The sequence below is a fragment of the Diadema antillarum genome, unplaced genomic scaffold (genome assembly GCF_040938485.1).
Source record: "Diadema antillarum isolate AM-2024a unplaced genomic scaffold, OU_Dant_1.0 scf00000178, whole genome shotgun sequence".
NCBI lineage: Eukaryota > Metazoa > Echinodermata > Echinoidea > Diadematoida > Diadematidae > Diadema > Diadema antillarum.
The window spans coordinates 1114939-1187027 of NW_027271067.1; the positions used below are offsets into that span (position 1 = coordinate 1114939).

Consider the following 72089-nt stretch of genomic DNA (forward strand, 5'->3'; position numbering starts at 1 on the left):
TATGTATTTATAACCTGTGAAAAATAAAAATGTAATGTGTTATTGCTTAGTTGGTTTTTTTAAAGAGTATTCTTACTATATCACACACGCTTGTGTGTACCTTTTTTTTATTACTTACCCAACCGTTTTAACCCATTCGCTTTAATATCCACTGTAAAGGGTTGGCGTAAGATGACTCACACTGATTCTGTACCCTCAACTGGCTATGAAACAAGAGCCATCTACGCATTGGTGCTACACCCGGTTGGTCGTCCTTCTAATTGTTTTGCATGCACAATAACCTCCTTAGGAATTTCTAAAGGAAAATATTTGTCGACTGTATGTTATCGCCCTTGAGTGTCCGGTACTTAGTGTTCAATGGACACAATAATCTGTCGAAATATTGAGAGTCACACTCGGGCTCGTTTAAAATCTAAATGATAATTTTCTGACTTCAATTTACAGTTACTATAGTCTGCCTAAAAAAAAAAAGAGAAAGAAAGAAAAAAAAAAAAAGTTATACAACGTAGAAGTCATATAGAAAGAAACATATACATGCTAGTACTCCAAAGAAGCAATTAGCTGTATGTGCTTGTAGCTGGAGCCCTCAAACAAAAAGGTAAAATACAACACTGTCTTGTTGGTTACTATGAGAAAATTAGTGTAACAACGTCATTTTGCTCCAACTTGAGGCAATTTATGTGTTGAAGTTGTCGATATATCGTGAGAGGAGGAGACAGCTATACAGAAAGACATCAATTCCAGTCAATTTCCATAAAAAAATGTCCGAATCGTCACTCCGACCCAAAAAAGTCATAATTACATCGGTACGTCGATTAAGGTTAAACATCATTTACCGTACGACTAGGACACACGTACATACATACACACTTATGTTTATGTGGACAAAATTAAGTTTGAGGCGGACATTGCTCAATACATTATGCTCCCTTTAATCATTAAAGCTTTTGGCTTGCCATGGCTTCCATCAGGATCTACCGAAAAAGACTTTATTTACCATGTTTACGTAAATATTGAGATGATATCAGTATCAAAAGCAATAATTCTTCCGAAATATCAGCTTTGCACAAATACATAATTATGAATATAACTGGGCGCCTGTCACAAGAGTCAAGGCAGTTTCCCAAATTCTCGATGGCTATACATATTATGTCCTTGTTATTACAGGCTCATAGCCTACTCGAGTATATATTCCCCTGCAGATGAGAAATCACACAAAGTTGTGCCATGCTATCTGTAAGTTATACATGTCTCCTTTGAGAAGTTCTGCATGCGGTTGGCGCCAGAGTCTGTTTGTCGTCCGTCCTTCCCCTTTAAGCTTTCGTGCTGGAAGAAGAAAGTATACGATTGAAAGAAAAACAGAGAAAACGAAGAGAGAAGAAACCAAGTTTGGACCATACAGTAAGCCTCTTATCCACGACTACCGCCACTAGAAAGAGAAGACATTATTTAACCAAGTCTTATGGGGTTATGTCGAAAAGGGTTCACTCTTTCGCTCCTCATTATTCTATTACATAAGAGGGAGAGTGGTTTTTCATTGTCAAGCAATGTCTTCCCAGGGTGTGTACATGGTAGACTTAAAAAGAAAGGGGGGGGGGGGGAGAATAGAGAAGTTTTTGAACAATAGGACACCAGATAACAGCTTAAGGGGGAAAGAGAGAGGGAGAGTCAGAGATGGGGAGGGGGTGTCGCTGTGTCAGAAAAGTTATTTAAGTGCGCTATAATTTCGATTCTCATAATCATTGGTAATGTATTATACGCTACGGGGTATGTTAAACACGTAATGTCTTCATCAGTCAATCATCAATTTGGACTTAAGTATCTACCACCATCTTAAATTGTCTGACCATCTTTTACAGGTGATTTACACTATCGTTGATGAAACACACACTTAAATACACACACGCACACGCATATATATATATATATATATATATATATATATATATATATAAGGCAATACGTTCCTAATGAGGACACAGATAATATGCGCAATACATACTTCTATTTCAACTAAAAAAAGAGTCGTGGTGGTGTTTATATTGCATTCCGTATTAATTCATTCAGAGTTGAATAAAAAGGTTACAGTTCGTTAGTCCGAAGGTTCATTAAAGGACAAGTTCACCTTCATAAACATAAGGATTGAGAGAATGTAGCAATATTAGTAGAACACATCATTGAAAGTTTGAGGAAAATCAGACAATCCGTTCAAAAGTTATGAATTTTTGAAGTTTTTGTGCAGTACCCGCTGGATGAGAAGACTACTGCAGTGTATGAATAACTTAGATGTCACATGCGTACAACAATATAAGGAAATATAAAGAGAATTTCACAAAATTTCATCTTTTGAAAAAAGTACACATTCCCCTGACTCGTTACCGATAAATGTTATGGGTAATATTATTCCCCCTGCCTTTAGAAAGAGGCAAGTCAATTGCTCTTTTATTATGCGAAAAAAGTGAAAATATGTTGAATTTTCTTTTATATTTTCTTTATACTGTTGTACGCATATGACTCACAAGCTGTAGTAGTCTCCTCATCCAGCGGTTCCAACACAAAAATTTAAAAAATTCATAACTTTTGCATCGATTGTCCAATTTTCCTCAAACTTTCACTGACGTGTTCTACTAATATTGTTGCATTTTCTCAATCCTTATGTTTATGAAGGTGAACTTGTCCTTTAATAAAAAAAAAAAAGGATCGTTATTCCGATGGTTCGTTAATCCAGGGAGGTGAGACGAAATAAAGTTTTATGATTGCGAAGGTTCGTTCGTACCAGCTTTTATTTTTTCAATTTTTTCTTTATAGATTTACGAACCGTATTTTATTTTCTATCAGATGGTAGTTAATGTCGCTCCCTTTGCGTTTTCTTTGAGCGGGATGTGACTTGATTTTCCCAATTTTCTCTTGTTGAAAATATTATTAATGTTTCTTTAAAATTATTTATCGACGACAAAATGTTGCAAGCACTACGTCGTCTAAATGACTTATTATCTCGAACGTTGAGCAAGAATAATGGTGATAAAAATAGTGATAGATAAAGAGAAAAAGCTGATATGCCTGTATTTGAGGATAGACTGATACATAGATAATATTGTGAGAATATATACACACGCACACATGTTCATACATACATACATACATACATACATACATACATACAAACATGTATATAAAGACATGCATACATAACCATGCTTATACAAGATGAGAAAATGTAGAGAAAGAGATCTGGACTAGAACAATTAGAGGAGAGATAAATTTGTGGAAGGAATTCTTATTATATCGAAGGTCTACATTTTTTTTAAAGTTCGCGTGTGCGTTCTGTGAACTGTAAACTTAACTTCTCTCTTACCATCTAAAGGTCAATTGTGATGTTTGAATATACATAGAGAGCGCACAAGGGGTTGATAACTGCTCAAGTGTAGACTGAAATACTAAATTAGCGATAAGAAATTATAACAAATGATCAAACACACGAATACACACACACACACACACACACACACACACACACTCACTCAAACACCCGGGTGACCTAAATCTATACGTAGTTACGTAGTCAACAATTTGAAGTGTTAAAATCTGCAGAATGAAATGGGTTTCTGGCACGTCTGGGAAGCATAGTACACAGATATGATATCGCTGGATACTGAAATCAAAATGCAGTATACCCATTTTGAAATACAGGTATTGTGAAAGTGAGGTGACGGAGGAGATTGGAGGAGAGGGGATGGGACTCGGAGGGGAGAGGGGAGGGGAGGGGAGGGGAGAGGGGAGTATGTTTTGGGAGTTGGACGATGGTGATTCTGGTTGCGATGCCATTGGAAGTGCATGATCTTCACGGTCAATTTAAAGGAGAAGAATTAGCCCAACTTCCATGGCATTTACGTAATATCATGCACTTGCCTATGATAATGTTCAGTGGAAACCCAAAATGACGTATAGGCGTCATTTTGTAGCGATTGTAGTGCTCAAAAGCCATCACTGACATGTTTGAGAGCTTCTATTTTGGTTCACATCGAAATTAAATAATTTTATAAAATCAATTTGATTGTAATGTTTAGAATGGAAAGTCCCTCTTAGTAAGGACAAAATTTGACTGTAAAGTATGGGAACAATAAGTTATATATAGCCTTACTGAGCTGCCTGAAGTATCTTATGGTGTCACGTGAAAATTTCCGAATAACTACATTTTCACCGCAAAAAAAGTCGATTAATAAACTTGAATTTCATTGCTTCATCACCGAATACATAACCATTCATCATATCATATCAGCTGTGTGTTTTTTAATCATTCTGTTTCACATTATTGCATACATTGTCATGTCACCAAATTGATTGTTGAGATTCACCCTATTGTGTGCGCCAAACGTTTTATAATTCGGTCAGACGACTGGTAGAATCGAGGGTAGCTGTAATTATCTAGCATATTTATGTGGGTGTGACAACAGGTGGAGAAGTGCTATACGAGTTCGTGTCATTCCAGTTTCGGTCCATGAATCCCTTTTAATTGTCATCTATTCTGTCGACTTGTTAGCTTAAGTAAACTGCACCTAAAGCACTGTAAAGCGGTATGGGTACCGATAAGTACCGGATACGCAAAAATGGAGAGCGGTCCATTTCTGTCAAAAACAACATGTTTGCGGGAAGCCCCTATACCGCATCGAGAACATCGACTTCACATTGTTTGCCAGCAGTGAGTGTGGCCTGTGGAATAAGACCAGCCCGTTGGTGTATGTCTCTGTTAAAAATAAACAGAAAGCACTGCTTGGTAACGTCATTTCGTCGGTTTCTTCATTCCGATTGATTTACGTCTATAGCTGGAATCGAAACAAAAGAGTATTTTGCTTTAGTATATCTTCCTCCTTGTTGGCAAGTGAATCACCCGTGAATAAAAGTGAACTGGCACAGTTGTATATATATATATATATATATATATATATATATATATATATATATATATATATATATATATATATATATATGTATATATATATATATATATATATATATATATATATATATATATATATTTACCTTTGAATACATCTTGAAGTAAAAATGCGCATGGCATTCCTTGGACCACCTCAAAAGGAAGTTTATCGTCATAAGTGTGTGTGTGTGTGTGTGTGTGTGTGTCTATGTATACGACACAAAATGTAGAATAAGTCTATAAGTAATACTAGTAGTTCTTTCCCGCAAGATAATACTATGGTGTCTCGCTATTTACCTTTAATTGAACTACTTTTATTCTGTACGGAATAAGCAAACGTAGACTTTGATTTATTGAGTATTAGACCTGTTTCGTACCCGGCGCCCAACCAAACGGACTGTTGAGTTGCAAATCATTCCGCATGGGCACATTTAATGGCTTTTAAGAGTTACAGATCGTTGGTTCAGCCCTCAAGAAGAGAATCAGTTTCCTTTTACCGATCATCGTCATTACATCCACTCAGTGCTCATTTCCTAATCCTACCGAAGATAGGGGTCTTAGCCCGAAGAATATTCCAAAAAAGCATGCCAGTAGGTCTGAATTTCATATATAAAGGTATGAACCAAAGAGATTTTGTCTCTTTGGTTCATACCTTTAAATATGAAATTCAGACCTACTGGCATGCTTTTTTTTTGGAATTATTATGAATACATACTCTCTTCTCTCACACGCACATACACACAATAACAGTCACTATACACACGACATTTCATGTGCATCAGATATGTCGAAGTTTAAATGTGTATATTATGTGGGCTTGTTAATCGTGGCATTTCAAGCAATGAATATTTCAGTGTCACGGTAATCACATATGGCCCATTGAGAAAATTTTATTGAAAGCTGGATGGTCGGAAAGGTAGGCCTATATATTTTACAATTGCGTTACCATAATGTAAAAACGTTATTTCTGTAACTTTGCTGATCACTCTGAGAAAATTTGACATTTTACTATGCCATGTGTACATCACAAAGTTTTGGGAACAAGCTGAATTACATCTGTCAAGTATCAATTAGCAGACTGTTTCAGGACATTGATCATGTGTCGCAGAAATTTGTGGTCGCAGAGACGTGTTAGAAACACATCCCAAATGTTGTTGAAGAATAGTATCTTTATAAAAGCACAATGTCTAAATTTGAGTTCAGATCATTCACTAGTGGAATAAAACAAAACAAACCCAATAACATGGAGTCTCCCTAATTAGTGCACACTTAAATTTACAATTTTGAAATCTTTTTCAAGATGCGATTCTTCTTACCGGACATAAATGACAATAAATTGTACAAGAAGAAGAGAAAGAAGAAGAAGAAGAAGAAGAAGAAGAAGAAGAAGAAGAAGAAGAAGAAGAAGAAGAAGAAGAACACCAAATCCTGTGTCATTTTGTCATATTCAATTCTACCATTTAATGATAGAGTAGAATATGACGAAATCACACAAGTTGGTTCACATTATAGATTATGATACACTCTCCAGAACTTTGACGATCTGCACCCAGAAAGCCGAGGTATCAAAAATGTACGCAGGTTGGTTTGTGTTCGAGGACACCGCTCAATTATACCCCTTTGCATGCCACATTTACTTACTGGTCACAAGTATGTGTGTGAATTTGTACACATTTGACTCACAGGCACACAAAGGGTTAGAAGCATGTTCGAGCGAAATTGAAACAGAAAGATAAATAGACAACTCGTGAAGGAAAAGCCAACGACGCGGGCAGAAGAATCCATCTTCCTTGGCAGATCATGAGCAAAGAGGATATTCATAATTCAAATGATGTAGAGCTTTCGAAAAAACAACAAAAATGGTTATGATAGAAACACATATGTATTTGTGTGTGTGTGTGTGTTTGTTTGTTTGTGTGTGTGTGTGTGTGTGTGTGTTTGTTTGTGTGTGTGCGTCTGTATGACGGTGTCTCTGTCTGGCGCGAATTTGTTGGATCGCATGAATGACGTTATCATGACATGTGTATTGATATTAAAGGGACATTCCAGACGATTTTCATAATTTCACATCGTGTAGTACATAAATCGACAACTCCATTGTACAGATTCGTGGAATTTATTGTGGTTCTTTAGCAGAGAAACAATACTTTGAAAAACCTTAAACAAATTACACTGAACAAGGATGATGACATAGGAGGTTCACATATTTCTGAAATGTAGCAGTGTAATTCAATTACAATACCGCTTGCTGTCGAGTTCACCAGTGCATAATCTATGCATGCCTTCTTCTTTTGTTCTGTTTCCTTGAGCCCCAACTCTTGCATTCTTATGGTGACTCTGCCATGTCATCATCCTTGTTCATTGCAATTTGTTCTAAATTTTGAAAATGTTCTTATTTTTCATCCAAATTATCACAAATTATGAAACTCTGTCCTCAGTATAAGTAATTTATAGTTGTTCAAATGAAAAAATCTGAAAATCATCCGGAGGTCTCCTTTAAGCTACGAAGACACTACAGAGAAATATGTAGTATTTTACAATTTTTTTCGGAATATTACAATCTGTATCAGTAAGACTATCTTCTGGTACGTTGAAGCAGTAATGGGGAACAAGATTTTCGACCAGTTACAATAATTCTTAGATTCGGAAGTTAAGGCGAGAGAATGCGGGATTGTACGGGATGGGAAAAAATGTAAGAAAAATAAATTATCTTGGTTTCCATGCAATAAATGAAGATCGAATTCACACGATGTATTTGGTAACAGGCAAACAACACTATGAAAACGAAACCCTTAAGGGCAGTCCCCATCCGCACTACTTATACTGTTTCTTTAAAGGTCACTCCGCTATAGTACAAACACAGGTCATTTTAGAATAGATCTAATCTGAGTTCTTTAACACTTCCCCATGCACGATATTTCCCAAAGCCAGCACTGAAACGGATCCAATCGATGCAGGTCTAATTCGTACCGAACAGTGGCAATAAGTGCCCGTCCTATATACTAGCCCCAAGATGTCCTTCATAGATGCAAGCATATAACACCTCCAATTTCATACTTTTGTAGCAGCTATTGAATCCCTGGTACCACCTGTTAATGCCATTGCACCGCTCTTAAAGGGATTGTACAGTACTGGTTGAGGTAGGGATTCATGTTTTGAACATTCTTAAGTGAGATAATGAAAAGCCTCCTATGAAATATGAAAGAGCATGTAATTTTAAGAAGGATTCAACGTTTATTTGATGAAAATTGGTTTTCAAATGGCTGAGATATCCAAAAAAGTGCTAATAATAAAAGGCGACATGCCCCAACTTTATTAGTAACTCTTTGTTTCACCTTGTTTTTGGATATCTCAGCCATTTCAAAACCGATTTTCATCGAATAAACTTTTGATACCCCTTAGAATCGCATGCTCTTTGACATCTCATAGAGTGGTTCCTGAATATCTCACAAAACGTTAAAAGCTAAATCTTCACCTCGACCAGAACTGTACACACCCTTTAACCCTTCCTACCACCGCCCCGCCCATTCGCGCCGTATCACAGTTGTTGCCAACTACGAGTGAATATAAATGATAGGCTCTTCCGTGCGCCAAAACGCGCACACACCTTAGTTTGCCAGGGTAAATACAAATCTGGAGGCTGTGACGTCATTTGATAAAAGCAGAGAACTGCATACCTTCTGGTGGAGTGGTGTGACTCTTTTATTCTTTTTGTTGTTGGTGTTTTTTTTTTTTTTGCCCCTTTCAATTGTAGACCGGTTACTAGGACACGCTTGACGATCCATCTGAGCACTAGACGGGATACGAGAAGGTCACATTTGGCTTCGGTGATTTGAAAAAAAGAAGAAGTTAAGTTTGACTTGACTTTAAGAGAGAGAGAGAGAGAGAGAGAGAGAGAGAGAGAGAGAGAGAGAGGAGAGAGGGATATGCATGTATGAACTATTATAGAAAGATGTGTGTGTATGGGTGTGTGTGTGTGTGTGTGTTTGTTTGTCTATTTTAGTGTATACTAGTATTGTAAAGATTAAAGCATGAATGAAGACCATGTGTGACCGACGGAGTAATTATACATACACGTTATGTGTATAAGCGTTTACATGTATTTATATGAAAGATAGATATCATGTTATTTGTGATGTGTGTTTTGTGATGTGTGTAAAGCACACACACGAAGATAATACGTTTGTGCTTGCTTGAAAGAGTCCGAAAGGAAAGGAAGTACTCAAATTTATCAACGGTATACTACAGAGAGAAAGAGAGGGAGAGAGGAGGGGGGGGGTGGGGACATTAAGAGAGCGACCCCAGTTAAAAGAGACCCACATTGGAATGTTGATTGTTCCTCGGACTTTGATCGGTTATCTGCGGGAGATATGGAGTGTGGGAAGTACATTCCACACAAGGAAACTCAGCTAGCCGCACCGTTCGTCCCATCCAGGTAGGGTTGGCGGCATATAACACCATGCAGACGATAGTTACGCGGCAAATGCAAAGCACTGGGCACTTGGAAAATGAAACTTTATGACACAGCCAGAGCGTTTGTAAATTAGTCATCTTTTTGAAGCATCCTGGAATCACAAAAGCTTGTATTTTACCCATGAAAAATAAATATACTGAATGGACGTAAAAAAAGGTTTTAAACACAATGCGTTTCAGGGTCACTTTTTGAACAAGCAGCAATAGGATATAACTTCCATCTTCGAAGTAAGTTTTAACATGGTCTTTAATCTTGAAAGCTGTGTTAAGGAGATATACTAACTTGTAGATGGAAAATATTTACGGCTCTTTTCTGTCTTGTTTGCATAAGTTTACCAGTTATAGACGTAACTACTTAATAAAACAGGATATTTTAAACGAACTCGACGATAGATTCTCTGCTATAATAATGGTAGAACATGATACTTTAAAGAGCCAAAATGAATATATCAGCTGTTATAAGATTTGCAGAAACGACGACGTTCGTATTTGCTGATAAAGGTATTCTTTGTAAGCAGAGCGTGCAAAAAGTCCCATCGCTCCTCTTTCCTAAATTCCACGTTATGAGAAGAACTGGGGCATAACCTGAATATGATTGGGCGTTAGCTTCTCTGGACACCACGGCCGGTGTATGCTTATATCAGAGCGTACAAAATGGCGTCTTTACCATTACATCGTATCTGTTATTTCGGCAGGTGGTAGAAACTCTTAACAGACCGTGCAAGGTGCAATTGAAAGCTAAACATTATGTCTTGTTCTGGAACAAATCGATAGTAGATCGCGGAGGACTTAAAAACATTCACCTTTCTTAATGTGAGCAATAAATAAATGTTATTGATTTATCGCTCAATCGCGTGTTGAACTTCGGCCCTCAAATATCGTTCGTTCTCGTCTAACCACAACGTGGTGTGTGTGTGTGTGTGTGTGATTGTGTTGGCGCGTTAGCGTGTATCCGGCATATATGGGCGCGGGAAAAAAAGAGTAGAAAGGAAAAGGTCAGAATCTCATCTCTTAACTATGTATCATCTGGCTATCCAGTTATTAGTACAGCGGCAATGATCACGTCTTTCGGTTAAACATGTGGATTTACACAAGACGCGTTAAGCTCAAAGTCTCGTGAACTCATCGTGCTATAGTTTCATTCTTAAAGGCATGATTTACCATTTGCAGATGAAACAAAAACCCAATATTGGTGCCTTAAAATAGTTCTAAAATGTGAGTTAGGAATAGAAACCACTTTAAAAAATTCGAATCCGTATAATCGATGTAAAATATTGCTAAATACACAAAATGTGAACAGTACTTATAATAAAAAGGCTTTCAGACTAAACCATCTACAGTTATGGTTTATTGAGAAAAATACTGATATCTCCTTACATTTCAAGCTTTATAGTCGCAAAAAATCTATATGGTAGGATGTTTTGTGACACAGCAGACCTACACATATGCATTTAATGAGGCATCTTAAACATTTTTTAAACACTACTTCCAGAGGTAAACAGTACCTTTAAGAAGGGGAGGGGAGAGGTGGGATGGGAAGGGGGAGAAACAAAAAAGTGGTATATTATAGATTTAGGCTAGTAGCAATACATTTTATACTAACTTACTATCTAGTACAATTGGTACCTTTTTATTACCAACATACTCAACTTGCACAGTGTTAATGAACGTATAGATTCAACAATATACACGTTTATTTAAAGGCAAAAACCCCACCATAAGAGAGACGGACAAGCACGCACACATCGCTAAACCCAAATGTGTTAAATGAATACTGTGGGAATGTTAAAGGAATACGTACCATTACAAAGTACTGAGTATACTTTTTACCAGCTTTCAGAGTACAGTAATGAACAACCTTTATCCTCTCCTAGAACAATGGATTTACTAGCCGGAAGTGAAAAAAAGTTCAGATTTAAACTTAAATTCCCAAAATGTTGTAAAAATAAAAGCTCATGTGAAAAGTTATAAACTATAACTGGGCCTATTGAACTGAACTATCAAAGTGAAACTGTTGTAATGTCTTGTATTATTGAAGAAACTTTCCTTCTGAAAAAGCATTGATAGCATGATCTGAGTTGGATGCAATTCGGTGCAGGTGAGATAAACCCTTAACATTCTTTTTGGTGAGTCAGAGCCATAAAGTCTGTTACTTGAAAATTGCGATATATTCAAGATTTTCTGATCGTTTTCCATGATTTTTTAAACAGCTTTAATCCCAAATATCTCACTTGACAACGATGAATTTAATCCAATTGGCGATCAGACTCGTCGTTGTGTGTACATGAGTTATGTACACACACACACACACACACACACACACATTTATATATATATATATGAATATATATATATGTGTGTGTGTGTGTATGTGTACATGAGTTATGTACACACACACACACACATAATAACATATTAGGTGTATATACTTGTGTGACGTCAAATATGATGTAATTGAAGACAGCCTGGTCAAATATTTTTCTTTGATTATTCTGAAATGAGTTCATAAATATTCAATCTCTGCAAGTTTGTATGACTAATTGTATAGTATTGTATTGTAATGAATATCCTTATAGATATGTCGCTCCATTCTAACAGCTGTACAGGAAACGAACTTACCACAATCACTCTCACAACAACCGCCAAAAAATGTGAAACCATCATCATTGCCAACGTCATAAAAGGACTTGATTCGTCACCCTCCATTGCAATATATACACAAACGGTCCCCATTACTACCACGGGCACCTGTTTTCCACTACACAACTTCGTGTACCATCGGCACTGTTGCTCTCGCCATTACACTAATGTAACTTTAGCACATCTCCGTAATGCGTTTTTGTGGGTCGAAGGGTAATATCTGAATAAAATCTTTCCAGAAAGAGAAGGAAGTTTGAGTCGCATCGGTTACAGTCTTCTTTTAGACACTCCAAGATGAATGGCGTTTTCATCTGTGTTGTTTCAATTTCTATTTTCTTCTTTTGTTTTTCAATTTTTAGATTTTCAGTAATATCGTTACCCTCGGCAAATACAGACATACACATGTCTTATTCCAAACATTCATTATTTTGCATTTCTTCTTTTGCTTTCTTTCATTTGTGATATATACCCATTAAGGTTAAAATCACCACGTGTTGGTCCGTTAATATACGCTGACGTTCGTCAAGCACTGCATGTGGACGTCGCACCACACAGCCCCATCCAGCGCACTCATGAGTGTACTCCAGTCCTAATCGATTCCCTATCTACCGTTTCCTGATCACCGGCGGAGTGAATGGCGGCGTGGCAACGAGCTCTATGTCGCAGTATATCGACCAGCTTGGCTTCCTGCCTCCCCGTAATCGTGGCATTGAACTGCACCGAGTGCGTTGCGCACGGTTTTTTTCTTGTGTGTGTGTTTTTTTTTTCGTTATGCCTATTTTGAGTGTAAGTAATGTGTATAATATCTGTGTGTACGTAAGTGTGTGTGTGCATGTGTGTGCATGTGTGTGTATGTGTGTGTGTGTGTGTGTGTGTGTGTGTGTGTGTGTGTTATGTGCGTGTGTGCGTTTGCGTGTGTGGTCTTCCAGCATATTCACTGAAAACAAAAAATATTCGGTCGTTGGTGTGTACACATTGTGGCCGGGTCTTGCAAATATTTGTATTTTCTGGGATGCGTGTGGAACTATTGTTCAGCTTTTTTCTCTCATTCTTTTTTTTTAATCTCTTTTCCTTTTTTAGAGGGAAAACGAGCACGTCATCGTCACTGCCTCCTAGTAATTACAGTCCGTTTGTAACACAAGGTTTAGTTGTTGTTTTTTATTTAAGGGGACAAGTTAGAAATTGGGACTCGAAAGAATGAATAATTGCATTTAGTCAAATAGGATTCGGAGTTTCCGATCAACAGATGGTGGAATAGACAACAGCCGCTCCAGCACCTACCGGGAGAGTATATCCTCAACATTAAACGTCTCCGAGAAAAAAAAAAGACTCCAAAATGGCGACATTTATATCAAGAAGAGGTATATGCACTTAATACCATTGCTTCCAGTATTTTTCACGTCTGGTGGCTACCCATGCAAGGTGGTTTCTAGAAATGGGGTAAAAACATCAACAAACCGATTTATTTTCATCTTCATGGGCCTCATTGATTCACCTTTATTTGCCTGTAGAAGCATACGGAAAAAAATGGGAGGTGATCGACGTTGACTCTGCGCCATGTTATAAGATCGTGCAAGGGTTTAGTGGGTGGCGCCAAACGGGGAATTGGAATGGACCACTCCGACAGTCACCAGCTGTTTAGTAGAAGTACAGATGAACAGGTCATTTACCCGCGTTAACATTTTTGTGAAATCGGGATGGCTACAATTACTCATCAGATGATCTTACAGGTTGTGGTTATGAACTTTGACGGAATACTGCAGCAACATGCCATCCAAAATCATTCCATGTCTTCTAAAAATTGTTTAAATATCCACAAATTCCATAATTGATTTTCTCATCATCCAAAGCTCATGCGCATGGTTGCATTTGACCGAAATTATAATTTATTCAAAGTTTGCCACCAACTGCTCCTTCCCTCCCGTATTCAAACCTAACCTAACCCAAACCAGATCACACGATCACCAAGCTTAATCATGGAAAAAAACATTTTGGATCACGTCACACACAGACATACATACACAGACGCGGCACATCATAAAAGTTTGAATGAGAAAATACGCGCACACACACACACACACACACACACACACACACACACACACAGGTCTATTGTCTACAAACATAAACATTTGCTAGCATACCAGAGAAAATAGGCAGCGAAAAGAAAGAAAGAAAAACGCTAAAAATGAATGGTTGCAGAGGGGGAAATAAAAACTAATACAATTTCTAGACTGAACACGGGTCAAGGTACAGAAAATTTTTGCATGGGCGCACAGGGTGAAAAGCTAATGCATAGAAAAAGGCGCAGCAACTTCTCACTGTGGGAGGATCCGAGTTATCTATACCACCGTGGCGCTACTCCCAATACGTGCATTTTTTTTTTACTTTTTGGTTATCTTATCAGGCGCCAATATACACACGCACCCTGACCCACACGTACAGTCATGTCAAACGGGACCACGTCCCTGTTTAGAACACGGGAGTTATCGGAGATGTGTGGTTTTTAAAACCTGTAATCCCATCGCCCGATCACATCCGGTCCGCCATGCCTTTGTTGCCTCTGCAAAGAAATCAGAAGAAACAGAGCGTGTTGGTGTCGTCAGACCTCAATTATTAACAGGTTTCAGTCTAAAACTGTTTCTAACAAGGAGAATATTACAATCGTTTACATTGTTATCACCACATCCCGGACTATAAGTGTCGGGTACTACGAATATAGCGCACCTGTTTTTGTCAGTGCAAGAATTTGAATACATATTTATCATTAAATTGTGTGGGTTATGAAATCATTGAATTGAATGAGAGTCATCGACTCGTATTTTCCATGTAGAAAATCGTCATGACACAAGTTCTTTTTCCCTAAAATACTCGGAGCTCCAACATTTACTTGTGGTGCATGTTAATCATGTTAACTCATGTGTTGTTACAAAATGCAGAATAGACAACCTCTTGGCTCAAGAGTGTTTAAGCATAAATTCGTGTACTGTGATTTCCAAATTGACCGACCTCTTCATGGATAATGGATTAACTAACTATCTGTGTGATGGATGATATAATAATCTGGATACAAACCGTTATTTTCATGCATCTCTGAAGCCTTACACCTGTGTTCGGGGTTCCTCGTCTGTAGATTCCACTCTCCGGATTTCCATGTATAACAAATACCTAACAGCCGTCGATTCGAAGCATGAAACATAATGCATACATTATACGACCTTTCGGTATTGTATTGCCCTGTGTCGCTCGTCTTATAGATGGGATGTCTTGATTACGTAACTGTAGGAATTTAATCAATAAAAGATTCTCAGAAGATGGAGATTAAGAAACTCGTCGCTCCTTTTGTCCACAGTTATTCGGCTACGACGGCATGGCTAGCTTCTCACCCTGGACCATTCCACAGTGCTTCATCAGAAACTGCCTTACTGCTATGCTATGTGTCAGCACTTTGCAAAGTTAGTTGTGAAGACCAGTGTTCAAGTTGAGAGCATGGACGTGCGCAATGGGGCAAAGAGAAATGCCCTGTCATAATTTCCTGAACGTTTTGCATTTCTTTTTTGTATAGACCCTATGTTAATTTATTTAACATTTGCTATCAGTCTAAAGTAACTTATTGTACTTATACAAAATTTAGTCCATAAGTGTGACAATTAATTAAATACATTGAAATATAGACACATATTCTAATGTATAGACATAAATTTATGTCTCGAGTATACAAAATGCCTTGTACAATTAAAGGCTCCCTCTACTAGGCAATTGGCCCTACTATTCTGTTCCCCCTTTTGCCCCTCCTTTTTTTGTTTAATGAGTCTACGGAAACCCCGGGAAATGAAGCGATAAGGGCACATTACTTGAGATTTTTCCATTTCAACGTGCGACTCTTACCAACGGCTGGGACAATTTGGGCAAAGCAAGTGCGATACCTTATCCGGTTGTACACATCAGTCCCTTCAGGTTAAGTTTTCTTGTTTTTTCCCCGGTCATCAACGCTGGAAACCTTGGACGAGCGAGATGAAGAACCAAGTGAATAAATGGCAGTATGAAGGCACAGCTGGGCTCGTGTCGAAAATCACACAGCTATGCCAACATCTTGCCTTTTCTCCACTGGTTTCACATTCCGAGGTTCTTCAGCAGCGCCGCTCTCACCAGGCCTATGGGGTGGTTGTGGTCGACTCGGGACAGGCGGAACCAAACACTGACCAGTTAGTAACCCCAGGTTACACCAATGCAGAAAACACGTGGTAACCTTCCACCTGAAAGCACGACGGGTCGTTAGTCATCAGCTAGGATCTCGACCACGTGACGGAAATAAAAATGGTATACAAACGCAGCTAGAATCAACCACGTGATGGGAGATAAAACGTAGACATCGAAAAAAGCCACAGGTGGGACGTACGCACGCATGGTCATGGCGCCTCGGCCAACACGCGGAAACCAAGTAGCTACCAACGTACCGCGTAGTTAATCTCCAACCCGCACAATTTGCTTTTACATTTCTGCCTTGTGTAAGCGCCTCCCATAAGCAACAGATAGCGACAAACCCGCTGAATATGGTCCGAGTATCAATTTTAGGAAATAAAGGGGTCACGCTGCAACGCACATCATGTAAAGGCGAGGTTTCATCGGTAATTGCGTCGGATAAGGAAAAAAAAAATCTTTCCGCAGTTAGGCGTTTCGCCAATAATGGAAGGTAAAATATTTCTTCTCCAAGTGTTCCACACAATGTTTCGATGCACGATGCTAAAATATGTTAACCACGAGATTGGAACATTTCCCGCGCTTTTCCATAGCAGATGGTAATGGGTTGTAAAGACACATTTCAGAATCCGCACAGCTAAATTTTACGCTACATCTTTGTTTCGTTTTCAAGTTTTGCGAATAGCGTGGACACAAGATTAACATTTTAGGCATGCTCGTCACAGACAAACACGAAACTATTTCGAGATATTAGCAAGCAAAAGGAATCGCAGTTGTGTAAATTTGACTGCACTTAAATGTGGTGAAACCATCAAGAATTCATCCGCAACCAGTGACTGCAGTAACACATGCCACAAGACCAGGTTGTGACGTCATGGAACTTTCTCACAGAAACTATACGCCAGTAGCTGGACATCCAGCCTAGCTAGCCAAACCATCCTTCTCTCAATTGTAAATTTAAATTCAGAAACGAAGCTCAACGCATTAAGCCCTTTTATTATTGTTGAGATGAATACATGGAATATCATTACTTAATACATTTGGCAAAACGAATTGGCATTTTGCACGCAGTCCATTCGAACAGGTTGAACTCGGAAAAATTAGGCAGTTAAATTTAGTTGAAAAAAAAAAGAAGTGTCCTCCTTACCTCTCCCACGAAGCCACCAGTGTCACGAGGTTTGCACTGCGGCGACCGCTTCTATGTAGAGCAAACAGCGGCAGATATTGCTACACCACACTAGTTTCCCTACCAGAAGGAAGGAAAAGTTCTACCGCCCACATATCCAGAAAAGAAAAAATCTCGTCAAATTCGCAGTCATTCCTTCGGGAGTGAAAGGCGTGAAGAGAGAACGCGGGTAAGTAGCGTAGTTGGCAGCTCTCCTACAAGCAAGATGAGAGAAGAAACCCAAGTGTACATGTGCACGAGTGGCACCGACACGGGGCTGAATAAAATGGCGGTGGCCCTTCTGGCGCCACGAAGCAAAGCTGCAGAGTTTGTGGAACGAGGCGAAACTCTTGAGGCCCGCGTACAAAGTCCGCTTTGGCAAGAATGACGCAGCTCAAACGACGTCGCGGCCTTAAATTTGCTCAGTCGGGCGCGGTGCGATCACCCATTTTTTTTCTCTCTTCTTTAATCGGAGCCCACTCAAGTGAGTACCTGAGATAAAAGACCATTGGGGATCGAAAAACATGGTGTGTAATGTACGTGTGTGTGTGTTGAACAAGCACTGAGCGCTATTCATATTCGATTCTCCAAACTATGGTTTCTCTCGCTATAGTTCGTGCTTGAAAGGGCGTGCACTCGACGATTTTTCGTTTTCTTATTCAAATGAGGACCGACGAGCAATTCGGTTGCTATTGTGCCCCAACTACCCATTCAGATATCTCGACGGTGGTCAGGGATTTGGTGCTGGGGAGTTCTCAACCCCCCTCCGTATTCATACACGAGGTACGACAATGGGACCTTGTGTATGCAGTGGTCCGCCGTCCAACCAATGATCGCTTTACACACCTTCGCCACCTAGCTATGCTCCATTCATAACCTCGTTTGAAAGTGAAATTGTTCCGAGGCCCTCTTTAATTACGTTGCCGAACGTCGTTTTAATCTGCTCTGCTGGTGACTAAATAGGCTGTGTGTGTGTTTGTGTGTGTGTGTGTGCGTATGTTTGTGTGTGTAAACTTAATTAGTAGATGTGTATGTCTGTGTCATTGTGTGTGTGTGTATGTGTATGAGAGTGGGTGTGCGTTAGCGTTTCTGTGTGTGTACTTATTTCTGGCTTCTGCTCTGCATGACAATAAGGATGCCCTTTAACACTTCTGGTAACCCATGGATACAACAAGCAAAGCCTAGGCGTGCAACATGGCCGAGACTGTGGTCAGTGGTGGCTAGCCTTTAGTCCACGGGAGACCCGCTTGATCATCGGCGTGGAGTCATGCCTATTTCACTTTCATTTTCGCGATAAAACAAGCGCTAAATTAATGTACTGTTAATATCAAGCGACTCGAGGTCGCTGCTGTAAAGTGGGTTTTAAGGTCGACATTTGCGCGTGAAAGCCAATCAACATTGGATTTTAATCAGGGTGATTTACAATAGAGCTCACCATGTACGAATAACACGTGCTATACTTTCCACAGTTCACGAATGCATGCAGCAGTTGAGGTAACATGCCCGCGACTGCATATCAAATTATATGGGAATATATTCTTTCCAAGCGACGATCGTTTCGCTGTCCCCCCCCCCCCCCCTCATGCCAGCCCCTCAGATTACGCGGGATGTAGATGTAGTGTCAGCGAAACTGTATCAGTGATTGTCCCATAAATTCCAATTCGTAATATCTTAATACCCAACAAATGTTTCCTTCGAGAAGCAAACTGAAGAGTTCACAGTAGGCGTTTTCACATCAGCCCGATAAAAATCCAAGCTCGAGATTTTTTTTTTCGCAGAAAATAGTCAGCAAAATACGCGCTATTTCGAAACATCGGGCTGATGTGAAAACGCCTAGTGTGTTTAAATCTATAGGTGTATTTCCCCTGAAGACTGAATTCTTCAGGGTACAAAATCCCCTTAACAAATATTTCAGGATTATGGAATCATTTTTTTTTCACGTCCAGGTTGTAAACTTAAGGTTGTCGGGAAACACCATTGTAATAAGGGTACTCATAAGAATTGAATGATAGTACTTGATTGCCCTATAATTGTACAATAATGCATTTACATTAGACTGGAGAAAACGACAGGATGCACCTGGCGAGAAATGTATATCATTGAATATTGTTCAGACCAGGTGTATGCATGTGGAAAAATAAAGGCATCTTTAAAAAATAAAGAAAGGTCCTATGCATCTCGTAACAGGGTGATTCTCCTACAAGGAGATAGAATAGTTCTTCCAGATTTCAAAGTCCGGTAAAAGTAGAATTCAAATTAGTAGCACAATGATATAGCTATACGAGCTAGGTATACAATTGAACACCACTTCACTTTCTGCTTCTCACAGGCCAGCGGACATCTCATTTTGCGCGAACAGCCCGCTGACTTTCGCGGGGAAACAGGTATTCATTATGACGAGCACTCACTGGCGTGACGCGGTCTCATTATCTTGCGAATCATTTTGCATCACCGAATTTGGACGAGAATTTTACCGCATGCTGTGTGCAAACATCCTGACGCAAGAAATTGGAACAACGTATATTAATATGCTAACCATCAACGGTGTCGTAATAACCAACTGGGTGTTCTTTATTTGAGTTCTCGATCACATTCCTCATTAATGTTTCGTGGAAACCCCCCCCCCTCACAAAACTATTCACAGAATACATTACAGTGCAACATTTTCCTGTTTTTCAAGCGGGACCCATTACAAATAGCCAGGCAGTTGTTGTGCAGATTCTAGCAAATTCTGACAAACTGTTCAATATAAGAGGACATCGGTAATGAAAAGATGAAGGCCCAAATGGGTTATTTTCTTCACTTGTCTCGTTGCGCATTTACCTTTGCACTCGTAGCTTTGTTCAAAACAGGTACGCTACATCTTAATATTGCCACACTGCAAATGTGTCGATGCTATTCTTGGCAAGCCTTTTGAGGAAGCTATGTCAAACGTTCAGACACGCAAAAATCAAGCAAAACATGACGACACCAGTCAAAATATCCGAAAGGACTGGCTGCAGAATAAAAAAATATATATTCCATGACCTTTGTATCCCCCATCCGAAAAAAAAAAAACTTGTGAAATTTCAGTATCAAAATATATCACTTCGACATTTCACTGTAAATAGTGACGATGATTCAGAAAATCTAAGAGCCCGGTAAATTAACTCTTTCACTTTCGTGGGGAACCTTTCAACATACAATATTCCTGTAGGATTTTACTGTTTGGTTTTGAGAGGGTTAGAATATAGCTCTACTTCAGTACAACGTGGTTTCCATCCAGACGAAGGTAACAGTCTTCATGGCGTCCGTAATGCCACATTTTATGCGCATTGTACCATGCATTCAAACAATGTTAAGAAATCATGAAAGATGCGGATTTTTAGGAGGCTCAGAATGTCCGACCATTTTTTTTTCATTTATTCATTCATCTATTGTCCCATCTCCAACAGAGTTTGTAAATACAGTTTTTTTCACATCAAGATAAAAGTACATAATTATAATCTACGTCAACATTACAAGATATGATAAATGAAATTTATGGATATACAAATGATATGGTGAAAATGAAAAGGCACTAAGAACATTCTGAATTTAAGAAAATGCAGGAGATGGAGAGGTATGCTGAAGAAGCAGTGAGTGTAGGGTGCATTCCCCCCAAACACAGTAAAACAATGACACATATTATATCATTGATCTTTTACACTGTGGTACATGAAACTAAATAATTTACAGATTTAATCACACGAACTACGAATAAAAACCGAACTAGCCCCAGACAAGCACTAAGACAAATCCAAACGAAGCTAATCATTTCTTGGCGGCACAATGTTAAGTCTTCTGCATGTTTCTACTGTAATGTTGAATTTCTTTCATAAATATCATGGGTTCGGTTTCAGGCACATTGGATTTTAATTATGGAATAACCGTCGCAATCGCGCCTAACAAGTTCGCCGAGATGCTATAGTTACCATCTAGCTGAGGAGTCATTTCCTCAAATATATTATTCCTAATAAGCCACTGTTAATCACACCTCTCGAAAGTGTCCAAAATTATACATAATAGAGAGAAAGAGGGAGAGAGGGAGAGAGAAGCAGTAGTGTGTAAATGGGACGACTTGACCCTTTAACATTTGCGTTATGATATCGCGGACTTTTTTTCTAATGGCGTACAGAAATTACAACTCGGTGAACTTATGACCTCAATAGGAGTGTGTGTTTTATTCTGCTTTTGTTTGCTCCTCTTCGCTCTGTTTGTCGAAAGCTATTTCTCTCCCCCCCCCCCCCACATTTTCAATTCATACCATAGTTTAGATCTGTCCCTCCGTGGATTCCTCCCAGTGTATAGTTCGCATGCTAGTGATATCCATGAAGTCATACTATGGTTGTGAATCCGTGCTAATATTCTTTTCATTGGCGGAATCTTTCTGAACCCCCCTTCTCTCTCTCTCTTTTTCTCCCTTCTCTCTTTCTTTGGCGAAGTATCTCTTTTTTCCTCTCTTTACTCTCCAACCCTCTCTCATTCCCTTCTTTTCACTCTTTTTCGAAGTGATAAAAATGGGGGTCACCTTGAGTGAATCAATAGATCCTCCTTTGAAAAGGCTTCCCTACGGCTTTTGTCCAAGCACTAGTCCCGGAATGTGACGCCAGGTTGCGGTAGCCTCGACTGTTGCAGGTTGCCACGAAAGAGCATGACTGTCTTCCTAAAGACACACCGGTAGCACGAATCCATGAGGGAAAAAAAAGAAGAGACAGGAGAAACATGATATCAAACATCACGATTTCAGAATGCACGTAAAATTAATTAGGTGGTGCAGAAGTTGGATCTCTCACAACAAGGTTAAAGTTTTAATAGAGCTTATGCTATAAATGTTGTATGCTGTACTATGAGGGCGTTCACGATGATCAAAATCGCACCTTCTCCCTGTCGTAAAGCGCAAACGCACACCTGCACATGATCATGATATACAACAAGCATAATTATACACGCGGGCACATGCACCTCAACAGGCAATACACGTGTAGACACTTAAAAAAGGACAACAATTGTACAATGCAACTATAGTCATCCACAACGATTTGAAAGATATTTTAGTCATTATTATCATGGAAGCGAAGGGAATACACACATGCGTGGTTCTCTGTGGAGCATACTAGTTCGAAACGCTGCAAGTATCGAGCGAACCGCCTGAAGGTGAAGGCAGTCGCGCGAGCAGTGCACGGTGCTGTGAACTATAGAAGCCACTTGTATCGCTTTATTTATATCATTTCTTCATAGCGGATGCAAATTTCGTCCTTGCCTGTTTAAGGCAAAGTAATCCCTAAAAAATAGACGTGAAATAGTCAGGTTTCCTTTTTCTTAATGTAGTGGTCAGGTATTGTCTTCAATCCCACAAAGAGTCCATGCTTTCAATATACATGATATGCATAGCGTTTTATTGTATTCTGTCCACGTGGATGTTGTTCCCTGTTAAAAAAAAACCAATGTTCTAGCAGATACCATGCATTTTATTTTCCTCGTCAGACAGGTTGGGCAAACTTTTGATGGACAAGGGAGGTTTCATTTGTGACACTTGTTAAGGAGGTCATGTATTATAAACGTTGAATTCCACTTATCACGACAAAGGTGATAAATACAATAACAACAACGGGCATGCACCGTTCACATGAATTTGCATAAAAGCCGGAAAACATTCTTGAATGTCTATGCCATTAACGATCTGGTGTCAGTTCGAGCTTCAAACCAGCCTGTAGCTCCGATTGTACCAAAGTAATAAATTCCCCATTACATCATGAAGATTATAGTCAAAGGCAAGGACGACTCCATAGCAGTTTAAATGTGGTTTAGACGAACACAAGGTATTCTGATCGCATCGTGACTGGTATCTGGTTCAACCCATCAAAGACCCTGGGAAATTTGCAACAAGAATAAAAATGAAAAGAAAGAAAGAAAGAAAGAAAGAAAGAAAGAAAGAAAGAAAGAAAGAAAGAAAGAAACTTTTCTTTTCCCTTTTCTTCTTCTTCTATTTCGTCTTTTCTTCCGTAAAAGCACATCCTTCTCAAGTTGAAGGTCAACGCACTGCAGAGTAGTGTATACATGTCGTCATCGTGGCATTTTAGCAGACTTTCAAGATTACTCAGAAATCACTATCCATGTGAACTTATAAGGTGTGTCATATGCAGTAATAGTGGTACAGTATATTATAGTATTGTGAATTGCTGCTCAACGTTGTTGGTAGTATGACTGCATGCATGCTAGATGGATAGGGCTTCCCTCAATGCTTATAAAGACATCGAGTGACTGGAAATTATCATCTTGTCATCATTACTATGGCATCTTTGAGTTTCACAGTATATCAATATCGTGTTAGAGAAATATGAGTTGGATCTGGATACATTCATTGAATCTGCACAAATCAGAAAGATTTTTTATAAGAAAAATGGTCAATTTGAAAAAGAAACAGGAACTCTGATCGTTTAAAATGGGATGGAATTTAAGAATCAATTACGGACGTGTCAATCAAGTGGCTTTTGACAATTTTGCAACCGAAACAAAGAATTTCTGTTTAGGCCTACATGTTGTATGAACAACAAAGAGCTCAAATGATAATAAAAAATAATAATTTTAACTCTACAAAAAAAAAAAAATACTACCAATGTAGAGTTGGCATTACAATGAAATGATACATCAAACCACAGCCGTGTGGTTTCTGGCAGTTGATGGTTTAACCCTTGTTGCGCCAACTGGTCAAAATGTGCGCAAATGTCACACACAGAAACCCATGGACAGAAAATAAACGTGGCAGACAAAGAGTTAATAGAGAATAATTATGGTTCAAATACGACAGTTTTGTGCTTTAGAAATCATCTGCTGATGGTCAAACTGATTATTGAGATGTGCTCAGATTTATGAACGTTTTCTTGCAGATCCGAGTTACGAGTTATTCGATTCATCCGTTCCTATATTCATATTAAACAAAATTGAATATCAATGATCTAACTGGCATGTGCATTGAATCAGGCAGGTGCTGTCATGGCTGTAGGGCGACGGTCGGTCAGGATATCTAATGCAAAGGAATGATTATTGTGTTTACTAAACTATTTATCATACCCTGTGGTTTGCAATTTTACCTACCTTTATATTGCAGTGGTGAGGAAAGACCGATCTTTCATAAAATATACACTTCAGGTTAACGTGTCTATATATGTATATCTTTCATATATACACTTCACGTTGGCATGCCTTGACTGCCTTCAGGTGTGCTTGAGTTATAAGTACATGTAGATTTATGCATGTTTTAAGCCAAATACCTAAAGGGGCGAATTTTACATTGAATATGCATCTGTGCATCTGTCGGCTGTTATTCGTTGTATTCATGGCTGTCTTCGATTTAGCGGGCTTCCGGACGAGAGTGTTAAACAAGTGTTTGCGTTTTCTTGTGCGCTTGTTGGGTTTATCCGGTGAAGTTGGAAAGGATGCATAATGTAAATTGGTAGTATGTACTGGGAACCATTTGAAGTTTTCTCTGTTGGGCGTGGTAGTTCGTTCCCGTGGTTACGAGCGTAGCTTACCATGATAACAACGGAATGCACAGATTAGCTAATAAAGAAACACCAAAAACACCACGAAGAAGAAGAAAATGAAAAGGAAGAAGAAGAAGAAGAAGAAGAAGAAAAAAAAAACCAAACGCCGTGTGCAATGCTAGGGGTGCAATGACACTATGCGGTAAACGCGACATACAATTTGCAAGGTTTATCGCTTGCGACTTTCTTCATGTGTAACCGGACGAGGTTGTATTGATCAGCGGTATTAGAATAGGACAATTACACCTTTGTAAAGGTTTACTACACAAATGTCCCATCCAGCCCCCCCCCCTCTTTCAGTAGCGCCCACTTCTAAAGTGCAACGCCCTTGATAAATAAATGTTCGTGCCCAACCGACGTTCACCTTGCAATGCGCTCGATTTCTGCATATAATGATTCCCATCAGTCAAAAAATCATTACAAGGGATTTTCTTGAGTGTTTTAAAATCTTACAAAATGATTTTGGGAGGCTTCGCTGGCATGCTCGGTGAACATCTTACGCGGTCTGAATTCTATAAGCATCAAAGTAGAAGAGGAAATAGGACGCGGATAAAGGCGGGTTTATTAACACATTAAAATTCTCTACATTATTATCATCCCTCATGGTAAAAAAATTGTTCCAGACCTGTCGATTATAGAATGCTTAGCGGAGGCGTGCCCGACTTGGCAACTCTTGCTGTTTGAAAGCCGGATTTTAAGAATTGAAATCTACATGTATATTCAGAAGGAACAGGTGGTCGTTGCTTCTTCCTGGCGAGAAAATGTCCCTCAAATTCAAGGACATGATAGCCAATCGGCCTTTGACGCCATTGCAAAGCAAACTGAAGGCCTATTTTCCAGTCTCAATTACTGGTGCTATATATATCAATGTTTTCAAAACTCAGTGCATGTGTTACGAGTTTCCCCTGAGGCTGCGTTCACATGGAAGTATACTATTCGGGTATTCGGGCTCGTTTTTCGAGGGCACGCGAATAGCTTGAATCGAACGATAGGATTTCCTCACACCGGTTCACATAGGAGGGCACTATTCGAAAGTACCGAATAGCTGCGAAAAGTATAGCAAAGTGGGAATCGAACTTGTTCGATTTTCTTGCAGCGTATACCGTCTCTCGTTTATGAAATAATGACACTTTTGGTCTGGATTTGCCCTTTAGCAAAAATAAGCATGTAGACTGACATTCTGATGCAGTTTAGAAATTGTTAATAAGATTTGCTGGGATGTAGGAGGAAGAAGTCCTCACTGCATGGGATGGTGAGTTGACGGTGCGGGTGATGGTGTATTCGGTGCTCGAATAGCGAATACCGAACACCGAATACCGAATACCGAATACCGAATACTTCTATGTGAACGCAGCCTGAGGTGTCGTTGAATTTGGCTCCTCAAATGGTTGAATCATAAGTGGCATTTGGTGGTTCTTCTGAGTTGCCTGGTTCAAATAGTTCTCACTGATTGGTATTTTATTCATGAACTCTTTTATATCCAGAAATTCCACCTGCCTGTAGATAAAGAAAGGCTATTCGACAAGGTTGGGCATGTATACTCACCATGCATCCAACGGCCAAGACACTAACGTATCCGACATGGTATAGCCACGTGCCTATTCTGCTTTTGGAGAGAGGTCTTTGACTCGTCTGCATTTGTTGTTGTTGTTGTTGTCGTTGTTGTTGTTGTTGTTGTTTTTTTTTTTTTGGGGGGGGGGGGTGGGTCATGATATGAAACTAAGATGGACATTAGATATTCTCCTTGCAGCCGCGATTCATGGCATACAATAAACCAGTTCTGTAATGTATTCAGAGTTCACAAAAAGTAGCCATTAACAACCACAAAGCTGGCCGAGGAGGCTTGCCCTACCTGGCAACAACTGAGTGACTGCTGAACTTAATGGGAGGGAGTATGGGGTGAATGACTTGCTTTGTTACTAGGCTGTAAGAAAAGAAACATCCATGAATTACAATACACTGCAGAAAAAGTCTATTCATGTTTGATCCACTCTGTCATCCGGCTTCTGCCTACACCGATATGATCATGCACTTTGCGCACCTGTTGTAACGTACATTCTTACCTAATGTAATCCGTTTGTCTGTAAACTGTTATATCACTCGTTTGGATGTTTAGTCGTTGTCGACAAGATCAATGTGATGAAAGATAAAGGGGTTGCCATGACAACAATAAAATATTTTTAAAGTTGAGAAGTATTCTCAGTGTATGGATTTCCTCTTTCGAGCAATGACCAATTCTGCCAGTGATTTCTGTGAAACAGTCTGCTGACATTTTGCTAATTTGATTTTATGTGGTGTGTGGGTCTACACTAACACTGAAAAGTCCTATATTTCAGGCCAAAATCAGCACCTGTTACAGGAATCGTGGATTCTTTTCTGTCACATGGCCATGCCAAGCAACAATTCTTACCCACACGAGGAACAAATAATCGTCGTCTTATGGGTATACTGCAAATACACGCAACGAACAACAAATATCCTAAACTCACTGGCCAGGAACGCGGGGGTTCATTGTTTGGCTCGTGACGTCATTCTTTTGAGGATTCTTCTTGTTACTAACAATAGAAGTTCGTTTTCATTCTTTTTCTTTCTTTCTTTCTCTCTCTTTCTCACTCTTCTGCCCTCTGATTTCTCTCCCCCCCTCTCTCCCTCTCTCTCCACCCCCGTACAAAAGACTCCGAATGGTGCATCTTCCCAGTAGGGGAACAATAAAGTCCAATGACAAAAAGTTAATATTGACAATGGAAACCTAAAATGTTGCCTTCGAAATGTGCCTGATGAACGGGTTTCACTCATGTGTGTATAGCAACGCTGTATAAAAAAAAAATAGAGAAAAGGCATTTGGATTTGGTTTCTGGGGAGTTAGATTGAATCTATTTATACCGTTTCATAGATTGGTAGAATATCAAGGTTGCTGTTGTTGTTTTTTTATTCAAAGCTCTATAAGGATTAAAGTGCGAATGTAAAATAAGTCCTGACTTCATTGACCGTGAAATGTGTTTTCATGGCAGGCGTTTGAAGAGCAGACGTGCGCGTGTGCATAGCTCTGTGGCGCCCATATTTGAAGTCCCCCAGCTGACTAACAGCATGTGATAATCTGTATGAAGAAATGTTAATATTCAAAAGTATCAAAACAATAATGATCGTTATTGTAATTATTGTGTGATTGATTGATTGATTGATTGATTGGTCGAATCACTGGCGATGCAGGAACGTGCGCATGAGTATCAGAGAGTGACGGTAAAGTAATAAAAGTACATGTATTATGTATAAGAACATTAATGAGTCCACTAGTTTCATGTAGAGTCTTTACGACTCCTAGAAAGATGCCTTTGGAACGGAGGTTGTTTCTCATATAGCGAGGAGGCTCGCCGGAGTCTTTATCCATCATAGCAACAACTATATGTGCATTCAAGAGACTTTCAAATATTAAACTGTTTTCAGTAGAACCATCCAAACGGAGTGGCTTGTTAGCAAACATAAAGCTAAAATATCTGTGAAACTAAATACATTAACAAACCGGCCTATAGTTGGGGCGACGATATTACTATTCAAAATATGTATATCAAACATTTTACCCTTCCTAAATCCACGGTATATGACTCCTTTCTACCAAAATAACACATCGTATTAACAACATCCATGGTATATTGACGAGATCATGATTATATCCAGTTGAAGTTGATCGTCGGGCATATCGCAACTTCAACATTATTGCCTGAAATGCGTCTTTGGGAATTGATGTTATTACTATGTGTAGTTTCTGTCCCCGCCAAGTTTTTCGTATACATCTGTCGTGCTCTTTGGGAAAAGACTTCTCCTCTTCAATTCTTTTTCTTTTCCCGACGGTATCTCACCCAGGTGAAAGGTCTCATGAATTTCTCCGTCAAGCGATCAATGAAGTACATCGTCTTAAAGCCATCTTATCAGATCGATAACGTCCTTACTTCCATTCCGATGGGCTAACTGCGGATCGACGTGGGTTGTGAGGATGACGACGAATGGGAAATTTGAAAGGGAAATCGAATCGAGTTGGATAATTATGGATATTGTTATAGAGCTGATTAAGATTGATTTCGAACACTCCGTCTCACTTTCATTTCTCTCATATAATATACACGCACACATACAGACTGACAAACCATCTCGTTTTCTCCTCATTTCTTTGACTTCCCAATAATTCACCCCAACAGAGATTTATCTGACCTACCAATTCGAACATACTCGTGTGTATGTATGTATGTATGTACGTACACTGCATTATGTACGTGTGCATCTAAAATGAATGTTTGAATGTAAATTCATATCATATATTTTAATGTATTCATGTATCTATTGTCTATGTACAGTACCCATCCCGTCTCTTTGACATCATTGTCCTAGTATACACTACACTGACGAAGGCCCGAGGCGGGTTGAAAATTTTGTGAATAAAAACCTTCTTGTTGGATCTACAGATGACGTATTTGAGACTCATTCTTCTAACATTCGAAGTCAAACACGTGGAAAGTTCCAAGATGAACATATATATATATATATATATATGTATACAAGTATATATATATATATATATATATATATATATATATATATATATATATATATATATATTGTATACATATATATATATATATATATATATATATATATATATATATATATATATATATATATATATATGTATATATGTGCGCGCTCGTCTCTTGTGGCTCCATGTTTAGATTATTATGCTAAACGGTTCCATGCCTGGTATTTGCTCCTGCGACAATAATTGCTCCCATGAAATAGCTGTACGCTATAGTTAAGCCAATCAAAAATTATACTAACAAACAATCATAACCCACACCCTATAAATCCTGATCCTCACACCCAACTTCACCCAAAGCCCTATCACAACCCTAACCCTAAGTCCTTTGAGAAAATATAGGACCGGAATAATAACATTGTCGGATAGTAGGAGCAAAATGTCGTGTCACCGTCTACAGAGATGTTGCTTCTGCTCTGTAACGTTCGATATCCGATGTTTCCTCGTCTGAGAAGTCAAGAGACTCGTTTCGACCTTCGTGATAGCGCTCATACAAAGATCACAACGCATCGTCCCTCAATCTGAAAACTCAAACCCGAGATGAAGGTACCAGCCGAAATATTGTTAATCCCAAAGCTACAGATATGAAACACAGACAACTACTCCGAATTTCAATAATAAAAACATTATACGGGTGTGTTGCCATCGCCGTTAAATACAGAGCTTAGCCCCATTTGTCCTGATTGCTTATCATATCTTTCGCGATTCGCGATTCAATTTCTGGAACTCACTTGGCAATATCAGGATAAGACGGAGGTGAGGTTGTGGAAAGACCGATACAAAAAAACACATGCTTCCAAAGTCCGCATAAACAACATGTAGAGTAGGCCTATTTGTCACGAAGGGAATATGTCATTTCTTGTTGGCGTGTAATATCTCTTGCCTATCCCCCATCCCATTCTATTTTCCCCATTTTGCTTGTCTGTGCTCCTCATTCTTAGTCTTCCTCAAGGTTTTTTTTTTAAAATTATGTTTTATAAGAATAATCATAAAGAATCACATTATTTACATATTTTTTTGCGTGATTAAAATAACAAAGTCACAGAACATAAAAAGGGGAGTTAGCGGAGGAAAAAGGTTTATCAGCGTATGTGTTTTGAGTATCATCCGTCAGCTGGCCTATATTCAGATATTGCTCCTCCTGATTTAAGCAATTGAACGCGTTAGAGGAGGTGTTAGATTTTGACTTCAGTCGTATCAATCGGACTGGCACCAGTGCATCGAAGGAGCCTCCCAAGCAAACAACACGTGTTTTCTTTACCGGTACATCACCTTTTTGAAGTCTCCCTATTTAAGTTGGCAATGTAGGGGTTGTTTTACCTTCTATATAGAATTCATCGTCCAGTTGTTTTTACCGATTAGAACTTCAGAGGGATGTAAGTCATTCGAGAAAATACACTTTGGTGTTGCACTTGGCTATACAATACACTCACTTTAACCTTGGCAAATTTGGCTCAGTCTGGTCAAATGTTTGAGACATTGTTTCCCTTTAACACATTGTCTCCACTGAATTGACAGTGTGCCAACGAAATCTCGCCACAGCGATCCTGAAATTCAAAGACTGTTAAAGACACAGACTGGCTCACAATCTCCCCTCTTTGTCTGAGCGATTATCAAGGCTGCATCAGAAAAGCATTTACTTAAGAAGTCTTCAACCCAACGCCAGTGGTCAACTAGTGACGGACAAGATAGCAGGTTGTTCTATAGTTTTTCTTTTCTTGCTTTCTTTTGTGATTCCACAAGATGCTTAGTCAAAGGATTATGGTTGAAGAGTTAAGAAGGACTCTTCATGTGTATGTGTGTGTAAAAGGAGGGGGAGGGAGGGATAGGAGGTGGGGCGGTGAGAAAGAGGGAGTTTCTCGACACTCCACAACTGGTGTATTGGAGTATGTATAGGAACCTTAATTGATCCCCCTCCGAGAGGTAAACACACAATCCTATTCTCTAAGCGGGCTTCCATGTACGCGTAACTATAGCAACAGTCAGGCAGCGCCCACCTCGGCGTGCTGTGAATAAGCTTGACTTTTAAATATACGTTGGACTTACACGAAAGGGATGTGATGGCACAACGGGAAAGTATCACGTTTGTTTTCCACTGATGCTTTTATCCGTTTTTTTTTTCTTTTTTGATATTAAATTTCTTATGCGTCGTTCAAATTCTAGTGTCATTAGATAAGATAGCAGATAATATCACAGATTTCCCCCGAATAATTGGTTTACAGTGTGGACCATAATATTACGCGCATCTGGTTCCATTAACATTTACGCTCTAGGCCTATCCTTATGACATGCTTGTCATGATAATGTCCAGCAGTAACGATAAAAATTTGGATCGTTAAATTATCTCTAATGACAAAAACATATAGAATTATGGCATAGAGAAGGTAAACATTATACTGATAAATATCTATCAACAATATAATGAATCAACTGTATGTTACGTTCGCCCATAAAATGTCACGCTGAAAATAATTCATCATTATTGAAATAAACACAAACGTCATTATTCCAAAGCCGATTAAAGTAAGTACACCTGTTTGTCTTTTTGTCTATTCACTATCTGACTAACGGACACCACAAATGACCTTTAGCCTACATACCCAATAAACGTGGCGAGCCGTAGACACATCGATGATAATAATTATGATGCACCTTCAGTTATGGCGATTATCTACATTGCCATCATAATGACAACCACCGGTTTGTCTAAATTGTATATATGACGTTCTAAAATTACGACTTATTAACGCGAGTTATTTCCGTTTGGCTCATGCGTTGTCTGTCAAGCTAGGGCAATGTCAACTGAAGTGTGCTTTCGTTATTTCGAATTACGTAGGTTGTGAAGAAAGGGAAGTCCCTCGTGTTTTATTCTTTTTCTATAATACCGTAACTGATCTAAATGCAGGTTGACTGCAAAAAACAAACAAACAAACAAACAAACAAACAACAAAAAACAACAAAAAACAACAAAACCCCAAACAAACCACAAAACAAAACAACAACACATCAAACAGTCACATTCATGTAAATGGGGTTATTATTATCATGATGATCATGATTTAAACTGGATTGTGTTACTCAAAGTAGCTAAAGTAATAGGCTGTGATTTTGGGAAACGTTTCCTATAAGGCATATCAGGACAAGATTATTCAGAATGGTTTCAGTCGAGTTACTAGGCAATAATTATGCTACACCTTACAATAATGTGAGTAGCACAGTCGTAATTATTATAACAATGTGCTATTGATAATGTGAAAAGGCACAGAAGAATACTGATTCTTTACATCCTTCACTCAATGTTGGTTGTGATGATGAGTGGGGCTTGACTCGAATAAAAAAAAAAAATAGAATAAAATCAACTCTCTTATCTTCAGTTTTTGATTTGCGCCCGGATACATCAATCGGGGACGTGTCATTCACAACTGCATCTGATTTTGCACCCCCCACCCCCCTTGAGAGCTAGCGTCGGGCGGGAATCGCCCCTTGACAATCACCAATCAAAGAAGACATCATTAATCACATGCTTCAACGCGTTCCCTCTCATTGGCTAGTCTTTCTAATGAGCTTCACCCATGACAACAAGAGAGAAAGACCCAAAGCAATTGGGTTGCACTTGACTAATTACGTAACTGGTCATCCCAAATGCTAATCAGAGATGAATACCAAACATAATTAGTGGCGCAATTGTTTGTCTAGCCGCATGAGGGGAAAAATGATAAAACCCCACCTTGCAGAGTCACTGAATATTTGTTAGATCCGTCATGTCGTGCCAATACGGATGAAAGGGGAAGGAACATGGGGGGGGGGGGGCTAGGGGAACCAGAGAGTTGATTAAAGTGGCAATGTTTTCATTTTGGCACTTAAGCAGTTTCAGAAGTATCAATCAATGTAATGTAAATGATAATTCAACTCATTTGTGTCCTTGTTACATTTCTATGAGAAAATGAGAAACATCATAGTATGAGGAAGCGACATTATGATCATTCTTATAATGATAATGATGATTGTAAGTGATAATTCTCATTGTTTCCATGTTACATTTCCACGAGAAATATCATCATGATATGCATGGGAGGGGACGTATTTTTACGAATCTCCTCAGTGATTTAAATTTAATTTCTCTCGAGGACCGGTGAGAAGCACATTACGTGCCCATAGGTACAAGATCCTTCATGACCATCTGGATATACAGCACAGCAACATAAATACTCAGACACAAGTTTACAAGAGAAAGAAAAGAACACACAAATCAGTTTGTAATATACCAGAGATCAAACTTCATCCGATGTCTATAAGTTTTCGTTATCCCACGCACTGTCAACTAAAGTAACAACTTGGCTTCATCTATTGTTTCTCAAAACGACCCCCTGAGTTTAAATAATATGTCCTCTTTGAGGACCCTTGTAATTCCTTTTCATCCCTCTACTGAAGTCCAAACCCTCTTTGCTTTTTGATTTTTTAAACAATGCTAACAAGAATTTCTTCAAAGGGAGTAAATCTGAAATTTGTGCCCTAACTTAGAAGAGTGCTACCTTAATTGCTCTTTTATTGACTCGAGTTCATGACAGGCTTATTTTAACTGTGTAACAATACGCATTTATTAAGTGAGCCTATTTAGCTTTCAGCAGCAAAACTCCAAGGATTATACGTATAAATATGATATGCACTCTAGATTATGTTACCAGGCTTAAACACACACGCACAGACAGACAGACACATTCACACACAAACACACACGCACTCACACATAAATAATAAAAATCATGATTTGTCTGTGCGTGATTTCAAGATCAAGTTTTGATTTGATATAATCGACTGATTCACTCGATTGTAGCAGTTTATCTTTCAGCCGTTGACCAACCTTTCACAACGGACGTCCACGGAAGTAGTTTAAATTAAAATGAAAAAAAAAAATCATAATAAAAGACCTCAAAAGTCGGGGAAATGGGACTCTCGTTGAGTCTTCATATGTTGCACTGAAAGTTCGAATGATCTGATAGGTGGATGTGCATGATGTGAATAAAACGGTTAAGGAATTGAGACGATGCCATAACAATTATCCACGTGTGCATACGTTGCACTCAATTAATTTTCATAAATATTTCCCCAAAGTTCGACGTGATAGATACGGAGAGCAATAGATCCAACAGGTGGTTGACACACGAAGTGCGGAACGTGAAAAAAAAAAGATATGAAGGAGTGAGGTGGGGCAATGAAAGTTATAGTGTCGAGTATTATGTCTACTTTTGCTTGAAGAGGCAACGTGAGATAGAAATATAAATAGATACGTGCCATTTAAAACCCTTTCGTATACACATTTGGGTGATGTTGGTTTTAATTGAACAATAATCAGGACTTTAAGATGAGAAAAACTCATCTACCAGAGATCATCAAGTCGTCAATCTTGATAGATGATGAAAGTTCTTTCGTTACTCACACCAAGGAGGTATGAGAGACCTCCTTGCTCACACTTTGCAATGAAAACATCTCAATGGAAGAATTTCATGAATTTGAATTACTAACACTTGTCATTCACCTAGATTGTATATTTATTTATCTTTTTTTTTGTCGTAAAGCTTATTCGGGTTAACCACACAACTGCAGCGATTCAATTCTGGGTTGATTCTAGAAAGTCTCTGGGAGTTTAATTATCCATTCTTATTGTAAAGAAAGCATCTTAAGAAGAAGACCGAATGAATATTTCGTTTTTGTTGGTTTTGTTTTATTTTTGTTTTTCCTTGGGATTTAGGTCCCAAGCATCCATGAATTTGAATACATTAACTAATCTGGCCGGTCAAGTGGATAAGACGAAGCTACGAACGAGCAAGTAGGTATCACATACCTTCTTGGAACGAGTAGCAGTAAATAAAAGCATACCAGAGATACTGTGAGCAATACACATTATCATAATAATAATAATGGAGAGAGGAAAACTACAGATGTGGGGGGAAAAAGGTGATGAGGGCTGGTATGCCCAAGTGATTACTTCTCCGTGCGTTTGTCTTCATTACGTAATGATTTCAAGCATCGAGGTCTGCAAACAGGAGTTGTTCTTAATTAGAATATGAAAGAAACAGGGACAGAAAGAGAGAGAGAGAGAGAGAGAGTTTGGAGTCGATGGGAAGACGAAGATGATGTTTGCCGAAATGATTTACATCATCGCATGGGGCCGACTTATGGCGGCAGATAGAACCCATACCCTTCTGCTGGCTGATGGCATAGAGTCTTATCGTCGCTAAGCGAGAGCGTCTAAAATGAAATTAATTTGATACGAAATGATAATGAGTGCCGGGTGAATAATGCTGTTATATAGAGCGCATAAAGGCACTTATTTCTTTAAGTCGATCTGTTTTTGTTTTCAGTTGCCATTATTTTTCTTCGCGACTTCCCAATGATTTTGTGAAGATGATACACGGTCTATAGCTTGAATGAATCCAGTATTTTTGAAAACAACTGTATAACACTAGCTCAAAATTTCACGGGAATCACATATGATAGGTTTGTGTTTGGCTTTAAAAAGTGCATTAGAGTTGATTTATTTTTTGGTCCCTAAGTATACATCGTCATACGTGGGGGTAATGAACATAATCAATACCCAATGAGTAGGAGATAACTATAACCCTTTGTAACGTGTTGCCTTCAATGTGACCGTCTATTAGTGATTCTTTGTAAAAATTGACGGTTATATGCCCACGGTGATTTATAATAGTTCAAATGACTTTGAGAGTAATTCCATAACTTTGATGACGATAACAACAGGGTTGATGAAAACCATGACTACAGTGCTGTCGACACTGTAGCAAAAGTGTATCATTCGCATCACTTTTGCGTCCTCGTCAACTCAAGATCTTTCAGCGTTTATCATTTCATTTGTAGATCATGTCCAGCATGTACGAAACAATTGGGGTCGACGTAGATGGAGCCCTTTACATTGAGATTACAGAGGCTCTCGACCCATGACCCACTGACCAATACACTACCCCTGCCCAACACTGATCTCTTACGTAAAAATGTCTTGATACTTGTCCTACAAAACGAGCTGCAGATCGCATTCAGCACCCAAATAACACAAATAAAATATTACAATCACCACTCTGCGATGTTTGAGTTAGCCCCTATCCTATTTTGGAGACTTCCAGGCATTCAGAATTACACAAATTCAGCTATTTTCAAGTACATTGTACTTGTACTGCCTATTTTCAAGTCATGCCTAAACTGACGAACGCAGCGGTGAGCCACTACCAGTGGTCCCGGTAAAATCACACCAACAGAGGGCGACATTTTTCTATGAGAGCGGAGATTTGCAAGTGTCGTAACGGCTAATGTTGACGAAGATAGACCTATTAGGAATCATCTAAACTGTGGCAGCTATAATTGGAAGATGGGCGAAGCCTTAGATGAAAACAAATTGTTCCTTAACAAGCAAGCAAACAGCAATTCAACAAGCACAAATCGAAGGAAACCTTCGAATTTGGCATCGAAACGATCAAGACACAAACAACATTCTGTGTCAGATCTTACGTCACAAATGTTACTTGACCGGGTAGACTAGAGGGCAAAATCATACTTGACAAAGATAGGGTGAATGAAAACTCCAATGATGCATCTCCAATCGAATCGACGATACAGATGGATACATCTTGTGGAAGAAGGAACTACAGCAAGAGCCAAAGAGGGATGAAGACTTTTTTCTCAACTGAAGCGTAACTTTTTTTTTTCGCCAGTATGCACGCATCACTAAATTATCCTTTGCAAAGTCGAATATACGTTTAAGATACAATTCCTGATTTATTCTGTGCTATGTTTTGTTTGAAAAAATATATGAATTGATCAGAATTGAATTGAACTGAATTGAAAAGACAACAGTGATAGCGGCCGCGATCTAGTGCATCAAGATTCCATTGAGGACCTTAAAGGAGAATTCCAGGCCAATTTAAAGTAAGTCTGATAAGAAAAAGTAAAATCTAAGGAATACGAAAGTGCAAATTTGATCAAAACCTGATGAATTTGAGTTATGAAATTGTTAAGTTTCGCTGATTTTTGTAATATAGAATGATCTTGTATGGTAAAGTTTTGATGTGAATATGCAAATTAATGAACTGACGAAGTCATAACCCCCAAAATTCCATCATGCACAAAATACAAAAATACGAAAATTCAATTTTCTGTTATTAAAGTTTATAACATGATATTGTTCTAGGTTGAATTGAGTACCAAATAAAACAATTTAAAGTAAGTCCAACATCAGATAAATCCACACTGTCATTTCCAGTGATACCTCACTTGAAACATAATAAGGAATATTCATGAAGTTGTGATCAAGAATATGCCACACATTTCTCTGTTTTTCTCTCAACGTCTCTCCCAAATATCTCATCTTAGCAATACTAGAGTTATCTCGTTTTAAGTTTCAAGTTTCAAGTTTATTTCATATTTCCACTTTCTCAGTGATGGGATTACAAAATGATTGACACTAAAACAAAAGTACAAAATATATACAACCATATCTTATGTTTGAAAAAAATAAGACAAACAAACATCAAACACAAATATAAATGGTCATTATCATCTGAGGATGATCATCTGAGGATCACTCTTCATGTGTTTTACACATGCTCTTCATTTGTGTGTGTGTGTGTGTGTGTGTGTGTGTGTGTGTGTGTGTGTGTGTGTGAGTGTATGTGAACCCCATGATATATGAATCAATATTGATTGTTTGAAAAATATTGAAGAAATAAAGTACTACATCAAATTAGATAACAGAAATAAAACAAACGAATGTACCGAGATCAGAAGTGGAAATTTGAAACCAGAGTGAATGACGCAATTCGCACGATGTTATGATAATTCTGTATACCTATAATAGTCACTTAATATCACATATCAATAATTGCGTTATTAGACACTCAAAACAAAATTCATGAAATACTAGTATTGAAATCCTATAAAAAATGCAAAAAAGAAAATGTTCAAAACTAGATTACTTCTTGGAATTTATACCTGCTAATATATAATTTCAAACGAAGAAAATGAAAGTTTATATTCACAATCATCTAGCCTCTGATTTGTATGTTTTACTACAAACGTCATATTAAAATCTGAAAATGTATTTGTTTTCTTTGTCTTTTCATGAATAAAATATCAAACATCTTTTGCCATAGGGGTAAAATATTTGGGCAGTGACAAAATAAAGGAGAGTTGTTTCTGGGCTTCGGTGTCATAATGAGCAATTGGGATTGTTTCTTTTCTGAATTTTGTGTAAAAAAAAAGACATTCAGTATCGTCTCATGAAAAATACAAAAGTAAAAAGAACGAAGTTGAGTCTCAATTGCACAATTAAAAATGTTTTGAAGGAAGAGAGGACCAAGTTAACATCTTGTTGTCTACTTCTAATATTGTATTCCATTTCCCTATATTTTTTTTTCTCACATGAGTGTTCCTGAGAATCTCTCAACATTGTATAGGGGGCCTAAGCACACTCGGAAACTTTCTTTTTTGTCACCAACTCCGAAACAATCTTTTATCAAATAGGTTTTACATCAACTGTCTTTGATACTTCAAACCATCAGAGGTGTCTATTCCTCAGAGAATTACATTTTCTCATTTTCTTTTTATCTCTTCATGGCGGCTGTGGTGATGGGGTGGGGAGGGGGGGGGGGTGGGAGTGAAGATTGAAAAGCCTTATCCAACACGATACACCATTGGCTAGTGAATCAGAGAGCCAGAAAATTAACCAATGGGATATCGACTATTAACATTCAACTTCCTGTGTGGTGCCCTCTACGTTCCATGCTTACGGTCGGTACGCTGGAAATTTCATCATGGCGATCGACGACGAGAAGATTCTTGCCGGCAACCCTCCTGAGGTAAAATATGTCCTCAAATTTTTTTAAACTAATCCAGACTTGTGAGAATATGAAGTGTAGGATTAATACTTCTGCGGGGAAAGTTAAATTCTGTAACTTTCGTGACGTGCATTGATGTCATGTTAATTCTAAAAAGGTTACCTTTTGGACATGACTGAAAATGCTTCAGGCTGGTCCCGTGCCTTGAAAACCGTGTCCCGACCGATTGGTACGACTGTAATGAGTGTGAAGTGATATAAAGTTACAGTAACAGTCACAGTTCAACTCCATTATCGCTGAATGTCTCCTTGTCTTTTGAAAAATGTAGTAAGAGCATGTTTGGGAGTTCTTTATCATTACCTAGTATTCTAGGGAGGCAAAAGATTCGTGGAGGAGATCTTGTGAATCGTTTGGGGAAGAGTGCAACGTGCACGAGTGGTTTGTCCAAGCTAGTTAGTAGTATCGTGTAGTATAGTAGTAACTGTTTGAGTGAAAGATCTGTCTGTATCATCTGGTGTGCGTCGCGTCATCGGGGATATGTTCCGCGGAGACTGCGTCTGGCTTTATGGATCCCCTTAAGAGCGATAAAAAAGAAAGAAAGAAGAAATGAAAAAATGAAATAAAATAAATAAACAAATAGACTATAAATAAATGAGTAGATGAATAGAATGAAATAAAATAGAAAAAGAAAAAAAAAAGATACAATTTTCCACTGGACAGACGGATCTCTCTGTCTATTACAATTTGTACTAATTAGTGTTAAACCCCTGCCCTGATTTAGAATTGAAACAAGCATTATCTGTGCATGTATAAAAGCAATGTTACTGAGTGAAAATGACACAGTGCCAATGTGAATAGAACTAGTTGAATTGACAATGTCATTTGATAATGAAAGAGTGATCCTGTATAATAGTGACAGTGTTGTACACGATAGTACTACATAATGTGCTCTAGAGAAATCTCTAGATTACCTGACAAGAGTATTGTCTATTGTCTATGACTTAGGCACCAAGGTTCGACCTCCTGTGCCAAGCCCAAAGTTCAACTGAGCGCAAAAGCGTATCAGGTTTCTTTACTGTCTACATCAAGTACATTTTACTATGTAGTAGGAACCTAGTAGGAGATCAAATTTTAGACAGTGTTATGGTCAAATTATTGGTGGCTTGCATCACCAGACCATTGACATCATCATTACCAGCTTATAGAATATGATATGCCTCTGCTAGTGCAACTAATGTCCGCTTTCTCATTACGGTTAATTTTACAATGTAATGTATTATGCAAGCCACTCATGATTTGTCCACAATAAGCAATTTGGCTAGATAAGGGAGAAACAATGTTCATGTACATTTGAGTACAAATACTAGGCTGCCCCACGACGACCCGGTGGTAACTACTTCTGTAGTGTACATGTACAACACTGCACAACAATAAAATTCATGCTTGCACTCTTAAAAATCATACTTCACGCAATTGAAACATTTTACCACAAAATTCATAACATGTTTTTGTGGGGAATATCATAGGTAAATTGTGTTGAGTTGTGAAGGAGGTAAGATAGATCTAATTGTAGTTGAAATCACCTTTTTTGTCTGTCTTCACTACTTGGAGGCATCCGGATAGAAAAGTCTGGATAAGAGATGGCCGGTTGATCAAGGTCAGACTGCACTATTAGACAACACAATATTTAGCAGGTCTCTATTTTAGTATGTTTAAAATGAGGTACAGTTTCTGGTTATAACAAAGTAAATTTGGTGACTAGGGCATAGCAGGGTTTTCTTGAAGTAGTTCTACAGACCCAGTTTCCCTGACAACAAGCAGCATCCCATCAAAGAGGCAGCGCATTTAACAATTAGTGATAACATAAGCCAGTTCATGCAGATGCACAGCTGTAGTTGGCTTATGTGCACATGGGTACATAGAACCTTTTACTTTTCTCAGTTGATTAGACACCTCACTTGTTTTCAGAGTGACACAATGCATTTGTTTGCCTGACGTAACACTTTATGGAATTCATCAACTATCCAAACCATCAAACATTTTCTAATCTGCTAATTTTTGGGCAGATGTACATTTTGCTAGATCTACAAATTGTATGCACAAGTACTCTGCAAATGCCCATTCTAGTGTGCAGACCTGTCTTTGAACCTTGAATGTATGGACTCGCCCAAATGCGAAGAAGCTGTCCTTGAGAGGGTATACATGATGTGAATTATCATTGTACATGGCAAAGAGACAATGTTTTCATGACATTTGCAGTACTTAACCGTGTTTTGTATTCCGCTTCTTGTAGGACGAAGAGGAGGAGGAGGAGGAAGAAGAGGAAGAGGAGGAAGATCTTGTGGTAAGTAACTGAAGATTTCATAAACCATTTATCAACCATCAACCTTTTATCAACCATATCTTAGCAATAGTGTCAATGTTGCACTTTTGTTGGATTGGATGGGTTGTGTTTGTTGCTGGGGGTACATAGTCAAAGGTCAAGATCAGTGCTACCCCACTATTAGCTAGTGTTTAGATCATTTCTAGTGGGATATAGGGGGGGGGGATATGCTCCTGGATTCTGACTTGGGTGTCTGAAATGCGTGACAAAATCTGATGACAATGTGCATGAAATATTGATTCTGGGGAGGTTAAAGCTCTACCCTAAATATGGTGGACTAAATTTTGTTGGAACGATTGCTACGGTATACGTACCCTTCCATGCAGTGTTAGCAGTCTCAGTGCATGTGAAAGTGAACCAGGTATTACTCTATAAGCTGTTATTTTTGCGAAGGTTTATTTTTCACAAATTTTGTGAATCACTAAAGGACCGAGAATTTAACAACACGCGGAAATGTTGCCCACGTGCTGGTGTTACAGTGCACTTACAACAGCTTTGTGTCAATTCGCGCAAACAACATCTCGCGAAAATGTCCATGACCTCATCATTCGCGAAAACATCTGTACTCAAAAATAACAGCTTATACACTACTAATATACAGTATGTCCCCAAAAAAATTACAACGGTGCCCTCCGCAATGATATCTTTAAAAATAGTGAATCAAACTAAATACGCATTCAGGGTATGAAACTATAACTCATTGCCCACATCTTACAGAAAACCCCACTCTATTTGCTTCAGTGGTCAAAGAGAAATACGCAATTCTGTAGAGGATGTCGGGAATCTCTTCTGTCCAAGTTCTGTCTATTATTCACACACAAGATCATCGAAATGCTAAACTCGGAAGAATCCGATTCATGTCTTGCTTTACAAAAATCCACATTTCTCTGTGACCGTTTAACCAAATCGAATGGGGATTTCTGCAAAATAGAGCTAAAATGCTATATTTTAAGACTCTGAAGTAGCATTTAAAAAATTTAATCATATTGGGCATTATCAATGCGAAAATCTGATTGTAATTTTTTTGGGGACATACTGCAGTAAGTCGCCCCAAAAATTGCAATCAGATTTTCGAATTGATAACACCCAATATGATCAACCTGTCTAAGTGCTACTTCAGGGTCTTAAAACATAACATCTCAGTTCTATTTTGCGGAAAACCCCATTCGATTTGGTTAAGCGGTCACAGAGAAATGTGGATTGTTGTAAAGCATGTCATGAGTCTGATTCTTCCAATTTTAGCAATTCAATGCTCTTGTGTGTGAATAATAGACAGAATTTGGACAGAAGAGATTCCCAACATCCTCTACAAAATTCGTCATTTCTCTTTGACCACTGAAGCGAATCGAATGGGGTTCTCTGTAAGATGTGGGCAATGAGTTATAGTTTCATACCTTGAATTTGTATTTAGATTGATTCACTGTTTTGAAAGATATCATTGCGGAGGGCCCCATTGTAATTTTTTTGGGGACATACTGTACAGTTTGTATATAATTACAGCTTTACTGCAGACCCACCTGTGTGAAATGCTTGCAGTTCTGTAGTAAAAGGATATTGGCAGTTCTAAAGCACATGCCATTCTCGAATCCTTTGTCTAGGTGTGTAATGAACATTAGGTGTCTCTCCATGAACCTTGTAGAATGAAATGGGACAGTTGAGCCAATACCAGTGTTGATAAGGGGTTTCTGTTCCTTGTTCACACCCCCTTTATGAGTCATCAACAGTGTGGGACGTCTGAAATCAGAAAACTGTTTCAATCTAGTGAAAAACACATCCTGTGAAATCAGTTCTAATTTGTGATAAATTTCATCAAAGTATCTTAAGGAATTTAGAGGTTCTATAAATGAGATGTAATCTGCTAGTACATTATTTGACTTTTTACCGCATGACAACTGCACATTATTCTGATTGAAGTTTTTAATTTTGTGGAAAGATGAATCAGCAAAAACAAAAACAAAAATTGGTCCAATATCATGGTGTCAAGAGGTTACATTATACATTGTAGTTTGTTGCTTTTATTGTAATTATTTTTCATCAAGTTTTAGGGTTCTTAAAGGTAGTACACATGCATGTTACATTTCATGCTCAGCAAGTACAGTGTACATTGTTCGAGTAACATGTCCTCTTAACATGAAATCTCAATTGCAGCACAGAAAACTTTTGATTTTCAAATATTCTAATTTGTATTGTACAAGTTTACTGTATTTTAATGGTATCATTCACTTTATATTTTGATGTAAATAAAACCTGAAGCCATATCTTCATCTGATGGTGAAAACATTGTTTAATTGTATTCTTGCTTCTTAGGTCAACTGTATATTTTAAGTGAGTAATGATTTTCATACGTATATTGTTTATTGTACATTATCATTGTGTGTTTGTGCTGAGGGATGCCAAAACCTTATGTTGAAAGGTATAGACATGAGTAATCATGCATGGCAAAGCAGATCATATATTGGCAGACTTCATGATCTCCTCTGATTTTGCAGGACCCTCGAGACACGATGATCGAAGATTGCCAAGCCTCCTCAGCGTGTGCCCAATACAAGGAGGAGCTGGATGTGTGCACAGACCGGGTCAGTGGGAAGTCCAACACAGAAGAGACGTGCACGCAGGAGCTGTTTGACTTCATTCACTGTGTAGATAAGTGCGTAAGTATCCCACATGGTGCAGGAATACTTCTCAGACTACAGTCAACCTTGCCTTTAGTTGAAGAAATACCTTCGACCGAGGGAAAATTCGACTTATGAGGGATTGAAATCAATAGAATATAAAAAGAAGAGGACTTGAAAAAACCTTTCGACTTATGCAAGATCGACTCAAGCAAGGTTGACTGTATCATCGTGTTGGGGGAGAATGGGTGAATATCAGGTTGGTAGTTATTCATGTTATAGTGCGAGAAAAAATTTCTCCTTCTAGGAGAGTACTCCTGGGAGTTGCTTGTAATGACATAGTTTGACACATGTCAGTGGTTTTTCTGGAGGCTAGCTGTCTCATCTTCTTTTTCTGAAGAGGAAAATTCTATATTTATAAGAAGGTGATCTTTCATAGAATATGAAATTTCATAGAATACGATTCGAGGAGCAATATGAGTAAATGGCCCTTTATCTGCAACACCATTTACTGCGGTTTCCAGTGAGCTGGCCACACTGATCGATTGTGCGCAATCCATGTATTGCACACAGAGAAATGTGTTCTCGCTACATGTACCGGTACTTTAGTTATTAGATTATTTAATGCGAACACACAAGGTCATGACGGTTGATAATGGCCGAATATTACTGATCAAGGCTTGTAGATCTGAAAGGGACTGTACAGTACTGGTTGAGGTGGGGATTCATGTATTGAACATTCTTAAGTGAGATAATGAGAAACCTCTTATGAAATATGAAAGAGCATGTAATTTTAAGAAGGATTCAACGTTTATTTGATGAAAATTGGTTTTCAAATGGCTGAGATATCCAAAAAAGTGATAATAATAAAAGGCGACAGGCCACAACTTTATTAGGATCTCTTTGTTTCACCTTGTTTTTGGATATCTCAGCCATTTCAAAACTGATTTTCATCAAATAAACTTTTGATACCCCTTAGAATTGCATGCTCTTTGACATCTCGTAGAGTGGTTTCTGAATATCTCGCAAAACATTAAAAGCTAAATCCTCACCTTGACCAGAACTGTACACACCCTTGAACCTAAGTAGATCAATATTTTACTATGCAAAAGAAATTTAGCTGTAAGTAGAAGTAATTGTGAGACTGTATTTGGCAATGACCTAACTGGGGTGATCTGCTCGAGTGTCGTTGAACTGAATCATGATAAGATTGTCCCTATCTTGATCAAAGTAATTGGCCATTGTTGAACATCGTTAACTAATGTGTCCATAATAGTTGTGAAATCTCCGAAGGCAGTTAAGAGTCGGGTGGTTAGTTAGCTTAGTCGGTAGGTAGTGCGTCTGCCTCATGATCCTAAGAACTCAGGTTGGATTCCCGGGTCCCACTGAGCAATGTTGTGACAATGTGTGTAATCATACCGTCACCTCTAGCAAGAGGCAAAACACTCTGCCCCTCGGATAGGACATAAAATGGAGGTTCTGTGTGTGAGAGAGTAACAACTCATACATGTAAAAGATCCAGCCATCTTCTCAGATGGAAATGAAACAAGCAAACAAGAAAAGAGTCATGTAGTCCTATGTAATATGAAATACAAGAAAGTCCTATGTCCTATGTAATATGAAATACAAGAAATACCTCTGACTTTGTCTTGTTTTAAATCAAACGTACACAAGTTTGACTTTGATAAAATTCTGATACAGTGTTTAATGGAAGAAAGTAACCTGTCCCGAGGACCTTGTTCTACTGTAAAAGCTGTATTTTGGCGATTTTTTTTTGAATTTTCACAAAATCCTTGAATCACTGGCGCTATGCAAATTTAACAACACACCAAAATATCACCACCTTATCTCCATCACATTAAATTTGCAGACAGGTCTGAGTGCAGTTAGATAGCCCTAGTGTTCAATTGCCAAAACAATATCTCATGGAAGTGTGTGTGACCTCATTTGCAAAAAATATCTCTGCACAAAAATAACAGCTTTTTCAGTTACAGGAGTTGCCTGTAGATCATTATCCCGTATCTGGTGAAATGTGGCATTCATATTTTTCTGCTGGCCTTGTCTTCCTTTTCCCACCTGCAGGTCGCACCCAAATTGCTAAGCCACTACAAATGATGCCGCCTCCAACTGCTTTTACCTTTGCTCTCCTGAAGTACCTCCAGCTCTGCCATATCACCGTGACAACGTGAACACAACATCTTCATCTTCCAGCGCTGCCCTGAATACAAGTGAACATGTGATGGGAATGCAGATTCTGCCATGAACTCTCTTTGCAGTTTCCTTTGCCATAAGTAGCCACAGTTGCTCTGCATTGATTGATTAAATTTTGGAAATGGCAAGCATTGCATTGATGAATAAAAGAATACCAATCTATTGTCTTGACCATACCTGATTTCTGATTTTGTGTAAAATATTTCCTTTTCATGCAAGGTGCTGGAGATGCATTCTCTTAGTCTGAAAATATTTGATGTTTGTACTGAATTGTCAAATAAATACGAGTGTTCCTTTTGATGAAATATGTGACAAAGGTTTGATTGAAGAGTTTCAGAAGGTTCGATAGAATGTGTAGCTCACAGCCAGAGGACGTGAATAGCTTTACTCAGGATTTCATTTCTAGTTCCTCCCAGTTGTTGGTGCCATTCTTTGTCACATTCATGTAATGGTATCACACAATATTCATTTATCATATTTTTCAATACCCATAGAGTGCGTATGAGATGTCTTATTTGTGATTCCTACTAGGGAAAATTGATATTGGTTCACTTTTCATGGTGTTTGTTCATTATTTCATACTAGTGATAAAGTTTCAAATGGCAGGCTGGATTTTTCCTTAGTTAGGAATTTGTGCAAAAGATGGAATATATGTATTGTTATGGAAATAAAATATTTGAAAACTGACAATTATTCAACTTCTTTTTGTATCTTCATTTTGTCATATACAGTACATGTACTGTATTGGAAAGTAGTGCACCGAGTGCAAGCACTTATTTTGAAAGTAGTCTCTTGAAATTATGTCATGGTATAAAAAAAATAGTTAAATGTATTTTGAAGTCGTGGGGAAAATGAAAAATGTTTTGACTGGATATAAACCTGTCTCAAATTAAGACTTCCTGTACACTGTACAAGAGTATGCGACATTGCATTTGAGTGATTTGGTATAGCTACAGGTAAAATGGCACAATGGAAACATGGTACAGCTGTATAAAGAAACCTGATACAGGAAACTTGTAACAAAAACTTTTAATAGAATGAAACAAACAAACAAACACACACAATCCGTCCCAAGTACTCCATAAAGTTTCACGAAGTTACGAAGGACATAGCGTACATACATGTACATATAAAACAATGCATTGGATTTGTATGTTTCCTAACGTGTGTGTGTGTGTGTTGTACAGTGCAATTTATACAGAGGTGAGCATGCACAGACTAGTACAGAGGATTTAAATTGCAACATACCTGTATGTATGTACATGTATAAGAGGCACATTTTTTATTTGTATTCACTGTTCAGTGTTGAGAGGAGCTTGATGTTATTGTAACGGTATTTGATCGTGACCATGTACCAATTTGCGGTGGCGATCTTAAAAGATATGTCCTATCTGCCACCAAACAGTAACAAGGCTAGATCTCCGTAACGGTAGCTCAATCAATCAAATCTCACAAATATCACTCATTCGAAGGTAATGCTGCCACCAGGTTTGTTCAGGTAAACCACGCCTTGCCAACAACATAACTTCCTTATTTGTCAGCAGAACTACAGAGAGAGAGGGAGAATAACTAGAATCTATTCATAACAAACACTGACCAATCGGAAAACTCCTTTTATAAGTGCCTTTTTAACTCTGAATGCCACTATCACACTGTATGTGCTATTGGTTGAAAGTGCGTACATGCAAATGAGATAACTGACTTGACCGCCAAACAGTCCTACTGAGCCATTGCTACAGGCACTTCAATGCAGTGAGTCTCGTGATTTTGCACTAAAATCTCCTGTTTCAACAAGACTTCTATGCCAAGTTTCTAACAATCTCATCATTCAAGCATTCAGCATAATATAGGTGAGTTGATAATTCGATATTTAGTGTCTTTGTGCATAATCGTGACTGTCAGAAAAGCTAGTGCCTAGTGTAGATATTTAAATACCACGAGTCAGCTGTGCACGTTTCAGTCATTGCACCACATCACTCCAAACAGCGACAAATTCTCCACACGTGTTTCGAACACACGCTCAGTCAGACTGGCACGCTAAGCATTCTCAACCACTCTCGAGCATAAGTTCAGCAGGCCTAACTGTCATGCACATTTCACTTATAAATTGCGGCACACACATTCTGGCATTCCTACAGTGTAACCTAACTTCTAGTAATCCCTTCTCTCTCAGTAGCAAAGTTCTTATCAAACTAATTACTTCAACTGGCTCGAGCGTCGATGACGGGTTCGTTTGTCCACAGTATATGGACGCGGTCGTGGGATGATGGTCTTGTTCTACACTGCTAAACTACTCTTACTTAGATTATTTCACACATCACAACTGCATCCACAGATCACTAAGCAGACTTTCAGTCAATCATCACACAACGCTTGACTTTCTTCTAAACTTAGTCTGTACAAGCAGGGATTGAATTCACAACAACACTGAACATTTAATTCCAAACTTCAGTACATTGTCGTAAGTGTGGTTACATATTATGTACACTCTGATTCTGAATGATCTGTACACTTTACAATATTGTACAGTTCAAACATTTACACACAGATGCTTTCCATTTTAGAAAATCTGACATTGATACTTATACTCTGTGCCCCAATTCTTATGTTTGATATTACCCATTGGAGAAGTATGAGTGCATTTCTTTACTTACATACTGACTTTATTAAACCACCTTGAGTATTACTAACGCTACACTCAGCACAGTGTGAACTTAGATTTTATCAACTTTTGGTTATAGTGTCTTCTACTTAAATTCAATTACCGGTCCTCCACTCTAGATGTTACTAAGCTCGGTTCCTGGCATTTGTCTCCAAATCTAGACTGCAAGCAGTCTTCCTTGGTTTTCTCCTTTATAAAGCACGGCTCAATAAATTACGCAAACAACAAGAATAAATAACACGCGTCTTTCTGCTAGTCTCACGACACTATCCGGATCTCACCCCGCCGGGATTTTAACCAGCACACACTCCACAGATACATTTCTAGGCCCTGTCAACAGTTCCTTGCAAGTTCTGCACTCACTCTGTCGGTGTCAGACCCTGCAACCTAGGTATCTCACTGCCCGGTACTCGGTGATAGCATAGACATCAAGTGGGTCACACTCCTACCTATCACTGGTGGGACACAAACACCGCTGTCAAATAACCACCTTCTGACACTAAATTCAGCACCTCGACCGTTACTGTGCACTAGTCAGGCCTGCCCTAGGCACACTCGATTTTGACACTTGTTAAATTTACTACAAGTAATGAGTGAACGGACAGAAACACAAGGAGGGAAAGGGGGGGGGGGGGGGGGGGAAGAACAGCAGCTTGCCATGATCACATCACACTAGAACATCAATCGCCAGATTGCAGCTAAGCCCTTGTAGTTTCAGCATCATTGAGACTCAACCTTCAGCTAAAGCATCAAACTTGTCTTTCGTCTCGAACCCAGTCTCTGACACTGCAAACATCACAACTGCTGGCTTGGCACGGTAACACGTCACTCATCAAGCTGTTGAATCTGCCGTCAGTCTTTCACCTCATCAGGGAATAAAAGGGAAAGGAGGGGGGGGGGGGGGGAGAGAAAGGGGAAGGGGAAGGGAATCTGCCCAACACTCATCACAAACTAAACCTATATCTATAACCTATTCAGTCTTCAAATGCAAAAAGCACTACTATGGTACCACCTCATGTCTTCATAAGATGTTGAACTACAATCCACTGCACATCACGTTATGATCATAAAATATTCTAAGTTCACACTGCTGCAAAAATGTCTAAGTGCTATCACCATAGAATATTCTAAGTTGCCACACTTCAGAAAATGCCTAAGTGCCATTGTCATAGAATAACCTGAGTTCACACTTTCCTGAAAATGTCAAAGTGCTATCACCTCATGAAATATTCTAAGTTCTCACTTCTCTGAAAAATGTCTAAGTTCTGACCATGTCAAAAATTTCTAAGTCATACTTCTCTGAAAATGACTAAGTGCTGACACAATGAAATATTCTAAGTTCACACTTCCCTTCAATAATATCTAAGTGCTGACACTGTCAAATATTTCTAAGTCACACTTCTCCGAGAATGACTAAGTGCTGACACCATAAAAATATTCTAAGTTCACACTTCCCTGAGAAATTTCTAAGTGCTGCAACTGTCAAATATTTCTAAGTCACACTTCTCCGAGAATTTCTAAGTGCTGACTAGTGACACCACAAAATATTCTAAGTTCACACTTCTCTGCAAAATGTCTAAGTCTCAACGAGCGTCTCACACAAGAGCAGAACTAACAGTTAGATTCTAGACAACACTAACTAGAATCCTAATGCAGTTTAAATTCCAAACACCAGTTACCAATCTGGGTAACATTCTAACAACTAACTGGATAAGAACTTGGGTAACAACAATAATTAGAGTGAGTCTATCCTAGGAGACATCGTTCATGACCCCCTATCCCAGGGTCCCAGACCCTGCTTTCCATCATCGCCATCTCTCTGTTTAGCAAAGAAAAATAACAACCTCTCTTAATAAATTTGCCTAAGAGACTGTGAGCATGTAAGAAAATATTCTCAAACAATTAATACACTGTACTTGTCCCTACTCTATATAAAAGCAGAGTTTATTTTCGCCTAAGTCAACGGGAAAGAAACCCTAAATTCGCTATCCATCTTGTCAATAAAATTGTTTCCAATTTCCCTAACTAGGAAGACCATCACAAATATTTTCTAAGTATTTGTTTATATCCTCATATCTCAGTTTATAAGTTCTAACAATGCTAACAACAATTTAGAGACTTAGAGAATTTTAGACTTACAATTGCTCTAACTTTAGCCTCAAGACTGTATCAGATCACAATTGTACTTGTAGCATCAACAAAGCATCAAGGATGTACAGAGTCAAGATCTTCATAAGATTTCTCAGCCAGGGTAAAATTTCAAGCTTCCCGGGCCCCTTTTATACCCCTTGACCCTGAGCTCTAAAGTGCAGACAATACGCCTCTGAACGCTGATTGGCTAAAAGTTTCTACGTCACGCACAGCGGTAAATTCGATTGGGAAGTACACTGCAGCGACCATTGTTCGCCGGGGAATTAACCTGGATACAACAAAAATTACACTTTCATCTTTGGACATTACACTTCCAGAACAAATTCTGGCTATTCACCAACTTATTTCTCTCAAGCATAAAAGGTAAGCAATGAGATTACACATATCTTAACGCCATTTCTCGTACGTGAATACGCTCGATCTTACCCCAGTCCCACATGTACTATTCTATGTTTTCTGACTGAGCTATAATTAGCACACAGGATTCGCCGTTGCCGATTTATTTTAGACATGCCAGTAAAACCACATAGTCTCATTTTATACTTGTAAAAACATTCATATGACTTAAGTTTCTTCCAAAATTCGATCTTGTATACCAAAAAGATCTACAAGAGCCAAAATCTATGTCATTAATTCTGAATACGTCTGTTGACATTCCGTGATACGGTAACTACGATATACGCTGTGCAAATGTCTATGTAGCCTAGCTAGCGTCTACACATTGTCATTTACGTGTGCATCCTGCTAGTCTTCTATCATCACTGTTCATTGTTTATTACACATATTCTTCAATAAAATCTTCTTTACTGTGATATTCATTTTGTGTAAAATGCCTCAATTTTGTTATTTTATATTTCTCAGAATTTTATTCACATTCCAATGTTCACCGTCAGCAATTTTGAGATAATTACCAACACATTGCCTGTATCCAAAGACAATATCAACATTGCTGTTCTCATTATGTACTACATGTATTGTATTGTATTGTATTGATTTTTTTTTTTTTTTTTTTTTGGGGGGGGGGGAATAACAGCATTTTCCTCACACTATCCCCCTCCTCGACAATCACTGTCCCAGTGATTATTACCACCACCTTTAAATTTACAGATCCCAATTATAACTTTTAATGTCTTCCTAAATGAGCCGAATTAATAAAGTTCCTACTCATATCCTACAACTGCAACTATATGACATATGTTACATCTCATATATCTACACTTATTTACAAAACAACAGTAACTATATACAGTTCACATGATACTCTACTCTTCTTTCACTTCGCACAGGTCTGACTCCGGGTGAACAATGTCCACTGTCTCTCTCAGGAGCCGCGTCTGTCCATGTGCTGTCACATAAACCTTGCTCCTGATTTCAATACGAGTGATGACCCGGATCCCCACGCACGGCTTTTTCAGGAGAATGGTCAGTTCATCGTCACTCTCGTCCCGCAGGTCGATCGTTCGCTTCCTACAACTTGTAGTTGTCTCTGAAGTAGACGCGCTCGGGGTGCTCACACTCTCATCATTCTTCGTGTTGCCATCGTCATCACTAGAATTGCCGCCAGCGTCGTCATCATTCTTAGCGCTGCCATCGTCATCACTAGAGTTGCTGTCAGCGCCGTCATCATTCTTAGCACTGCCATCGTCGTCACTAGAGTTGCCGTCGGAGTCGTGGCTGCTGCCCTCATCATCACTGGAGTCACCATCACTGAAGATCTCCTCCCACTCGCCTTCGTCTTCCACTTCAACCGTTGTAACTTTGTCTTTACTTCCCCTGCTTGGCTCCTCCTTCTGCTCGTCTTGTGTCTCCTTGCCCTCCTCTTCCTTGTCTCTCCTTTCCTCCTTCTTTTCCTTGCCTCTCTTTTCCTCCTTCTCTTCCTTGTCTCTCCTTTCCTTCTTCTTCTCTTCCTTGTCTCGCCTTTCCTTCTTCTTCTCTTCCTTGTCTCGCCTTTCCTTCTTCGTTATCCGCTCCCCCCTCAACTCGATTTGGGACCTATTCTTCATCCAGTTTTTGCGATACGTCTCACTAGCCACACCATACTGGATGGTGGGCAGCCTTCGATGGGGATGGTGTGTTCCATGGTGGAGATCGAGCGCTCTCTGATTCTCAACCTCCCTCCCACAGATCCTACATCTCCCCGTTATGGTTGTCCCATGATGATTATTTAGATGTTGCCGATACACCTCCCACGTGTTGTAATACGATGAACAGAAACGGCACTTCATCTGTGAAGCAATCAGGTGGGTAGAAACAAAACAAATATGATCTGGTTAGTCATTTACTCATCATCCTTCCCATATCTAAGTGGAGGCAGTCTAACTCTATGGGGATTGCGTCTCACAGTCTCATCAAGCCAATTCTTGCGGGGGAACCATCATAGATCTTAAGTCTATTAACGTGTACCACTTTTGGTGCGGTCCTCTGTGACTGTTGGATACGATACACTACTTCAGACAGTTTACTGGTTACAAGGTAGGGACCCAGCCACTTCATCATCAACTTAGGTGATAGACATCTTCTCCTCTGGATACTTTGCAACCAAACCCAGTCACCCTTCTTGAATGTACGCATCACAGTGTTTCTATCATACATCTGTTTCTGCTTAGAAGCTGCTAACTTCAGTTTTGATCTCGCATTCTCGTGTGCATCTTGTAGTGAACATCTTAACCTGTATGCATAATCATCTTTGTCATTTTCATCATCAGGTGTTGGTGATTCTATCGTCAAATCTACCGGAAGAGTGGTTTCCCTTCCCAACATCATCATAGAGGGAGTTTCACCAGTCGACGATTGGATTGACGTTCGATAGGCCATCATAGCGAATGGTATCCTCTCATCCCAGTCTCTCTGATGACGATCAGGGTCAAGTGATGCAGCTAGTGTAGTCGTCAAAGTGCGGTTGAATCGCTCAACGAAGCCATCTCCCTTAGGGTGGTAAGGACAAGTTCGAGTTTTCTTCACTCCTAACAACCTACATACTTCCTTCATCAGTATGGACTCAAAGTTGCGTCCCTGGTCAGTGTGTAACTCTTTGGGTATCCCAAATCGGCAAATGAATTCTTCAACAAAGACCTTAGCAACCGTCACAGCTTCTTGGTTAGGAATGGCAAAGGCTTCAATCCATTTAGTAAAGTAATCTCCGATGACAAGCACATAGACATTCCCTCTATCAGTCTTAGGTAGGGGTCCCATGATATCCATTGCAACACGCTCTAATGGGGCTCCAACTCCATATTGCTGCAAAGGGGCAAGAAGTCGCTTTGGCGGATTCTTCATCATGGCACAAGTGTTGCATTTTCTCACCCACGACCTCACATCACTTGCAAGTCCTACCCAATAATACCTCTGCTGTACCTTATGAAGCAACTTGTGTACCCCTAAGTGTCCAGCTGTTGGGGAATTATGCAATTCCATCAAAATCTCTGGTCGTAATGTACGAGGGAGAACAAGTTTCCAAGTCACATCACTACCATCAACAGACTCCCATTTCCTCATCAATACTCCATCTCGCACTGCCAGTAAATCCCAGTTCACCCAATAGGTTTTCACTGCAGAGGAAAAGGCAGACACTTCTTTCCATTCTGGCTTCACATCATTCGTTTCTTTCCATCTCAACACATGTTTGATGTCAGCATCTTGCTGTTGTGCTCGTCTAATTCTCTCAAACGTCACAGAGGGAAGCAAAGTAATTGCAGCAACTCTCTCTGTCAACTCATCTACATCAAAAGCTGTATTCTCAGCCATCATCCATGAATAACTTGTATCTAAGTAAGAAACAACAACAACAACACTAAAATTCAAATGTCTGAAACTTCAATAACTTCGTAGTTTACTCCACCATTTCAATTAACTACTCGACACGCTTAGTCATCAGTATCTTATTCACTGTCTCTGTTTCCTACACAGGCATCATTTAGGCGGCCGCACTGGGAACAAGGGCGTCTTGACAGTCCGTCAGCATTCATATGAACTCTTCCAGCGCGATGAACCAAGGTAAGGCGATACTGAGTAACAATCTCTAACCATCTAGCTAGCTGACCTTCAGGATTCTTGAAATTAAGTAACCATGTCAGTGCGCCATGATCTGTTCGAACTTGGACCTCTTGACCGTAGAGATAATGTCGAAAGTGCTTCAGAAAGTGAACAATCGCTAACAGCTCTCGTCTTGTCACGCAGTAGTTTTGTTCTGCCCGACTCAAAGTTCGACTTGCATAGGCTATGACTCTCTCATGCCCATCTTGTGCTTGTGATAACACAGCCCCGATAGCGTACTTGCTTGCATCAGTGTCCATAAGAAATGGTACTCCCTCTCTTGGATAGGCTAGAATTGGGGAGGTTGTTAACTTCTCCTTCAAAGTCTGAAATGCTGTCTCACACTCTGAGCTCCAGTCAAATTTCTTCTCTTTCTGAGTGAGGACATGAAGTGGTCTTGCAATTTCAGCAAAGTCCTTAATGTACCTGCGATAATATGACGCCAGGCCAAGAAAACTTCTGACATCAGTTGTGTTGGCAGGTGTAGGCCACGACTTGATTGATTCTATCTTCTCAGGATCTGTGCGTACTCCGTTATCTGACACAATGTGACCGAGGTAGAGGACTTCTCTCTTGAACAGGTGACATTTCTTGGGTTTCAACTTCAAGTTAGCACTTCTCAGACGATCTAGAACGAGTTTGAGTCTGTCGATCACCTCCTCCACTGATGAGCCGAATACGATAACATCATCCAAGTACATGAGTAGTATCTTCCAATGAAGTCCTGCCAGCACAGTTTCCATCAATCTCTCAAAAGTAGACGGTGCATTTGATAACCCAAAAGGCATCACTTCAAATTGGTACAGACCTCCAGGCACGACAAAAGCCGACTTCAACTTCGCATCATCATCAAGGGGAACCTGCCAGTAACCAGAGGCTAAGTCTAGTGTGCAGAAATACTTTGCACTATCAAGAGCATCAATCGACTCATCTATTCTTGGAAGGGGAAACGAGTCTTTCACAGTGTGTTTGTTGAGTAGGCGATAATCTACACAAAACCTCTTGGTACTATCTTTCTTATCTACGAGTACAACAGGGGAAGACCACGGGCTGCTTGATGGCTTGATTATGCCTCGTTCCAGCATCTCTTTCACTTGTTTGTCGATTTCATCTTTCAGACCCATAGGCGGACGTCTCGGCCCTTGTCGCAGTGGTGCATTACATGTCGTGTGAATGGAGTGATACATCATCGTAGTTCGACCTATGTCATTGTCTCCTCTTGCAAATACGTCTCCATACTCAGCTAACATCTCGGCTATTTTGGCATGCTGTCGCTCATCAATGTTGGCTGTTGCCTCGATATACAAGTCTCTCAGGTGTTTGGGTACATCATCAATCAGTTCATCAGCACTAACTTCAACTCTCTGAATGCGGCTTCGTTCATCACTCATACTGGCACAGGAAATGACCTCATTGTCTATCACAACTAACTCCTCTTCACAGTTTATTCTCGCATTGGTGCATTGGAGAAAATCCATCCCCAAAATTCCATCTTGCTCAATATCTGCTACCACTAACTCAACTTCATGTACTCTACTTCCAATCTTCATCTCTACTTCAATCTCTCCATACACTGTAATTGTAGATCCGTTTGCTTGAGAAAGCTGTACTGCAGAATGACACATATTTGCTTGATGCATTGTGCTGACTACATCATGAGAAATTAATGAAATTGTTGCTCCAGTGTCAATTAAGAAATGCAACTGTCTGTCATCAATCATCACGGGAATGAACATAGTGTAACTGACATCACTGATAGTGCAAATCCTAGTTCTGTTACTCTGCTGTTCATCATCTAGTTGTGTGGGCCTGATCGCTGGTAGTTGGGCCGTCCCCTGGCCAACAGGGAAGACCTCCTGTCGTTTCCCTGCTGAGCTCCACGATTTGGGCACTCCCTACTAAAGTGTCCAATCTGCTGGCAAGCAAAACATGTGACAGTAGATCTATCAATCTTTGGTCTCACATCACTCTGTCTCAACACTTCAGTCAACTGTCTGAGAGTAGATTTCAGCTCATCAATTTCATGTCTCATTTTGTCATTCACAGGTGCAGCCTGGGCCTGGTTCTCCACTGTCCTGACGTATCGAGTTGGCCTACATCTCTCGCGAGCTTTCTCTACCTTCAAAAAGGATTCTGTCGCGAGCCCTGCACGGATTGCCTCATCTAAAGTCATTGCATGCGCACGGAATATGCCACTACGAATCTCTGAGTCATCAATTGCTTCTGAGAAATGTCCACGCGCCAGTCTCTCACGTGCATCATTACTCAGTTCAGGGTAAGCTAAGGCAGTCAAATCACGGATGGCTTGGCCGAGTTCTTGCAGAGTCTCATCTTTCCCACGACGCCTCATTCTAAGTTCCATCAAGAAATTTTCAGCATGCTCCCCTGGACCAAATCTATGTTCCAAGTGCTTCACTAAGTCCTTGTAAGAAATGGGTGCACCAGGCGGCAAATTCGACAACACCTTCAAAGCAGGTCCCTGCAAACGAGTCGCCAAATACTGCCCAGCCTCAGAATCAGTCCACGAATTCAACTCTTTGCAAACCTCAAAATGACGGCGATAATCACCCCAAGGCATCTTGCCACTGAACTTGTCGGGAATTACATCCTTGCGATGTACATCTGCAGTTCGCATCATCGTCTCGGTTGGGACATCACTTGCGACATAGCGGGGGTTGGCATCAAACTGACTAGCAGTATATTCGCGTCGTCTTCTTGGCGGGATGCTATCACCATACTCATTCATTCTGACAGCTATCTCTGGATCCGTACCATCAACAGCCCAACTTCTAGTGACTACATCATCGCCCCCACCAGTACCCTCTGTCATCGTCACAGGACTCACTGGACTAGCATCAGTCATGACCGCCTTTTTGTTTTTAGCGTAGAAATGGGGTTTGTGAACGTGTCTCTTACAAACAATCAGGAGCAAGCTCCCCTATGCAACTATTCACCTATGTACTACTCTTTCACCTTAACTCTAACCAACCAGTTCATGAATAGAGTTATAACTTACACTAAGGTGCGAAGTGTGCATTTTTACCACTACTTAATCATCTTACGTGTAATAATACTTTGTTTTATGCACTCATACTCTCCTATACTCCAACCAATTTTAAAAACAGTACTTTAGTACTTTTCTTAACACTCAGAATTTTCAGTCTATTTCAGAGCACAGGTACTACATGAGCCTCTTGACAGACCAGCTGTCCTAACCTCAAACTTTACCACCAATGTCACCGTAACTTCTTCACATCACTATCCTAGGTCTCACAGCTCCCTGCTGTTCACCTACTGCTAACTCACAACTTCTACGTCACTACATTGCCATATCTCCACAACGGCATAAGTTCTCCAAAACTCCATAGATTTGTCATGTAATACCAGTGTTCAAGATAGCGCAATCACCTAGCAAATTCTGTACTTCATTTTTAACCACTAAGTGCTTCTCAGTGTTATAAACCAAAGTACTATTTCCAAAACTAACAACCTGTTTGTAACCACACCGACAATTTTTTTTTCCTACTGTCCTAATACAAAATTCACTAAGTTAGATATTCTGACTTAGACCTTTGCAATAGACCATCAGACCGCTCACAGAAATATAATTTCTGAAGTAAAAACTTAACCATCACTCCGCTTACCAGAAATTTCAGTCTCTACTAGTGCAGCGTGACTATATATCCCACTGCCTACAAAAATTTTATTTCTGAAAGTAACGAGACCTATCCCACCACTTACAAAAATTTTATTTCTCAACTAATGCAGCGTGACCATCCCACCGCTGCCACCAAAAATATGTAACGGTATTTGATCGTGACCATGTACCAATTTGCGGTGGCGATCTTAAAAGATATGTCCTATCTGCCACCAAACAGTAACAAGGCTAGATCTCCGTAACGGTAGCTCAATCAATCAAATCTCACAAATATCACTCATTCGAAGGTAATGCTGCCACCAGGTTTGTTCAGGTAAACCACGCCTTGCCAACAACATAACTTCCTTATTTGTCAGCAGAACTACAGAGAGAGAGGGAGAATAACTAGAATCTATTCATAACAAACACTGACCAATCGGAAAACTCCTTTTATAAGTGCCTTTTTAACTCTGAATGCCACTATCACACTGTATGTGCTATTGGTTGAAAGTGCGTACATGCAAATGAGATAACTGACTTGACCGCCAAACAGTCCTACTGAGCCATTGCTACAGGCACTTCAATGCAGTGAGTCTCGTGATTTTGCACTAAAATCTCCTGTTTCAACAAGACTTCTATGCCAAGTTTCTAACAATCTCATCATTCAAGCATTCAGCATAATATAGGTGAGTTGATAATTCGATATTTAGTGTCTTTGTGCATAATCGTGACTGTCAGAAAAGCTAGTGCCTAGGGTAGATATTTAAATACCACGAGTCAGCTGTGCACGTTTCAGTCATTGCACCACATCACTCCAAACAGCGACAAATTCTCCACACGTGTTTCGAACACACGCTCAGTCAGACTGGCACGCTAAGCATTCTCAACCACTCTCGAGCATAAGTTCAGCAGGCCTAACTGTCATGCACATTTCACTTATAAATTGCGGCACACACATTCTGGCATTCCTACAGTGTAACCTAACTTCTAGTAATCCCTTCTCTCTCAGTAGCAAAGTTCTTATCAAACTAATTACTTCAACTGGCTCGAGCGTCGATGACGGGTTCGTTTGTCCACAGTATATGGACGCGGTCGTGGGATGATGGTCTTGTTCTACACTGCTAAACTACTCTTACTTAGATTATTTCACACATCACAACTGCATCCACAGATCACTAAGCAGACTTTCAGTCAATCATCACACAACGCTTGACTTTCTTCTAAACTTAGTCTGTACAAGCAGGGATTGAATTCACAACAACACTGAACATTTAATTCCAAACTTCAGTACATTGTCGTAAGTGTGGTTACATATTATGTACACTCTGATTCTGAATGATCTGTACACTTTACAATATTGTACAGTTCAAACATTTACACACAGATGCTTTCCATTTTAGAAAATCTGACATTGATACTTATACTCTGTGCCCCAATTCTTATGTTTGATATTACCCATTGGAGAAGTATGAGTGCATTTCTTTACTTACATACTGACTTTATTAAACCACCTTGAGTATTACTAACGCTACACTCAGCACAGTGTGAACTTAGATTTTATCAACTTTTGGTTATAGTGTCTTCTACTTAAATTCAATTACCGGTCCTCCACTCTAGATGTTACTAAGCTCGGTTCCTGGCATTTGTCTCCAAATCTAGACTGCAAGCAGTCTTCCTTGGTTTTCTCCTTTATAAAGCACGGCTCAATAAATTACGCAAACAACAAGAATAAATAACACGCGTCTTTCTGCTAGTCTCACGACACTATCCGGATCTCACCCCGCCGGGATTTTAACCAGCACACACTCCACAGATACATTTCTAGGCCCTGTCAACAGTTCCTTGCAAGTTCTGCACTCACTCTGTCGGTGTCAGACCCTGCAACCTAGGTATCTCACTGCCCGGTACTCGGTGATAGCATAGACATCAAGTGGGTCACACTCCTACCTATCACTGGTGGGACACAAACACCGCTGTCAAATAACCACCTTCTGACACTAAATTCAGCACCTCGACCGTTACTGTGCACTAGTCAGGCCTGCCCTAGGCACACTCGATTTTGACACTTGTTAAATTTACTACAAGTAATGAGTGAACGGACAGAAACACAAGGAGGGAAAGGGGGGGGGGGGGGGAAGAACAGCAGCTTGCCATGATCACATCACACTAGAACATCAATCGCCAGATTGCAGCTAAGCCCTTGTAGTTTCAGCATCATTGAGACTCAACCTTCAGCTAAAGCATCAAACTTGTCTTTCGTCTCGAACCCAGTCTCTGACACTGCAAACATCACAACTGCTGGCTTGGCACGGTAACACGTCACTCATCAAGCTGTTGAATCTGCCGTCAGTCTTTCACCTCATCAGGGAAGAAAAGGGAAAGGAGGGGGGGGGGGGGAGAGAAAGGGGAAGGGGAAGGGAATCTGCCCAACACTCATCACAAACTAAACCTATATCTATAACCTATTCAGTCTTCAAATGCAAAAAGCACTACTATGGTACCACCTCATGTCTTCATAAGATGTTGAACTACAATCCACTGCACATCACGTTATGATCATAAAATATTCTAAGTTCACACTGCTGCAAAAATGTCTAAGTGCTATCACCATAGAATATTCTAAGTTGCCACACTTCAGAAAATGCCTAAGTGCCATTGTCATAGAATAACCTGAGTTCACACTTTCCTGAAAATGTCAAAGTGCTATCACCTCATGAAATATTCTAAGTTCTCACTTCTCTGAAAAATGTCTAAGTTCTGACCATGTCAAAAATTTCTAAGTCATACTTCTCTGAAAATGACTAAGTGCTGACACAATGAAATATTCTAAGTTCACACTTCCCTTCAATAATATCTAAGTGCTGACACTGTCAAATATTTCTAAGTCACACTTCTCCGAGAATGACTAAGTGCTGACACCATAAAAATATTCTAAGTTCACACTTCCCTGAGAAATTTCTAAGTGCTGCAACTGTCAAATATTTCTAAGTCACACTTCTCCGAGAATTTCTAAGTGCTGACTAGTGACACCACAAAATATTCTAAGTTCACACTTCTCTGCAAAATGTCTAAGTCTCAACGAGCGTCTCACACAAGAGCAGAACTAACAGTTAGATTCTAGACAACACTAACTAGAATCCTAATGCAGTTTAAATTCCAAACACCAGTTACCAATCTGGGTAACATTCTAACAACTAACTGGATAAGAACTTGGGTAACAACAATAATTAGAGTGAGTCTATCCTAGGAGACATCGTTCATGACCCCCTATCCCAGGGTCCCAGACCCTGCTTTCCATCATCGCCATCTCTCTGTTTAGCAAAGAAAAATAACAACCTCTCTTAATAAATTTGCCTAAGAGACTGTGAGCATGTAAGAAAATATTCTCAAACAATTAATACACTGTACTTGTCCCTACTCTATATAAAAGCAGAGTTTATTTTCGCCTAAGTCAACGGGAAAGAAACCCTAAATTCGCTATCCATCTTGTCAATAAAATTGTTTCCAATTTCCCTAACTAGGAAGACCATCACAAATATTTTCTAAGTATTTGTTTATATCCTCATATCTCAGTTTATAAGTTCTAACAATGCTAACAACAATTTAGAGACTTAGAGAATTTTAGACTTACAATTGCTCTAACTTTAGCCTCAAGACTGTATCAGATCACAATTGTACTTGTAGCATCAACAAAGCATCAAGGATGTACAGAGTCAAGATCTTCATAAGATTTCTCAGCCAGGGTAAAATTTCAAGCTTCCCGGGCCCCTTTTATACCCCTTGACCCTGAGCTCTAAAGTGCAGACAATACGCCTCTGAACGCTGATTGGCTAAAAGTTTCTACGTCACGCACAGCGGTAAATTCGATTGGGAAGTACACTGCAGCGACCATTGTTCGCCGGGGAATTAACCTGGATACAACAAAAATTACACTTTCATCTTTGGACATTACACTTCCAGAACAAATTCTGGCTATTCACCAACTTATTTCTCTCAAGCATAAAAGGTAAGCAATGAGATTACACATATCTTAACGCCATTTCTCGTACGTGAATACGCTCGATCTTACCCCAGTCCCACATGTACTATTCTATGTTTTCTGACTGAGCTATAATTAGCACACAGGATTCGCCGTTGCCGATTTATTTTAGACATGCCAGTAAAACCACATAGTCTCATTTTATACTTGTAAAAACATTCATATGACTTAAGTTTCTTCCAAAATTCGATCTTGTATACCAAAAAGATCTACAAGAGCCAAAATCTATGTCATTAATTCTGAATACGTCTGTTGACATTCCGTGATACGGTAACTACGATATACGCTGTGCAAATGTCTATGTAGCCTAGCTAGCGTCTACACATTGTCATTTACGTGTGCATCCTGCTAGTCTTCTATCATCACTGTTCATTGTTTATTACACATATTCTTCAATAAAATCTTCTTTACTGTGATATTCATTTTGTGTAAAATGCCTCAATTTTGTTATTTTATATTTCTCAGAATTTTATTCACATTCCAATGTTCACCGTCAGCAATTTTGAGATAATTACCAACACATTGCCTGTATCCAAAGACAATATCAACATTGCTGTTCTCATTATGTACTACATGTATTGTATTGTATTGTATTGATTTTTTTTTTTTTTTTTTTTTTGGGGGGGGGGGGGGAATAACAGCATTTTCCTCACATTATTTTGTGTCTGTACACTGTACATGTATTTGCGCTCGTGATGTGTTAATTTGACCCATGGTGGCTTTTAGTAAAGCAGCACGTTTGTGTATGTGTGTGTGTGTGTGTGTGTGGATTCATTATGAGCAACTTCTTGCACAATATACTGTATGCACGGGCGAGATATTCAGCTGTTCATGGAAAGGGGAACTGATGACCGAGTGATGAGGGTGGGTGGGTGGATGAGAAGTGAGAAAGGACTACAGCTGTACAACTTTCACAGATATAGCTCACTTTCAACCTTTTTTTTTTCTTAATAAAGTTCCGTTTGGTATGTCAGCAAACTGTTACATCAAGGATGTAGGATAGATTAGATATAGAAAAAAAAAAGCCCATATACAGTGCATGAATAAAATACACAAGCGCAGCAAAGACACACCTTGAGCACGCGCTCTCGACCATCCTTTGTCAACCTAACACACTTCCCAGCATGTCCCAGTACTGAGTCTGTGATTCTGATGGAGGACTCCTAGATACTACAATACATTGTAATTATATCTCTTCATGTCTCCATAGTGGCCACCGTATACTGAAGCACGACCTTCGGTCGCACGACTAACCGACTTGGATCTGAAATAAACGAGCGTGTTTATTCTGAGGCTATTATGTTCATTTCGGATCCAGAGTCGGTCAGTCGCGTGACCGAAAGTCGTACAGTGTGCGGTGGCCTGTACGAGACGATCAACGTGACAGCATCTTCGCGATTGCCCACTGGAAGCTCCCTGATTTTACTTGTTGCATATTGGCAGCCCTGCCATTTTGTTATTGTCGAAAAACTAAAAGACAAACATGTGTTTTATTTTAATTTTATTTATTTATTTATTTATTTATTTATTTATTTATTTATTTATTTATTTATTCATTTCTAATCTTTTGTCAGGGTAGTCCATTCACCAATAAATAGTGGTCTTCCATGGAGCCCGGAATAATATTGATGAACATATGTACATTAAATAGCATAACGTATCACAGAAGATGACATATACAGTGTAGATACATACCAGCATACTGTACATTGCAAAGTAACATAAAAAAGTACATGCCACAGCAAGAGTTCACCAGAATGCCGAAATAACAATTAAAACGCTATTATACAGGAATGATAAAGCCCAGAATGAATTTCGTGTGTTACTTACAAATAGCAACTTTGCTTAAACAATCTCTTTAATGAATATATGGAAGAAGCTGATCTAATTGAATGATCTAGCCTGTCCCATTCAAGTACAGTACAGAGGATACGATTGGGCTGCACTTGTGGCAATCAGAGCGAAATCTTGGCACACGTAGATTTCCACTGTCTATTAGCCTTGTATGATGTTCATGTACATCACTAGGCTTAACAAAGTGCACCTGAAGGTACGAAGGTGCTAAGTTATGGACGCATTTATATACGTGTATCATCATAACGCGGCTGAAATCAAAACGTTTGTCTAGTGTCATCCATTTAAGACTTTTGAATAAATCAGCCGACGGTGTGTCATATGTTTTGTCCAAAATTATCCTTGCTGCCCTCTTCTGAATTTTTTTCTAGCTTAGTTGTATGGGATTGAAATCTGTTTGACCAAACAACAAAACAGTAATCAAATTGTGGTAACACTAGACTATTATAAAGTAATTTTAGGGATTGTTGGGGCAAAAAGGCCTTCGCTCTCTTTATCATGCAGACACTTTTTTTTTGGTACGTTTACATACATTTTCGATTTGTTTAGACCATTACCATTGCAAAATAACTATTTATTCAGAGTGACGTCTGTCATACAATGTAGCCACTTGCAATTATGTGATGCTGTGATTCTAGTCGTGTCTTGGATGTTTTCATACATATTTCGTTATTCTGTTTACATATTTCTTCTTTAAGTTATCGTATCATTTGCCACAAACTCTTTAATTAACCTCTGTAGCGTAGGTGGGTGTCTAACACCCGTAACGCAGTACTTGGTAATACACGTGTATCTCCGATGATGATCAGTAAGACAGATACCTTTTTTGCATTGACAGTTTGATGTAACAGGTATCCTCACAATTTGCAACGCAAAATAAGGTGTAAATCTGAGCCAATATTTCTTGACAGATTCTCTCCTGCCCCCCTCCCCCTCCCCCCTCCCCATTAATGCTCCCTCAACACCTCCGACGCGGCAGCGTTTGTTTTTTTTTTAGTTATTTTTCATCTTGGTTTACTGTAGGTACCTAATTTTCCTTTTTTTTCAGTTGTCCTTCACGACGAAAGGGAGCAGCAGTGCTTTGCCGTGCGTGAAAACGAACTCTGGTGGTTTCCTGAACAAACTCAAGTGTTTTTTAACATGATCTCCGGAAAACTGTCCTCACCGTGCATCACAAGTCATAGTCGTAAGCCGGCTTATTCTTCCCAAGAGGTCTATGTGCTTAGTCTTTTGATAACTGAACGCGTGATGAGTGCCACATAGGTAGTGTTTACTACTGTAACAACTTTGTAAATCAAATCTCTCGGTACCGGTACTGTTCCCTTGACAGTACTGTCGTGTCAACCTGGTCGAGTTCCTCCCATAAACATAAGGACATAGCAGGTTAGGTTTATTGTCGTCATCCCCGTTCCATTTCCTACCACTCCCTAGCAGCCCGCCTCCACAATAGTAGGAGGGATCCTGTCACCAAGGAGAGCCTTGAACTTGTACTCCTGAAGTCCTCTTTTATTCAGGTGATCCATGAGGAAGTCAGCCCAGTCTTTGTTCCGTCTCGGGAGCTCAAACCTCTCAGCAGCCATCCGCCTCTTTATCGATTCCACGAAGCGTCTCTGCTTCTCCTCTACCTCTTCGAGCTGATCCGTCACTTTGTAGAAGTTGAAGAAGCTCTGGTTCATGCTGTCAAAGTACCTGGAGCATTCTTCCCTGAGACACGTAGACTTTTGGTCGATAGCAACGACCTTGTCAGATCCCGGCTGTCTGGAGAAGGGGCCGCGTGAGATTCGATACCACTTCTTGAGGGCCCTCTCTAGCTGACGAGTGGCGCACGTGGACACTTGGAGCGCCGAGTTGAGATTTCTCACGAGTTCGGAGTTTGGGCAATCATCCATCATGCTTTCGTCGTCCACAAAGTCACAGCCTTCTTCGCTCATCTTGCAGAAGAACTCGAGCTCCTCCTCTACATTGCCCTCATTTTCGTAGGAGATTTTCATCACAGAGTTACGAACTTCCGTGCGGCTCTCGACGTCGCTTTGAGCTGATAATGTCGGGTCAGACGTGGTTACATTAGAGTCAATGTGCTTCACATGTTCTATGTCTCCTGCGTCAATATTCCAGGAGCAACCTCCTCTGGAAAAGATCATGTCCTCCGTAGCGTCTTTTGGGTTGCTGTCAACCCGCTCCTCATTACAGAAAGTGTCAATGTTCCAGGAGCAACCTGCTCTAGCGAAGACTATGTCATCTGAAATGTCTGTTTGTGCAGATTCACTGTGATCCTCACAGCAGGTGGACGATGATGTGGTGTCATTAATAGATGATCTCGAAATCTCCGTATTTGAGTCTTTTTTGACCTCATCATCACTCCGATGGATCACGAAGATGTCGACTTTGTGATTGGAAGCTTCATTTGCATCAGCATCAAGTTCAACTTTATCATCAGCATAGTAGCGGATTTGTGAGTCCAGAGCTGACTCAGTAGGATGCCTAGTCTCCAAGAGAGATAGTTTGAAGTTCAGTGGCTGGCTCTTACTAATTCTGATGTGGCCATCGGGGACTTCACCAGGGAGAGAGGAGCTGAAGTTGGCCAGACTGGTGTCGGAACGCCCATTCGCGCGTCTCCAATTCAAGTGATTTGTTCCGATAGGGTCCGACTGGAATGTCAGCTCATCCAGCTTTTGTCTCACCATTGCTTCCACAGATTTCGATCCTCTGACTGGTCGGGAGCTAAATGCAGCCTCTTCCTCACCAGTACATGGACATATTTTATTTGGTGGACGAATGTACAGTCGTCTGAAGAATGGGTGCCGAGAACCTGGCGATGATGTCATGGCTCTTCGAAATGTCTTTGTCAGACCGTGCGCGAAGGTAGAAACCCTGGGTCTGGGCATGCGCCATGGGCAGCACGATCCCTTTTTGTCGTCATAGCAACCATCGGATGCAACAATAATATCTGGTAGACTAGTAGACATTGCGTCCTGTAACATTGAATATGTAAACGACTCATTAGACGTACAGCACTAGCATAACACGATAGATAATTCAGAACAGAAAAAGGTATAATCCGGGTGTTAGGCATTATGAAACAAAAGCGTGAATACATAATCATAAATGTAAATTTTATCGTATCAGGGCAATTACCCCCGGCTAGATCCTGGTCAGTGATAAGGTAAGAGTAAAGATCAGGGTTAGGTTAGGTTTAGGGTATAGAGTTTAGGGTAGAATTAAGATTAGGTTCAGGATTAGAATTAGGGTTAGGATCAGGGGAAGGTTCCGGGGTAATTGCCCAGGGGGTAATTGCTGTAGACCCGAATTTCATTTCTGTCATTAAACAAAATTAATGCACCTTACTTTTGCGACTTTCTTTCTTTTTCCCCCCTTTTTGAGCGTCAGTGAAAACGTACGCGAAAACATCAACAGCTAAAATATCATTATACACTGGAAACGTTCTCCAACAGATCGTCTCTACTTGAACCGAGAGTATTTGCACCCTCGTATGTGATTCCCAGTTATCTAAGTAGTTTGTATAGTCCTAACAATGTGCATTTACGTATATAAGCCATGACGAGTCGCTTATAAGTTATCATGCTGATCGGACAAATTTATATCCAATGTGTACTTAATTATACACTTTTACTCTTGTTTATATAACTCAGCTGAAAAAAAAGTCCAACTAAACAAACTAGGGACAGAAATATGTATACATGTAATCACAGATGACAGTAGATGAAAAACATAGCATGATCAGAGCTACCAAGTCTCACGCATTCTGCGTGAGACTCAAGCATTTAGGGTCTGTCTCACGATCTCACGCATGGCACCCATTTTTCTCACGCATCTGGTGAAGTCTGCAATTTGGGCCAAAATTAAGGAGCAGAGCTCAAAGTATTAGAGTGATAGTTGCAATTGAAGGTATATTTCCCTTTTGCCTTTCAAAATATAGTAAAAAATAGTCACGTAAGTATGCACCAGATCGCATCATTAAGAGCTAATGATTTAAAAAAGCTCCCTACCATGGGAGGGGGACACCCTCCTCGTTCGCGTGCGCATGCGCACGAGCGCCGAGACGCCGAGTCATAAAAATCTCACTCATAAAAGTTTTTTTGAACTTGGCATCTCTGCATGATCCCTCGGAAAAAAAAACACCACGAACTGCCTTCAAGCTATACCATGTATACCAAGCAAGAGCAGCATTAATCGACCCCTTTCCTCCAAGGGGTCAACACTACGGATATTTTGATGTTTAAATCCTATTCCCGTCATCGATTGGTGTAGGGCAAGTTTGAAATAGATATAATTATATATACACTGTATACATCCCTATATATGTATATAATCAATAGTATTATTGTTATTATCATAATACATTCTCACTTTCTAGTATGGACTCAATGTTACACTAATGCAGATAATAAAGGATAGAAATAAAGCATATTGTTCATACTTTCATCAAACTTCCTAGAAATGGATCAACAAAGAAAAAGGAGTCTTACCGTTTTCAAAACGTCAAAGGGATATTTCGCCCTACGATAGTCGCGACTCTCTTTCGGAAATATATTCGAAATAATTTATCAAAAAAGATGCAGATGAAAAACTCCGATTGCCTCAAGTGCAGATTCGAAAGTGATCGAAGTACATGACTGTATAAACAAACCGTTGCACGCATGGTTTACTACTCTGTGTGACGACATAATGGTGCGCGGAATACGCGCTTCATACAAAGAGCTTTAGTTTGTTAGGCGTGCTAAAATATCAATCCGGCGGAGCAGTGAAATGTTGTTCAAATATGATTTTCTGTCTAATAGCACCAAATTCAGCACGCATGTAGACTGACATATTTTAAGCAGATTTGAATATTTGGCCCTTCAGAATTTTAACGTCTTCTCCCGTTGTCATGGTAACAACTTTTAGTTTTTCTTAAAACCCGTACATTTCCAATTTTACCATACTAAAATGCAAGAAAAGTAACATTGAATTTTTATAAATTTCGAAATACTTGTTAGATTGCGATGAAAATCCTAGTCATTCTGTGATGTGTCTTTTCCCGTTACCATGGAAACATATGAGGGAGCCTTTGCACATTTGAATGCAAATGAAAATATATCGTAAGCACATTTTTGATGTAATATGGGAAACTGTCAATCTCAAGAGTATACTAAGTCTATGGAAGGGGACCAATTGGGGAAAGTGTTAATTGAAAGGAGATATCCCCTTCTACACGAGTTTGTTTGTTTGTCTGTTTGTTTTCAACTGAAGTGACAGATCTGGTGCACATTTTAAATTAATGAAATATTCGGAAATCTGTCAAACTAAATGTACAGCCTATACTAATTTTATGGGGAAGGACAGAGCGGGGGAGGGGAATAAAACCCCCTCCAACGCGAGGAATATTTTGCATTTTTAGAATTGAAATTCAGCAATCCGGGGCACACTGTGGGTGGAATATTCGGACAGTTTTCTATAAAAAAAAAAGAAAAAAGAAAGCGGGAATATTTTCCACATCTCGGGAATTATGGGGGGGGGGGTGGAGGCACTTTGCAAATTATTTTCACCTTATACTTCCTCATTAGACATTCCTAGTTCAAGTGTCAACTGGAAATTCCCTTTTTTTCGTACAAGTAATGATCCATTGGCCTTCGATTATCACTTAACCCTTGACTTTTACCGCGTGTAGCATATATACCTGTGCCAAATATCGAGAAATACCAATTTTTATATATTTCTTTATTTTTTTATTTTTTATTTTTTATTTTATTTTTTTTTTGGGGGTACTTAAATTGTGATAGGAAGGTGTGGGATGACTGGACTGACATGCAGAAACAATGCTTCAGACTACCTTCACAACGGAAGCATAAAGAGATCACAAGTTCACGTGCAGGTTTATTCCAAGTTTTCCGTACAGTAACAAGTTCACAATGACATGATTAAAAGGAAACTTCTAGTACAATGCAGGGGCAGATCCAGGAATTCTGTAAAGGGGGGGGGGGGGGGGGGGCGTGACTAATTTTTCTGGCGGCACCTCCGGGTTTCATTTGAATTTTTTATTTTTATTTCTTTTGTTTTTAACGAAAAATAAAGGGGGGGGGGTGCGCCGGTTGCGCCCCCCCCCTGGATCCGCCACTGCAATGCAAAATAATATATGTCATAATGACAATAATTTATGGCAAAATTAATGTTTTTATGACAGTTTACGGGAAGTCCTTAACCAATACATCGCTAATATGTTAGATAATGCAGGGCAAGCCCTCATATAATTTGGAGAGGCCCTAGGAAAGAAATTTTTATAATCTCTTCGCGTGTATAAAGCACGCATTCAAAATGTTGGGTTTGGCAGTCACGTTGCTAACGATGTGACAGATGAAATAATGATTGAACGAAAAAGGGCATATAACCAATTCCTTACTATAAAGCACAATCTTCAGACCTTCAAGTTCTATAGCCTGCAGCTGGTTCTACTGGATCCAAAGATTTCTGTCACTCTTTAGTATTTATGTAGCCACACAGGTCGGACACAGTGTGTTGGAGTATCGCAATCGCACACACTAAACTCTAGTGTGGGAAACATCACAAGAGGGCGTCACACCCGAGGTTATGCCTCAGTCCATTTTTCCTCACTGAGTATAATGCTAATGCTAATGATAATGATAATAGTAATTATAATAATACTAATAAATAACACTTATATAGCGCTTAATACTGTCATTTCTAAGCGCATTAATACGCAAAATATAAAATTAAACTACAGCATTATGTACATACAACAAAAATTAGGATTGAGTAAATAGATAATTATGTTTTCAGCAATAACTTAGACTTATCAACATTTACAGCATTCAGCAATTTGTTCAGTATACTTAAGCCAAGTAGGGCATTGTCGAGAAAATTCAATGTGGCGCCTGTGAATGGTGAAGAAACAGTTGTATTAGGATGGTTTGCATTTTAAAACACTTTGATAGTCGTTACATTTTGAGCTTATTGCAATCGCAGACTGCATGATCTATGGAGAGAAATATGAAACTTCATATAGTTAGCAACCTTGTAGGAAATATGGTACTGGCATAACTGAGGCCAGTGACATTATATTTTACACGTCAATACATTGCCA

The 72089-nt window shown here is 39.4% G+C and overlaps 1 protein-coding gene and 1 long non-coding RNA gene across 2 annotated transcripts; both read left to right on the top strand.

Annotated features, from left to right (window-relative positions):
* The first annotated feature begins 39365 nt into the window (after positions 1 to 39365).
* Positions 39366 to 47344, top strand: LOC139722941 (cytochrome b-c1 complex subunit 6, mitochondrial-like). The gene is made up of 4 exons (XM_071634223.1): positions 39366 to 39430; positions 41703 to 41753; positions 44282 to 44443; positions 46487 to 47344. The coding sequence occupies exons 1-4, from the start codon at positions 39386 to 39388 to the stop codon at positions 46517 to 46519; spliced, it is 291 nt and encodes a 96-aa protein (XP_071490324.1). The 5' UTR covers positions 39366 to 39385; the 3' UTR covers positions 46520 to 47344.
* A 6179-nt stretch (positions 47345 to 53523) lies between these two features.
* On the top strand, positions 53524 to 55369 carry LOC139722942 (uncharacterized). The gene is made up of 3 exons (XR_011710312.1): positions 53524 to 53668; positions 54134 to 54362; positions 55335 to 55369. It is a non-coding gene; the product is annotated as an uncharacterized lncRNA (long non-coding RNA).
* Positions 55370 to 72089: the final 16720 nt, after the last annotated feature.

Excerpts from the sequence above, each read along its gene's own strand:
- LOC139722941 (XM_071634223.1), top strand. The coding sequence starts at position 39,386 with ATGGCGATCGACGACGAGAAGATTCTTGCCGGCAACCCTCCTGAG. Across the intron at positions 41,754-44,281 it reads AAGAGGAGGAAGATCTTGTG|GACCCTCGAGACACGATGAT; the intron begins GTAAGTAACTGA and ends CTGATTTTGCAG. Across the intron at positions 44,444-46,486 it reads TTCACTGTGTAGATAAGTGC|GTCGCACCCAAATTGCTAAG; the intron begins GTAAGTATCCCA and ends TCCCACCTGCAG.